Source organism: Dasypus novemcinctus, chromosome 18, assembly GCF_030445035.2.
Source record: "Dasypus novemcinctus isolate mDasNov1 chromosome 18, mDasNov1.1.hap2, whole genome shotgun sequence".
NCBI classification, from domain to species: Eukaryota; Metazoa; Chordata; class Mammalia; order Cingulata; family Dasypodidae; genus Dasypus; species Dasypus novemcinctus.
Genome location: NC_080690.1, coordinates 38,989,389 through 39,061,477, shown reverse-complemented (window position 1 = coordinate 39,061,477; position 72,089 = coordinate 38,989,389). Strand labels below are relative to the sequence as shown.

Below are 72,089 nucleotides of genomic sequence, written 5' to 3'. Positions count from 1 at the left end.
GAGGGTTAAAAAGACTCTAGAAGGAAGGTGAAAGACTTGGAGGTTTAGAATTAGATAAGGAGACAGAAACACCATTTCAGTTACATGATGGAAGTGACCATTATTTTGTGGTGAGCAAAGATGGAAAATCCCAATCCCACACCTAAGTGGCTTTTGAGCTTCCACAATGAAGGAACTCACACTGCCTCTATAGCTAGGAGAGTCTCAGGCAAGAGTAGGGATTTGAGAAATGTCCCTAAAGATTTTCCAAATCTGATTTTGCAGATTGGATAAGATCGAATCACCCTTCCAGTTAATTTTATAACACCAGTTATATTTAAATGTAAACACCTTTCTTTTCTTATTAATATTACTCAATAAAAGGAATAACACCCATTGTTTTGAGTATAGAATTCATGCACACAAAGATGTTTTTTAGGTTTTTTTTTTTTTAGATTTATTTCTCCCCTCTCCTTCCATTGTCAGCTCTCTGTGTCCATTTGCTGTGTGTTCTTCTGTGTCTGCTTGTATTCTCATTAGGCAGCTCCAGGAACTGGTCCTGGGACCTTCCAGAGTGGGAGAGAGGCGATCATTCTCTTGTTCCACCTCAAATCCCTCAATGATGTTTTTTAGACAATATAAAAATATGGTTCTTATACGAAGCACTAAATAAATAAAAAATAAATCTTTTTAAAAAAAAGGTAAGCGAACAGGCAAAATGGGAAGACCTCTAATGTTTTGGTTTCAGATCCCCAGCACACAGTCAGGGGGATAGAGAGATGTTGGCAAGCTTGAACTGCATGCACTTTTACTTTAGTCTCCTGGTGATTTTTGTTGGGGGCTGGTTGTAGCATTTTACAATGGATGCTTTATGACATCTAAATTACTTACTTATCACCCCCTACCAGATTCTGGTGATTTACAGGTCTTCATTTTGTATGTATTCCCTATAAGACTTCCCCTCCTCTGGGACCTCATACTTTCTTCACATTCCTCTCCTCGAGTCACAATTTCTGTGGTCACCAGGTCACAGGGCATTAACTGCTGCCATAAACCATCACGGTTGCTGCTTCTCTCTTGGGCTGTTTTGACATAAGCCTGCTTGCTCTGGGCTTGCATTTCACCTGGGCACATGCCGAAATGCCCACTTGGGAAGCTCCCACCCAAACCCATGGAGCACTGCTTCTCCATCTCAACCAGCACAGTAGAATCACCTGAAAAGTCTTTTTTAAAAAATCCTATTGCTTAGGTCCCATCCTGAAAGCTACTGAAATAGTCTGGTGTTTCTGGGCATAAGGTTTCCAAAATGCCCTCCGATGGTTGCTATACAGCTACATTTAAGAACCACTGCCTTAGAGTCTTTTCATTCTTTCCTGAGTGCAGATTTTTTTTCTGTTCATCCCCTCCCCTGACAATTAGAATTAATGATGTCCCCTGATACGAGAAACTTTCTATGTGCTTTTTTTTTTTTCATGCAAGTTTCTGAGATTGGGAGTTTCAACAACAGTCAAGCCACCTTTCACCTTCCCTAGAGAAACTGATCTTGGGTTATTTTTGAAAGCAGGGTCCCTGCTCAGGTGCATGGAATGGCAGCCTTACCTTTAAAGACAAAAGCAGTTCTTTGAACAAAATGTACCCTCTTTTCCTGGCTTCCCTGATTCCCCGAAGCTTGTATCAAAAACCCACTCCTTGAAATTGTGATGGGGTTTTGCCTCAACATAAGCATTCCTGGCCTCTGTGGCAGTACCGTGGCTCCAAGGTGTCAGTGGCACCTTTGGGAAGAAGGCCTGGTCTTTGCTGACTCACAACTCAGTCAGTGCAGAAGAGTCTTCACATTCAGAACCCAAACTAGGTGGTGTTTTCAGAAACGACTGTGAAAGCTGGGTGGGAAAGGGAGAATTCTGAGGTTTAATCGGAAGAAATTTCTCTTGAAAGGCTTTCAGCAAACTCATCAAACTCGTACTTTCTAAAACTATCTTCTTTATGCCAGGTGCAAAGTGGCTTTAACACTCAGAGGCAAAGTATCTCTTACACCATAAAACACTGTTCTGGGTAAACATGAAGAGGTTTACTAGAGAGAGTGTAAACTTCCAAGAAAGATTAGATAATGGCTCCTCAGCAGGTGCAGCCTCAGACATCTATGGCTATGAATGGAAAGTCTAAATGTGACTTGATTTAAACAGCAGCTATAGAGCCCTCTCTTGTGATTAGGAAAGAGACCGAGGGGAGCAGTGGATTGGATCTAAATCTGGGATTTCTTATCATCATGGAATGCATTGCAGAGCCTAAGACCATGACAGCAAATGAATTTGCAAGTGGAGAGTAAAATTGAAACACTTCAAACTCAAAGTGGAATAACACATGCTGAATACACTCTTAAGAATTGCAAGTTTTCCAATTCTTAAAAGTTGCAGGAAGTAAAGGAAGGGAAGTAATATTGTTCACCTGCAAAGTATGTTGACCCCACACCAGTAAGTTACCCATTGACGCTCTTAAAATGGCGGCTTTTGCTCTGCCTGACCTTTGAGTAGACTTCTAGGGCACATGAAGTCACTCCTGTTCTACTCCTTACCCCCTTCACCACATACAGAATCTCAAACAGTGCCTCTGTGTAGATGGAAATTCCATCCTTCATGTCCGTGAAGATTTAACCCAATAAAATTATTCTTCAAAATGGTCACACTCAGCTTTAATTAGTTCCTTCCCATTTCCTTTGATATCTTAGGTGGGGCAAGGAAAAAGAGCTAGGTCACATTGGTGAAGAGGTTAAAGAGGCAGAAGGAGAAAGGTAAGAGTGCAAAGATTTACAAGTGTTTTCTATTTCCAGGTTCACAGAAAGACCCTCTCCTCCAAACCATAGTCATTTTTCAAAAATACAAATTCAAGGCAAGTGGGGCTAAAATTAACTTAAGTCTATAGCACTAGTTTTAGAAAATGGAACATCTCTTTTGGCACTGGGGAATGAAGATTCTCCAGCCCAAGTGTTTATCCATCTGAAAATTCTGATTAAAATGCACAATCCTGTTCTTATCTTTTCTTTTTTCTTTTTTCTTTTAAATTTAAAAAATTTTAAAGAGATAACACATGGGTATGGAACAAAGTCTAAAAGGAACAGAAAGAAGTACAGTTAAAATGAGGTTCTTTCCCACACATATCCTCCAGGCACCATATTCTACCCAAGCCTGGCAATGTTCCTATGTCATAATTTTTAAGACTCCACTTAGTAGCTGAAAAACCAGTTACTTAGTATGTGGAGCTCAGTGCGAAAAAAGATGAAGACCACTCCATTTGTTCAAAAATAAAGAATTTCAAGAGCACAAACCAAGCGTGGGGTCCTTCCAGGTGCCAGGCCTGTGTGACTGTCCAGGTCTTGTGCCTTGGAGCTGGCCTTCCACTGCATTTGAGGGGAGTGCTGCTATACCCAGGGAACAAATGAGGGAATGAGACCCACAGAGGTGGCACAACTTGCCCATGGTGGCTTGGTCAGAAGAGTCACAATCCATTTTCAAACCATGCATGTCACATGCCGCTGTCTATCTGTAATCTTGAGACATTTTTAGCTCCTGAACTACTTTTTTTTAGGAGGTACTAAGTGATGAACTCAGGACCTTGTGCATGGGAAGCAGGTGCTCACCCACTTGAACTACATCTGCTTCCCTCCTGAGCTTTTCAAGGACATTCTTCCTGAGCCAGGAGGACAAATCACTGTGCAGGAATGGCCGTATGGTCCATGTGGAAAGGATCCTGCCTGAGAAGTGTTTAAGATGATTGGCACATTATGATAATTCAAACCAAATTACAATTCTTATCTTGGATTATGAAATGACAGCCAGAGAACAATTTCATAGAGGAATCAGGTTTATTTATAAGTATATCTAGTCAAAATAGGAGAACTACTTAACATGATAATTAAAAACGATACATATCTAGTTGAAAAACTATCCAGTCTCTAAAACACTTCCACAGAAGATGTCTACATATTTTGGCACAAAATCCCTTTGCCCATTCCAAAGCATTTACTATTTTATTCTGAACAGGAGATTGTAACTTTTCCCACAATATCATATCAAACACAAGGGCAACATTATGCATTCAGCAAACCTTAGCACCGGGCAGCCCAGGCATCAAATACACTTGTATAGTAAGCTGAGACTCACGGAAACATTTATTTATTTAAAATATTTTTGCTCATAAGTTAGACAAACAGAAATATTTCATTTCACTGGGCTTTAAGACAGTTCTGTAGACAGAAGTCCAGCAGACCAAGTCTATGATCATCCTTACATCTGTAGACAGATTTAATTATTTTTTTCTTTGAAGTCAGATATCCACTGAGAATTTTACATATGAACCTACTGCTCTTGGAAGTGGGCTGGAGACACTGACTATGGAAACCATACAACCCTTTCTCATTATATTCATTATTTTCTCCAGCCAAGAGCACTGCAACTCTCTCATGGCAGTTACAGAGATACAAGACTGGGAGCCAGTGGCAGACAGAGCCTTATGAAGTGTTTCAAGAAGACACAAGCAGAACATATGTAGTAGGCTAGGTGAGGATGTGGTTTCTACAGGGAGCTTGGATCGTCTCTCAGAGGTGGCCCCAAAGGCCTGGTAATGATCCCACTTTCAAATCTCTGAAGAAAGAGTTTTTACAATGTCACTGTTGGTGACTTAAAGAATCAAAAGTTCTTGAAAACCAACCTACAACTTTCCCTGTTTTGTCTGTCTTCTTTCGATCTGAAAATAATTTCCATTGCCTTATTATTCCTTTAATCTGTGAGAATGAGTTGGACCACAGGTCCTCAAAGTAGACTTGAGGTAGACTTCCCAGTGACCTCTTAAACCAGCAGCACCCATGTCCCCTGTGTGGCTACTGAGTTGAAAACACTGGAGCTGGGGCCAGCAATGTGTGTTTTAGCAAGTTCTCCAGGGGATACCGATGCTGGCTAAGGTTTAGGAGCCAATGAGCTAGAAGATGGCAACTTGAATTGGGGTGGGTTGTCTGGAGAAGTAATGAAATTCTGGTGATAAGTTTTAATTCCATCATAAGGAGAAACCCCACCTGGCCTCAAAAGGAGAGGCTTTGCTCAGACAATGAGGAAGGATGCAGATTTGCACACTTTCTCTAGGTTTTCCATGTATCCTGTCTAAAAGCAGCTGTATCTTAAAGACACGTGTGGCTTATATTTTTCAATTAAGGGTGATGAGTTCCATGACAGGTCTGCATTGAAAGCCCTGGGTCTCAACTCTTACTGTGTATCAGAGTGATACACTGGGGATCATCTGAAAACAGCCAGGCACCCCTCCTCTCCTCCTAATGTCCACATTTACTTGGTTTGGGCTGGACCCATATCTTCTAAAATCTCTTCAGATGATTCTAATGTGTAGTCAGGGTTGAGAACAATTAATACAAACGTACAGTATTCCTGCTATTACTATTAACAAACTATTTTGCTATTTTGGTAGATAGCAGAGATACGTCACCCCTTACCTGCAAAGGAGACCTGGGTTCTAATTCTAATTCAAAGCCTCTGTCTCTCTCTGGACCTCAGTTTCCTTGTCTGTGTTTTGAGGACCCCATCAACAATGCTTTCTAGTTCTATGGTACATAACTATCTCCACAGTGGTCCAGAGGCTTCACCAAAGGGAAGTACACTGGGGTCTGGTGCTGGTGAACCCCAAGAACAGGGAGCATCTCAGGAGGAGAGAAGGCTTAGTCCTTATCTGCTGCTAGTTCAGCTAAATCCACATGACACCAAATTTGTGGGTGAAGAGAGAATGATGTAAACATGCCCTGTCTCCTTCCACCTTATGTGGCCATTCATGTCACAGAGGTAAACCTAACAGTTGACTAATTGTTTGCTAAAAGCTGGGTGGCCCCAAGGACCCACCCTGGCTGGGTGGCTTGGGGATTCTTGAGTACCATGTCCCCATTCAGGCCTCTGGTCTTTCAAATGAACCATTTGCCTAGATATTTTCCTGTTGTGTCCACTCAACCAGAAGCTCACTTTGGAAACCCCCTGAAGGAGGGATGAAGCTTTATATTTTTCTGAAGCCTCTATTAGGCTGTGTTCAATTCCTTGCCTCCATTGACCAAATGTTCAATACATAGTTAATGAGTCAACTAATGAATGGTAAGTTTGATATTTCTTTTTAAAATTGCAGAACAAGTCTATGATCATCCTTACACCTGTAGACAAATGTAGCACTGATAATGTTGACAAAGATAGCTGATGTGTCCTGGGCAGCACTGTGTATATATAGATTTATGCATATTCCCTCCTTTGATCCTCACAACCACCCTATGAGGTCAGTGCTATAACTTTCTACCTCTTACAGAGGAGGAGATGGAAGCTCACAAGTTTACATAGCTTGCTCAAGGTCACAAAATAGTAGGTGGCAGTGGGGATCTCACCTAACTTTGTCAGCCTGAGCTGGGCTTTCAACTACACTGCAGCACGATTAAAATCCCTTTAGTGGGAAGCAGTGCTTTCTGCTTCTCTCAGTGCTTTCCTACTGTCATATTGGCTAGATCTGCTATGACAAATACTACAGGCTGATTGGCTCAACAATTTTGAAAGCTGGACATCGAAATCAAGTTATCCAATCTTTCTGTAGCATTCTGCTGCTGGCTTGCTGATAATCCTTGGGGTTCTGTGGTTTGTAGACCCCTCTCTGCCTCTATCACATAGCCATCTCTCTCTCTCTTTCTCTGGCTTCTACCTCTGCTCAGTCATCTATATCTCTGCCTGTACTTCCTCTCCTTATGTAGATGCTTGTCAGATGGATTTAGGCCAAAACCAACTCAATTTGGCCTCACCTAAGTAGGTTCTTCAAAGATCCTATTCAAAATAACTCCACACCCACAGGACCAGGCGTTAGGACTTGAGCATGTCTTCTGTGGGGGGCATGATTCACTCCCCAACACCTGTACATAATTTGAATAGAAGTATATGTTTACAAATGTTTTGTGTTCAGATGCTTTGCCAGCTCCTATATTAAATCCTATAGTCATAAAATTGGTTAAGATAAAAGTCTGCCATGAAAGACTTCATAATCTGATGGAAGAGATAGAGGTATCAGTCACCAATATATAATATATTAACTAACGGAATAGAAAGAAGTGCATAGAAAAATAACCTCTTCATTCTGTCTACATTTTTATGGGTTTTTCAGAAAAGCCCAGGGAGCTGGGCTAATTGATCTTATATGGCATTCTGGTTTTGCAGGGGAAAATTAATATTTTACAAAGAAAGATAAGAATGCATGCAAATAATGCATAGGCACACATCAACACATATTTACGTATATATTATTATATAGATAGGCATATTTGCAATGTTTCCTAAACCTTCCTGATCATAAAAATCACCTGGAGAGCTTGTTTAAAATCCCAGACTGTCCCAATGAGGTGCCTGAGCATCTATACCAAATGCCCTTTAGGCTCTAGTAAGGTTAGGAAATATGTATTTATATAATGGGCTTCATATCTCTTCATTTTTATAATTTTCAAGCTGAATGATAGAATCCCCTTATTGAATTCAGTGTTACTTGGAATTCTACATTTCATAGATCAAAATGTACTGCTTTAAACATAACTTTCTTAAAGGCAAAACCTTGATGTAATAAGCTTACAACCTTTCTAAATCCCCTCCCTTAATACACACACACACATACACATCCTATAGGGTCCTTCTGCACATACGCTCAGAGCATCTTTGTTGAATGATCCAATGAATACAGTTATCCATAAGCTGGTCAATAATTCCTTAATACCAGCATAAGAAGAAAATCATACCCAAATTACTCTGCCTTATATAAGCTATGTGTGCAAAATTATTGAGGATATTGTTAAATATTAGTTTTCCCATCTATCTTCTTTCAGCAAAAGCACCTAAGTGAGAATCATTGTTTAACACTAAACAGAGGTATTTATTGGTCATAATGTATTCATTGAGTAATCCAGATTTCCAAGTGTACCTTCCACTTTGTGCTCCCCTTGCTTCCTCTCTCTTTACAATTTCCAAACATTTTTACAGTGCAATTAAGGAAAGCCTGCATTAACATCAAATATTTATAACTCTGCAATTCTGATTTAGATTTTAGCTTGGGAGTAAAACCCAGGGTGAAGCGGCTTCTGTTAATCAGCTCTCCAGGGGCTTCGTCCATCTTTTCAGGGGCTGACAATGCACCAAGTCTGTAAGCCTCCCTTATGCCTGCAGCTTTCTTTGCTAAAAAGACAGCAGGTGACATCCTATGGTTTGGCACCAGAGCTGTCCATGACAAGAACTTTGTTGGAATGAGTAAGGTGGAGTGGGGGTGTGCTGCTGGCCAAGAAAACATCTGAGTCCATTTCCAAGGCACGCTATAGCCACTCCACCCTGTTCAACACCCGTATGCAGCAAAATAGTGTTGGCTATAACTTTTGCCAGCCAGGCAATCAGTCAGTAACACTCAGTTCTTGAATGTTGGTTTGAAGGAAAAATGTTCTTCCTATTTTTATTTATGGAAAGAGTCGTGGTAATAGTAACAATAAAGTAATAGCCTTCTTGCTGCAATATCAGACATCTTTTGTCTATAAATAGGCAAGCCTTCAATCCTTTGGATTAGCTTGTGGAGAAGGATTAATCAGAACTCCTCCTTTTGCAAATGACAAAAGCTAGTTCATGGACTCAGTCAAAAACCATTCAGGTATTGGCACTCTCAACTCAAGTTTCCTGTGGGGCCTCACTTTAGACATTGCTGAAGCCAGGAGCTTGATCAAAGTTGCCAAGACTATCTCTCTCGGTCTCTTTCTCTTGGCTCCATTTTACTCTGTGTGGTCTCATTTCAGGCAGGGTTTTCCCATGCAGTGATATGAGGTCACAGGCATGTATGTGTGTTTAGCTGGTTCTTTCAGTATATCTACCCAAAACAAATTTCCAATCAAAATTCCAGAACTGAGTCTCACTAACTGTGGCTTTCCTGGCTTGACAGATTGTCAACACTCACCCAATTGTGGTGGCCAGGGAGAATGTGAAATTTTGATTGGTCAAGCCTGGATCTCATGTACACCCCTAGATGTGGGAGCCTGTTAGGTCCTGCTGGAAGCCCAGGCACTAAAAATGAGGAAATGGTCACTTTGCAGTAAGCAGAACATGGGGAAATGGATGCTGGGCTGACAAAGATACAGAAGACCAACAGAGAAGGAATTTGACACCTCATAATTTCCATGGCAAAAATGATCATCCAGGTGTAGAGGCTAAATGGTAAGATTAAGGCTTTCTATCTATTGAGAAAAGATAATTTTCCAAAAAAAAAAAAAAAAAAGGTAAAGTCACTGCTTACAGCTAGATGTACAAGGAACATGTATCAAAACTCTCATTTAAGTCATTAAACAAAAGGAGGGAACCAAGCAGATGTCACAACCAGGTTAAAGGAGAAACCAATGCACAGACATATTTTCAGATTAGTTTCCATTGCCATCAGTTCTCTATACCTTACAATTCAAAAGCAATGAAGGCTAGAATCAGAAACCCTGGAAGAGTATGCTCCAGATAATGCATTGTTTTCTACTGGAGACACCCAGTAATCTTATTTTATTTATTCCACACTTCCTCACAGTCTCCTTCAGATTATTTCAATCACTAAATAAAGCTGGTCTCTTTAGTTTTGGCCTGCTTATTTACGTAGGTGCAACAAGAATGTTAATTTACCATGTAGGTCTTCTTAAGTTTGCTTTGCTGGATGTTTCCATATGACATAGTCGATTTGACTTTTAAAAACCTCTATTATTTGCTACCTTGAGGCTAAGAACTCATTCCTCAAAAAATGGCTCTATCGGATATTGGCTTCAGTACTTACAAATTATTCCAAGTCTCCTGGCCTGCCAGGAAGTGACATTCCTTAAGACTGCAGGCCAGATATCAGTTCACCAGACCTGAGAGGGCTTTTTAAGCATGGGCCCCACAATGTCAACCTTAGTTTCTTCAAAGTGGCTGGCCATACCTGGTGAAGTGAACTTCATTATCAAGTATGATCTTTAAGGCCTGCAAGGCCTTGGCTGCAATTTTTTTCAATTAAATCTCAGGAAAGAAAGTCAGGCTCTCCCTGAACCTATACAAACGAATAGGAAGAAATCAGTGAAATATCATTTTTGAAATGTTTCATTTTTGTTTCAAAAACAGTATCTACTAAAGAGGTTACAGATAGCTTAACAAGAAAGAGAAGGAACTTCCTTATATATCCAAAAAATAAAACAGTAAAATAAAATCAACAGTATAACACACAAATAACTATGATAAAATTTCCTTTGCTGGTTCATTTGCCCATTTTTGTTCTACTGGTTCTTGGGTTAGCAATCTCAAGAAACCATCTACTTTTCGACTAAAAAAAGTCCTGGAAATTTCAACTCAGTCCACTGGAATGGTCTGAAAATGGTCTGAACAATGTCATCAGAAGCTTGCACTCATGAATCTATTCTATGAAGTTTTAATAGTTTGAAATAACAGGTACAGTCCTTTTCCAAGGAGCTTTGAGAAGGTTCTCCTTTGTTGAACACATAAATGCTGGCCTAGAGTTGAACCTTTAGGTGAGCATTGAAATAAAACAAAAACTCTTCTGCAGATGATGAAGACTTATAATGGCTGTGGTTAATTTCTTACTGATAATTTTCAAAAATGAAAGGTCTGATGAGAGTTTGTAACACAAAATTACAGCTGCCAAGAAAATGTGGTTATTTCTGAGACGTGCAAAATAAAATAATAAAGCCATTCCCAAAATATCCTCTTTAAGGACACCGAGTAGGCCTTTTTTAAAGTAGTCAGTGAATGTTAGATCTGATTTTAAAATATGAATCTAATCTTTTACAAGGAAAATACCTTGAGTTATAACATATAATAATCCTGAGACAAATGTGAGTATGTATGTATAATAGAGCAAAAATAAATGCCACATATCCTAAAGATGTACCAACACTGTCAAATAAAGAGATTCAGCAAGTCTGGAGTATGGACCAGACATCTGTATTTTTATAAAACCTCTCAAGTAAATCTGATGTGCATCCCCATTGAAAACCATTGGCCTAAAAATGCCAATAAAGTAAAGAAGTAAGGATGTGACCAAGATTTAATTCCTAATGAAAATCATGACTGATGTCACTATCTTATTGATGCTTAATATCTTCAGGATTCTTATAAATGAACAGTGAGGACATTGACAATCTCTAAGTATTTCCCAGGCAGCAGATAATTTCTGAAAATATGTATTTGTCCAGTTGTAGATTTTTTTATCTACACAAATATCACCTAGGAGAGGCTCAACATTTCTCTGATTTGATAATTCTTCCCACGCAACTAATCACCAGCAATATTTCAAATAAACCTAAATATTTCTGGCCCTTCCTTTTTGCAAAGCAAAAGAATATATCTTCAGGATTTTCTGGAATCCCAGCGTCTCTGAAAAAATCTCAAAGATAGATTTAGGTGCAAAATATAAATTGAAGTTTTTATTTTTATTTTTTTTTTTTATGTTTAGGATATGATTTGGAGAAGGCAATAATCAAAAAAGTTGTCAGAAAAAAAAGTTTTCAGAGCAATTTTGGATACTTGATTAAAATAAGTGCATGGATGCCTGAGACATAACACTTGGTTACACATTTAATCAAAGACACAATAAAATGGTAAAAAAAAAGCAACCTTAGAAGTTGATAAAGAATTTTTATCTCTTTAGTAAATGAGGAATCTTTTTATGAGGAGTCTGATAAAATCAGCATAAAACACAGAAAATTACTCAAGTATGATACAAAATCTTTGTTATCTAGACAGATTACACAAAAAGAATAAACATCTATTGTAGGTGAAGGCAGTAAACCAAGGAGACAAACTCATGAAAATATTGCAAACCTTTGTGACAATCTTAACATATTTCATCGCTTTCCAGGCTCAGGTATTATAAATCAAGGTAAATAAAACTCACTTTTCAAGTTTTTCCTACTTCATGTTCTTCCATTTGCTGGAAAAACTAACCCTTTTCAACAGATCTCAGAGGATCTGCAAGGTAAGAACTAATTTCATAATAATACTAACATACAATAATCTTTAGGAATATGAAGTGGTCTAGAGAAAGAAACAAACAAGCAAAACTGAGATTCACTACTTTAGGACTAAAGTTTTCTTTCAAAAAGAGAAGTGCAATGATTTATATTAAATAAAACTATAATCAAAGTAACTTTCCATTCACAGAGAAAACTAGAAAGTGGATAATTGAAAACTGTCTGTCACATACTAACATTCAATAGCCATCCATATTCCTTATACAACTTCCCTCAGTGGCAAAAATAAACACACTCATTGATCTGGCACATTAGATAGCATCTCTGTACCATATAAAAGGAAAAAAATGTGACAGCATATAAACTTAAAATTACGATTAATAATCATCATTTTAGTAGTCTATCTGAGAAATGTCCTGCATATCTAATGATTATCCATTAATAAACTAAATTTGATATCATTCTAAGGTTTTAAGCTACCTAAAGATCCTGCAAATTATCCTAGTTGACATACCACAAAATATAGTTACTGCTGAAATAAAAAATTTCCGAGAAAAATGTCTCAGTTTAGTTAAGTACAAATTTACATATACATATTCATAATCTTATACATTATATAGGAGTAAGATTACCTTATTTGATCAGAAAATCTGTATAAGTTTAGGAAAACATGAAAAAATATTTGATTGTGTTATGTTTGACATGATAAATAGGAGAAGATATAGTCATTTTTCTTAAACAAAAGTTATTGAACTATTTTCGTTTGCCACAGATGTACCTTAAATATGTGAACTTGGGTCATTAAAATATTTGAGTTAGTTTCTGTAAGAAGACTTTTCTTTTATGTATAGGATATTTAAACTATTAAAAGTTCAATATTCTTATAATCTGAGAATTGTAGGAATATTTAATTTATATAGGTGCATAATTATCTCTATAAACCAATCAGAACAGAACTCCTTTAATTTAAGAGACTTTAAAATCTGATTGATTAATACCATTTAGAGAGAGGAAAACAAAATTATATACTTGCACATTGAGAGGTAAATGCCTTTTTGAATTACAGACATATAGATACCAAGACTCAGAAAGCTTACAGCTTCAGTTCCAAGTTTTAGCCACAGGTCAAGGGAGAACACTGAACACAAAAACATACCAGTCTGGATATTAAAGTGCTGCTCTCCTTCCCATAGGTACAAAATCCTTATTTGATTTGAGCTCAATATAGACAAATTGACAAAGAATAAAGATTAACAACTCAATTCTGTCTCTCACTCAACACAGACCAGATCTTTAACCCATGTACAGAAACGACCAAATGGTCAGATCATGAGACCGAATTCCCAATCACTGTTGCCAACAGTGGAAAATAATTTATCTGCCATGGACAAAAGCAAACCAAAAACCGAACACACAATTAGTAGAGAAGAGTATTAAAGTTAGAAAAGGAAAGAGTCAGCAAAGTAGATTGCCTCCTCCAATTTACTTCTGAAACTAAGAAAAGACATGCCTGGGTTAAGCCGCACCTGAGCTGTACTTTGGCCATGGAGCTTAACTCTCTCTGTCGGGTGAATCTATTGGGCCTCTGAAATGATCTCCCAAACTATTATAAGATAATTTTCAAACAAAGGTGAAAGCATGACTCTTATTCAAATAAACTTATGGCAAAGATTTTATTTAACGCCTTGTTAAATGTGAGAACAGGCAGATGTTACAACTGGTTCAAAGAGGAATCCAAAGAACAGACACATTTTTAGATTAGGAATATTGAAATGAACTTGTAAATAGACACAAAACTAACTTTTTCACAGTGGTAGTGGTGGGGAAGGGGAGGGTGCATATTGCTTCTCCACTGGATATGTTTCATTTGTGCGTCCAAAGACAAGAATCACTTGCATTACCATCTCTTCTCTATGATTTACAGAGCTATAAAATAGCCTAGTGGCCATGAAAGGCTAGAATCGTATAATCCAGAAGGATGTGCTCTAAGCAATGAATACTTTTCAATTGGAAACATCCAGTAACCAATTTTTTTTTTAAAGATTTATTTATTTTTTAAATTTATTTCTCTCCCCTTCCCCCACCCCCAGTAGTCTGCTCTCTCTGTCCATTCCCTGTGTGTTCTTTTGTGACCACTTCTATCCTATCAGCGGCACCGGGAATCTGTGTTTCTTTTTGTTGCGTCATCTTGTTGTGTCTGCTCTCCGTGTGTGCGGTACCATTCTTGGGCAACTTCCTTTTGCGCTGGGCGGCTCTCCTTACGGGGTGCACTCCTTGTGCATGGGGCTCCTGTACGTTCATTTTTGCTTATTCTAAATTTCCTTATTCTGAGAATATGGACAGACTCAGCCTGCTTTTGAGAAGTAGTATGTTACCATCAAAAGATATGCTTTAAATATTCAAATTCTCAATTGATTGCTGTTAAAGAGGAGATTGAATTCAATTCAACATTTATGTGCACCTACTATTTACAGTATCACATGCCAGGCTATTTTTCAAGGATTCAAAACAAAATAAGAAAGGAAAACTGGGATATAAACCATGCTCAATTTGCTATAAAAGGGACGTACATCCGTTATCAAATGCTATGTGACAAACCACCTAAATGTGCCTTAAATAGTAAATATTTATTTAGCTCATAAATAAATTGGATTGGTTGGGAGTTTCTTCTGGTCTAGGTAAGCTAGGCATTTTTCATCTGGGGTTGAGGGTGTGCAGTCAGTTGACAGATCAGCTGGGGATGCTTGCCTAAGTTGACCGCCTCTTGGACAACTCTTCCACACATGGTCTCTTAACTTCCAAGGCAAATCTGGGCTTGCCTGCATGGTGTTAATGGTAGGGCATCAAGAGTGTGAGCCAAAGCATGCAAGCCCTCCTAAGGCCAGGGAAATTTTGGTCACATTCTGTTGGCTTTTGGCCAAAACAAGTGACAAGTCCATTCCAGATTCAAAGGATGGAGGAATACAGGAATACATGGTGAGCAGCAATCACCATGGCAGGACATGGACACAGGATGGGAAGATCAGCTAATTAATGCAATTAATCTACCGCAGGCCCTTGACTTGTAAAAGCTCATTCTTCAGTGCAAGAGAGAGTCATGGCATAAATACCTGCCTTACCAAGTAGACTTTGATAGATGCCGCCCTAGGGGCACATCCTACCAACATCTAACAGCAGAAAAGGAAACTGCTGAGTTGAGAGTATTGGGAAAGCTTTGTAGATGTGTGATTGTATAGCTACATGTTGAAAGATCAGTAAAAAACTTACTTTGAGGGGAGTAGGTAGTGGAGTTGAAGATAACTGAGGGAAGGCTGTCAGGGGCAGTAATTGAAAGAGTAAAGATGTTTTTCAGATGTGTATTTATAGACTAAAGTCATGGTAGCATCTACAGAGAACGAGTACATGGTGCTAAAAAGTACATGGGAATGAGTCTTGGTTTTTCCCACTTACAGCTGAATAAATTTGGGTAAGTCACTTTCCTGCTTCTTCTTAATCCTTTCTTCATCCATAAAATCTCTGTTCTGATATGACTGCATAAATTATTTTAATTTTTTTTTAAGTTTGAAATATGTGATGGTTAGGCTATTGAGTCAACTTGGCCAGGTAATTGTGCCCAGTTGTTTGGTCAAGCAAGCACTGGGCTAACTATAATACAAAGGCATTTATGGACTTTAGTCATCATGGACTTTACTGCAGTGGTAAATCATAGATAGCTGGTTATAGTTACATCAGTTAGGGAGATTGCCATCAGCAATGACTGCTGCTTAACCCAATCAGTTGAATATCTTAAAAGGGGAAATGATTCCAGTATAGGGAAAGAATTTCCCAGCTTGTCTTTGGACAGCCAACATCTCCCAGAACTCGTCAAGAACCTTCATTGAATTTTCATTTCAGCCCCTGGTTGCAGCCTGCCTATGGAATCTGGACTTGTGCATCCCCACAGCAGTGTGAGAGACTTTTATAGAACCGCATACTATTGACAGTATCAAGAACCCTCCCTGGATTTTCATTTCAGCCCCTGGTTGCAGCCTGCCTGTGGAACCTGGACTTGTGCATCCCCACAGCTGTGTGAAAGACTTTTATAGAACCGCATACTATTGACAGTTATCGCTTGTTGATTCTGTTTCCCTAGAGAACCCTGACTAATACAAAATACATTCAAATTTACAAGACAGCTGCAAAATTACACTAACTCCATACAGAGGACTCAAACATATACCTACCCTCTCAGTACTCAGTTCCACCAATTTTAATTTTTTGCCATATATACCATATCTTTCTATCTGTTTTCTGAACACTTGAGTGTGGGTTGTATATATCACACTACTGAACACTTAATAATACCATGCACATTTCCTAAGAACTAGGATATTCACTTATGTAACTGCCTTAAGTGCAGTTATCAAGTTGAAGTAATTTAACATTGATATAAAGCTTACAGTTTATATTCCAATTTTTAAATATGTCCTGGTAATATCCTTTTGAGCCTTTTCTTCTCCCTTTCTAAGTTCCATCCAGAATCATGTAATGCATTTAATTATCATTGTCTCATTAGGCTGTTCTTTCTTTCTTGTTTATTTAATTGTGGAAACATATATGCAGCATAAACTTTCCCATTTCAATCCCTCCCAAACATATAATTTACTGGGATTAACCACACTCACAATATTGTGGTACCCTCACCATCTTTCATTACTAAAACTTTCGCATGCCCAAACAGAAATCCTGTACACATTATACATTAACTCCCCATTTCCCCTTTCCCCCACCCTGGAAGCCTGTACTCTAATTTCTGTCTCAGTGAGCTTGCATATTCTCTAATATTTTCCTTGAAGTTACAGTGGGATTCAAATTTAACATCCTAAATCTATAACAATTTCATTTACTTTAATGACAACCTAACTTAAATAGTATACACAAAAACTATATTCCTATACCCATCCATCCCCCTACCTATATGTAGTTCTTGCCATGAATTACATGTTTAAACATTATGAATTCAAAATAACTGATTTATCATTTCCTTTTAAATCCTTAAGAAGTAAAAAGTGGAGTTACAGACCAAACATACAATAATACAGGCATTTATAGTTGCCAATGTCATTACCTTCACCAGAGATCTTTATTTCTTTATGCAGCTTCAATGTTACTTAATCTCACTGAAGCTAACTTGTTTGCACACATTGCTTCTCTCTTGTTGCTTTCAGAATTCTCTCTTTACCTTTGGCATTGACAGTCTGATTATAATATGCCACGATGAGGATCTGTTTGGGTATATCCTGTTTGGAATTCATTTGAACATCTTTGATGTTATATTCTTGTCTTTCATTAAATTTGGGAAGTTTTCAGCCATCATTTCATTGGATACTCCCTCTGACCCTTTCTTCTGCTCCTTCTGGAACTCCCACAATGTGTATATTGGTATGCATGATAGTGTCCACAGATTTCTCAGGCTCTGTTCATTTTTCTTCATTCTTGCTTCTTTTTCTCCTCAGTCTGGATGATTTCAGATGTCTTATGTTAAAGTTCACTGGTTCTTTCTTCTGACAGCTCAAATCTGTTGAACCCCTCTAGGGAATTTTTAGTTTCTGTTACTGTAGTCCTTAGTTCTGCTTGGTTCCTTTTATAATTTCCATTTCTCTATAGACATTCACTTTGTGTTCATCTATCATTTTCCTGACTTCTTTTCATTCTTTATCTACGTCTTCCTTTAGCTCTTTGGGCATTTTTAGGATCATATTTTTAAAAGTCTTTGGTACATCCCAGGTCTGGTCCTCCTCATTGGTATTTTCTAATGTGTTAATCTTCTCCTTTGCCTGAGCCATCACTTCCTGTTCTTTGTATGTTTTGTAAACTTTGTTGGAACCTGGACATTTTGATATTTTAGCATGATATCACTGAAATTTAGATGCTGGGGCATCTGTTCCATAAGCTTGTATCTAGCTGGTTTTATGACAAAACTTTCCTTGAATGCCAGGAACTTAAAAAAAAAAAAAAAGAAGAAGAAGAAGAAAAGAAAACACTTTTCACAATTTTTGCAGATTGATTTGTGCAAGTGTTCCCCTTCAGGGCTTATCCATAGAAAGAATTAGAGAATAACTCCAGGCCAAAGCATAAGGGCCTCCCTGATCCTTTCTGTGTGTTGTTTTATCTGGGGCATGCACATGTGGTCCTAGGAATTTCCCCCACAGGGTTACAAATGTTCCCTCTTTCCTAGGAAACAGTTTCCTCATGATTGTGGGCACTAACAATCCCTTGTCCTAAGGAGGACAACTTGACTGCTCTGCCACAGAGATTGGTTCTGTAGGACAGTAGTAGGACTTTCTGAGCTGTCTTTTCAGTCAGGGCAAGATCTAAGATGGTGAGTCCGTCAGGCCACCACCAGACACATGTGATCTCAGCATAAACACATTTTAAAAGTAAAACAAACAAACAAAAACCTTCTATAGGGCTCTGTAAATAAAATTAAAACTCAAATGAAATACTGAGAGTAATGTATTTAACCAGGAAAGGCTTGATATTATTAGTATAAGATCTACAAATTAATAAGAAAATGAGAAACAGAAGAGAAGAAACATTTACAAATAATAGATAAGTTTATGAAAAAATATGAATAACTGATCAACATATAAAAAGCTGCTCTAGTACTCCCTACTAATTGGAAAAACACAAACTAGTAGTGATGAACTACCATTTATTTCTTTAAAGTTGGCAAAAATTTTAAAGTTGATAATATCTAGAGCTGGAAGCAGAGAGGGAGAATGAGCATTGCATGTATTTTTGCATAGGGTCTAAATTTTTATAATCTCCCTGGAAGGCAATTTAGCAGACTCTATCAAAGTCTGCATATATATATATATATAACTCTGATCCAAAACACACTATCTTAACAAAATGCTTATTTGGCCTACTCAGTAACATATATACATATATTGCTTATACTCAGTAACATATGTACATATATACGTATTTATGTATGTGTATATATGTATATATATGTGTTATGTATACATATTATGCATGTATTTATATTCACCCACAAGAATATTCATTTAGCATTGTTTATAATAGGGAAATCTGAAAGCATCCTAAATGTTTCTAAGTAAATCACATTTTTATATATTGGCATGAAGGGTATCTTTGATATGTCATTGAAAGCAATAAAGCAAGTTGTGGAGAAATAAACATAGCATGATATGTATATCCCAATTTGATATGCATGAGGTGCAAAAAAAAAATGTCATGTTCTGCTTCCTCCAAACATTATGATGCTAAAATAAGATAATAGATATTAGAGTGCTTTGTAAACGCTAGAGTGCTATAAATGTTATTAAAGCAAGGTACATCTGAACTTAGCTTTAAAAACATATAATTTATTTTAAAGCTCTACAGTTTCCATTTAGGACGTACATTTTATTTTCCCAAGGAGATGAGGAGTTTATGCAATAGTATTCTTAAATTGATTTTGCATGCATCAGAAATGAAAAAAAAAAACACAAAAAACAAAAACCCAACTAAACCTATCTAATTTTTCCTAAGGGGAGATGATTAACCAGCAGAGACAATATTTTGTTCATCTCTCCCAGCCTCTTTCTTTCCCTGAACAAACAGTTAAACCAGATAACAAACTAATAAAAAATAATTTGGAATCCGGGGCATGATTATGGCCCCCGAAAGATGCTGATGATCATTTCGTGTGATCAGAGAAAAACCTAAAATAGAGCACTCTTCAATTACCATAATTTCTACTGTCATTGCAATTTCTGCACATAAAAGCATTTGGTCTGAGGCACAACAAATTTATCTGTAAATTACACAATAAAATATGGGGAATGGACTTTCCTTAAAAAGGACAAACAAAATCAGTCCTTTATGGGGACATCTTCATCTTAATCGACCCGTGAGTGTGACCAAATGCAGGCTGCATTATTGTATAAAGTTCTGAGGACTGTCACCCAATCCCACTCCCACCCCTCTCCCAAGTTTAATTAAACCAGTATCACACTGAGACTGGAAGGAAAACACAATGATACAACAATAAACAAACATTAATCATGATCATTACATACATTTTATTACATGAAATAAATAATACTGTGGAGCTTTCACCAGCCAATAAAGCTCTTCCTCTTGGATAACATCCTAAGACAATTGAGGGGTAAAATAATACCAATAATGATAATAATAATTAGCATGAAAAGGGAAAAAAGGGGGCTTATCATCACATAAAGCAGAAACTCTACCCTCCTTCACTTATATTAATCTCATATTTGCGCATTTCTTCTTTCTAGGCTCTAGTAGGGGTTTCTTCTCACTGAGATAAATGAAAAGTATTTTATTTTTTGTGGTCTAGCTTTGGTGTATATAATTCCATCTCTAATTGCCCCAGAGCAAGGAGATTCATGAATATTAAATCAATATTCTTTCCATAATTCTGGGATCCACTCGGAATAGGGGAGGGGGTTGTATAGGAGACAAGAGGTGAGGAGGAGAGAAAAGACACTGGCTTTTGTCCTTGCTTGAGCAAAGACCAGGCCCCCGGGCTCACGTGTTCAACCTATTCTCCCAACTGAACTGAAGATCTCTGTGATTTGTCTCTGAATCAAATATCGGGAGCCCCCTTGGGCAAACACTTTTTTGTTTTTCTTTCCAGAAGTTCTTTAGTGTAAAGACTGTGCTGGGAATTGCCACTAAATGTATAACACTCCTGTCCAGCCCTATTGTCCCATCTCCCTGCATGACAAGAAACAGGCCGCTCCCACAGAGCTGCCGGAGAGGACCACATCACCAGCCAGGAAGGACCACGTCACAATTGGCCTTATTAATTGTTCATTCCCGTGGTTTATTTTTATTATGTGCTGCCATGACTCTCTCTTGGGGAGTCTATTTTAATGAATGAAATGACCAAGTTGCCCCCGCAGGCCCCATGACATGGATACCATTAGCTTAGGTGGTGGTTTTCATACCTCCAGCAGTCTCCTAGACATAGAATGCTCACAAGATATGGAGGAGAACACTTCCGTCTTCTCTGGGAGTCCCAGAGGAGACATCTTCCTTGGTCTCCTATTTGGGAGGAAGGACACCCTACATGGGGGTCTATTTTTCATTTTCTTCAGAGAGTCTTCTTTCATCCTAACTCCTGTTCCTGCTTGAGAGAACTAGAATCTGAGTAGCTTCTAGATTGAGGATGACAGCTGTGAGCCGTGGGCACTGGTGGACGCACCCCTCTGCACCTGGGGACTGCAGCCACTGGCATGTGTCCTTGGGGCCTGCTGGGTTGGCTCTGCACCCGGATAGGAAATAGGAGAGGCCGAGGCGGACCCGGCGCTGCCTTTCCTTAAGCCAAGGTCTCTCTCCCTCTTACAAGACTGGCGCTTGCCGGGGAAACCTGGGGGTGCTGCAGCTGCCCGCAGGCTGACATTTGACATGCAGTCACAGAAGACACGGAGGTGTGACCGGAGCTCCCTTCTCCCCGCATCACGCCCTGCATTTGGCCTTTTCTCCTCGACATTAATCAGAAATCAGAATGTGAGCAGTTGGGAAGAGGCCTCTAGGGTTCTTGCTCCTCCCACACTCAGACACTTTTGGACAAGTAACAAGAGAAGGAATAGGTGAGTGGACACACTCCAGAGACTCCCCCCTTCACCCAGTCCCTCAGGGAATGTCCCCTCACCCTCTGCCAATGAATTTCTAGGGCTGCCTCTATCATAAATACTCTGATTAAAATGTAAATTTAGCCAACCTATCAGCTTCCCATTAAGGGGACTCTTTAAAAATGCCGTTAATCAGCTGAAAGATATGTAGTGAAATACCACCCATCAATTGTAACTGCTTATGACAGTTAACAAAGCTTTATATTTGCCCCAAACATGTGCTGATCTATCCATTATGCCAAGGTTCACTCTCACGCTAATTGTACATTTTCTTCTCTAATGCATTTTTTGCTGTTATCTCATAGGCTAATGAAAGCCAGGAAATCAATAAATATAAATTATACATGCAAAGAAGGACTGCTGTGAACATAAAGTTTCTAATTAATTGCACTTGATTAATTTATATCCTTTAATTATCTTGCTAAGCCACAAACAACATAAATATCTTTGCAATCTGGTTATTGCTATGTCAGTCATAAAAAAGCAGACACAGTAAATCTATGAAATCTAGCAAACTGCATTGCCAGAAAACATGGAATGGCATAACCCATAAATATCATCGGACTTACTCAAGACACCTATGAATAATTTCAGGGAGACAAATTAACACTAAATATGTTGTATGGTTATTTGACGAAGGTTATAGTGATGTTATATGTTTAAATGGTGCATATGGTATAAGCGAAAATGTGGACTTTACCACTAGGCTTATAAAAATCAGCTCAGGATGGAGACCTGTCATGTGGGAAAGGGTCCTCATGCAAATATCCAGTGTAATTTTGCAAATGGCAGTACTTTTGCAGGCCAAGTTGAAAGGCAAGTGTTCATTATTTCGTTCCTTAGTTTCTCTTTGATAAGCTTGACCAATATGGAATAATCCCATTTCTTCTGCCAAGGCAAAAATAAAATGTATATATTAAGAAAAAATTTAAATTCACAAACTTGACACCAGGGTAGGAAGAAATGTAGATGTTGCATGCTGCCATTGTCTTAAGAGATGCAACTTTTACATGGAAAGTAGTTTCTTTTTATCCACCCTGCCCACCCCCTTTTAATTTTATCTGACTCTGCTAAGCTAGCCACCTGTCACTGATCTGAAATCTAATCCTCTGTCCACCAAACTTGGTCTTTGTCCTAGGCCCCAGCATATTACCAAGCATCTATATCTACAACTTTCATAAATGTGTAAAAAGAAACTGTATCTGTTCTCAGCTACACTCAGACAAAGACCATCTGTCAGCAACTGCAGCTATTCTTTAAAAAAGAAAGCATCCAAAGGGATTTGCCCTTTACCAAGTAAACCCACTTAACCCTTCCAATAAGATTAACTGTTATTTGTTTCCATTAAATAAAAATGACCGCGCTAATATACATTTAATAGTTCTGTAACAGTTGCAGAAAGATCAGCTCTCATGTGGATGACTTTTGTAGATAAAAACATACATGCTTATAAATACAGAAATTATGACAGCAATAAGATAACCTATAAGGCAAAAGGATGTTTTCATTTCCTTCCTCCAGTCTGGAGCTATGAAAGAGAAGCCGGCATAAAATATAGAAGCCAGAAAGTATCATACTCTCCCCAGTCTTCAATGTTACAGTAAATAGCACTTCTAGAAATAATATATGGCTAAATACGTACAATTATTAAGATTCAGGGGCTGTCCTCTGACTTATGCCCTCTTATCACTGTATTCTTGTGGACAGTTTTATAGCTGTTCAGCTACACATTTCTAAAGTCTCTATACATGTACACTATACAAATATTCACTCACTAAATATCACTGTAATTATGGGAAATTTGTTGGTGGAGGGGAAAAAACCTCCATTTAGTGACACTAATGTAGCACTACAGTAACATTTTAGAAGTTCTCTCTCCTATTTTCATCCTAAAGATTGCCAAAGTTGCTTGGTTTCACATTTCAAAAGCAAAACAAATAATACATCTGCTTCAATGGAAAAGCCCAGGCAAATTTTCCAAACATTTATTTATCCTTCAGATGTTTATAGACAGATTACTCCAGAATAACTGTGTTTTTAATGTCGCATACTCAAATTAGGAAGGCCAAGTTCTGCTCAGGGGGGTTGCTGAAGTGCTTTTTGTTTTTTAAACACAGTTTCAATTCACCACCAGATCCTGGAGCCTTCATTATACTTTCCTGCCCCCAGAACTCCCTGTTTCTCTGTGCAGGACTTGATGGCCTGACAGGAAGAGGGAATTTTGCCGACCTGGGGCTGGGTGGGCAGATGAGCCTGTGGATGAGGGACTGGACTCTGTCGGCCTCATCTGGCGTTCCTCAACTGCCAGTGTTCGCTCAGGGTCAGGACACATTTGTTTCTGGAAGGTGGGCGGGAGGGGCTGGTGGAAGAAATGGGAAACGACCAGCGGATGAAATGGCTTTGTTTCTTTCCCCTGCTGCGCTTCAAGGTTTTCTACTTTAAGACATCTTAGGCAGTCGTGCCTACCCAGTTTCAAGGGGGAAATCCAAGCATAAGACTTCCCAATCCAAACACCGCCGTGGCTCGCCTCCTGTCTGTGAGCTGCTCTCCCCCAGAGGCTCAGGTGTGCTGCTGAAGCCCCGCCCCTCCTGCGCTTCCCCGCGCCCCCCGCGGTCAGGGCGCGGGCCTCGGCCTCCCCGCGCGCCGCCCTGCCCGGGGGCCTCAGCAGGTAGCCCGGCCGCCGGCAGGGGGAGGCGCCGGGCCCTGAGCCGCGCGCCCGCGTTCCCTGCGCGTGGAGTGCCGCAGGTAAATCTCCCGGTGCTGAAATCAGACTGGCGAGGAGGATCGGCTCCCGAGGCGACTCGCCGGCTTGAGGTAATGGAAGAGCCGGGCGCGGGAAGGCGGGCCCATGACAAGTACGGCCCCGGTTCCTTCCCCTGGCTGATGGTTGGAAAAATACCAATGCGTCCAGCAGGGAGGAAGTATGTATCTCCCATTGGAGTTCACTGGATTTGTCATTTTCGATTTAATGCACCTAGGTAGCAAGCCGACTCACTAGGTTTGACTGCAATTACCTTATCTTTCCTATTTTTAGTGACAGGACCAGATTATTTTAAGTGCATTTTATAGAAAACCCTTCTTTACTGAAGTATAAAGACTGTAATAAAGACAATACAATGTTTTGAAACTGTTTTAAATCCTTCACTCAGCGTTGCTTCTACAGATTTAACATGTAGGGGTTCTAATCTTACTGCTACTAATTAGAGCTTTAGTGTAATTGTGCCAACAGGGTGCTTGGCATAATAATTACTATTGAGAGATTCTAGTGGCGCAGTAACATGCCTACATAATGCAGATATGTCTAGTATTACAGTGCAGTCACCTTTGTATGTTGACTCAAGTTGGATTTTAACCAAGTAAGGGGTTATTTTGCCTTTATAATAAAGCTTAAAAGGCATATACATATGTATGATTTAGGTATCCATTTTTCCTCTTTGAGTCTTTTGAATATTAATTAGCAGGAACCTCAGAAGGCAACAGGGACACATTTTGTTTCAAATATCTCACAATTTGGGGCAATTCACTCCGTGAGCAGGATTGTCCAGGCTTGTGCAGCAAAGAATCTATTTTGATGCAATGGTGCATGGCACGTAGCTCACTCCCAGGGTGGGGGTCTCCCACGAGAAATCCTGCCTTGTTGTGACAAGCAGAGTAATGAAGTGGGGGTTCTCAGGCCGACCAGGAGCTGAATCTGCATGGCGTTTATGTCTAGTTACAAGAGGAATCTATAAAAACATTTTCTCAGTCATTCTCAGGCACTCGCACTTTGGAAAATGCAAGCCTAGATTGGGGAAATCGATTTCTACCCCAGACCAGGTAGTTTCAATGATAATTACCCATGTGTCCTGTTTTAACTGTAAAACACCCGGCAAGGTGTGACATGGGGGAAGTGGGTCGTTGTGGAGGGGAGGGAAGGTGAGCATACCAACTAGTTCTCCACTTGGGCAGGTCCTGAAATTGGGCAGGAGGCCTGGAAGTCTCCTTCAGATTTTTCAGGGAACTGGCAAGGGCTTCACTGGTTGGTTTCAGTTTTAGTTGTGCCTGATCAAAGTCAGCTCCAGGGGGATGTTACATGTCAGGTGTGGGGACTTCCTGCCACTGGTGTGCTGGACACAGCAATGGGCAGAGACTCAGCACACTCTTACTGGCACATACTTATGCACAAACACCAGCCTACTGGGTGGTTTTTTGATTTTTGTTTTGTTGTTGTTGTTGTTATTGTTGTTTGGTTTTTAACACATGTGAAAGAGTTTCTACAAAACTCATTTCATAGAGCAATAAGTCACCGAAGAGGGTGTCACCAACCATTTAAAGTGCACTACAGAGGTCGGTTGTTGTTTTTTTTAATGTAATAAATGCATTCGAAAGGTAGTGTGTAATTGCCCAGAGCCTGAACTATAGCCGCATTTAGCTCCAACAGCCTTGTTTTTACTGCCCCTTAGTGCCTCACTTTTAAAGTGACAGGAAACCAATTTCTGATGACAAATCAATGGGTTGGGATGTCACCTTTGGACAGTGAATTCAGCTGTAAATCCAAGGAGCCACCCCTGATGTCAGGAAATTGGGGCGTCAGAGTAGGAAGGAGCCTGCTTTGCACAATGGGGATGGAAATTCGTTTGTTACTGCAGTGCTTTATTACAGAGCGCAGCCTCTGAGGAATACCCAGGTTGCCCCACTCATTTCTCCTTCTGGCTCGGAGGCAAGCAGGTTGGGCTTGCCACGTGCATCAAACGGGGCAGTGAAATTCACATTTCACCGTGGAGCTTCCGAATTCTCCAGGCTGATGGGCGAGCAGGCTCTCTCTCCCTGGGCTCCGTAGCACAGTCGCCACCTCACTGTAACCAAAACTATATGTGCTCCTGTCATGCAAGATACCTTTTGATAAGGCGCCTTTTTTCTTTAAGCTTTTAAGATAATCTTAGAGAAATCATCAAGCGATAAAAAGAAATCAATGAAAACAGAAAAGGTTCCCATCACCCCGAAAAAAATCCATAACTTTTGCATTTTAATAGAGACGCTACAGGACTCGACCAGTCATTTTCTTTCTGATGTGTTCCTTTGATTTCCCTCGTATCTCACAGGGCTCTTGACTTTCTTGAGAAAGGGATTATTGAATTGTGTGTCTCCCTCAGATGTACTTGATCACTCAAGTATCTGTACTTAAGAATGTTAGAGTCTGTTCAGCTGTTGCCTCTTTGGGAGCTCATCGGGGCTTGTCATCTTAATATTAATTGGGTTTTGTGCAGGAATCTCAAGTCCCACATTGAGTGGCTTTCAAGAGAGAAGATTATGCCCAAAGCTAGATACAAAGACAAACATATTTAGCACAACAATTATGATAATTGCAGAAACATTCTGTCGCGAAATAAGCAAATCTGATTAAGGGCCCTTCTACGTTATCAAATATTAATCTGATGTCTTTGGTCTAACCTGGTTGGAACATAAGAGCGTCTTATGGTTTTCTGTATTAGCAGATTTGTAGAAGCTGAGCATATAAAGGCTAATAGTATGAGACAGTCAAGCGAGGGTAGTAAAAGGATATCTTTGCTGAATGTAATCCACTTAAATTTAAAATAGACACAGATAAGATCATAAACCTCAAATCAAAATTAAAACACATCCTGCCAATGAGACTTTTTATATAATTCCAACCACTGCAATTCAGAAATATACCATGGAAAAGAATTATTAGTGTTCTTTCTGTTAAAAAAAATGAGGTCAATATCTTTATGGTAAATCATCACAATAAATGTACAGTGACTTGAAACTTTCCAGACTTTCTTTATACTCATACAGACTGGTTGGGTAATGGAAGCAGTACTATTCTTGCTAAGCTGGAGAGTTAATTTTATTTGTAATTTTCAGCTGCTTTCAGCTTAATTGCACAATTTCCTCAATTATTAAAGTTCATTCTGCATACTTAAGTTCATTAGCCATTGTCAAATGGGCAAATTACTTTGCAATTTTAATATTTGTTGGACAAAGCTACATTAATAGATTCATTTTCCAAACACAGTTTCTCAGTTTTTGCTACAGTTTACATTGATAACTGTAATCCAACCAAATCAGGAGCCAGGAACTGCATTCTTTTTTTCTCTTTTTATGAATATCTCTTAAATTTAAGTGATGTTAGCCACACAGGTAGGCTCTTTTGTTTTGTTTACTTTGGAGGAAGGAAACTGGGAGAAGTGGCAGTCCTAACGATAGTGATGGAGTCTTATATAAATACATCTGAAAAAGTACATATGAATGTGAATTCTCAGCCTGTCTATGCAATTTATGTAAATATGATAGTCATATACACATAACATAAACCTACAAAAAACATAATGGGGTCGTCTGCATAATCAATCAACCAAATTTTCAATCAGGTTCTATGCTATAAAAGTTTAGAGTCATTATACTATATAGACTACAATACTATACATTAAACAATCCATGTGTTAAGGTTAAATTTTCCATAGAGTGATGTACTCTGTGGGTATAACTGTTGGCATTAGGAAAGTAATCTCTCTCTCTCTCACAAACACACACATACACACAGAGAACTATTCAATGCATGTGTATATAAACTATATTTAAACACACACACACATACACCCTTGTAACAAAAATACCAGTTTCTATTTGTGTTGCCCTTTGCAGCACCTTCACCCCCATTCTCTCATTTGATTAATGAATGCACACTTGCTTTCCCCTGTAGATGCACAATTTATCACAACATCCTCTGGGGAAGGTGATTCCTGAAATTTATCAGTATTGCTAATATGAAAGCAAACGCACCCCACCCTACTGTTGTTCCTCTCTCTCTCTCCTTGTGTGCACAAACTTCCTACAAAATGTCTGAATACCTATAGCTACAGACCTCAAGAGAGTAACCCCCGTCAACCTGACTTATCTCCCCAGTAATTAGGCTTGTGTTTCTGCTTTATTAACTCAGATACAACAGTGTCCTGCCCTCTGTCACAGGGGGACTAATAGATAGTCACTCTGATTTGGAAACGATACAAATTAAATGACAAAATGAGAGGAAGTGAAGTTAAGGCAAAATGTGTAAAGATGAGTCAGTCATTTACACACTAGTTTTTCAAATGTTAAGCAGGGAGATTTTTATTTTACCTCTGTAGATGCAAAACTGCTGAAATAAATAATGTCTGACTTTCTTGATTTGTTTGTTAGACTTCAATGTGAATCAAATAATTTTGGGAATAGTTAATTGTGTATGTTTAAACCCAGGGTAACTTTTTATTTTCTTTAAGTTGCCCACATTTCATTGTCTTTCAAGAGAAAGATTTACTTCTATTAGTTGTTCTTGAGAATCCATGTGTCTATTTTCTCAGCAACATTTCAACAGGTATCTATCTTCATCACCTATAGGGCAGACTTGCTTTTACACTTTTTAAACTCAGGTCCTTCCTTTCTAGGAAAAAAAAAATCACACACCTTATGCAAGATTAAAATTTCCCAAGGAAAGAAAATAAAATTGAATGACAGAAGGGGGGTTACAGAAAGGCAGTCCAGCGATGCTGATTGCCACAGTCTGCTGTGGGAGCTATAGCAATTTGTTTAGCAATATGATTTAACAAGAAGCACTAGCTCTGAGTATGTAGCTGCCGGGTTTGAAGAAGCCTGATGAGATGTGATTATCTCAATGCAGAAATATCAGGGTGGGTAAAAGATAATTTGAAATGAGGTTAAAAATGAAGTGACACTAAGCTTCTCTTGCTGGTGTCAAAACAATCACATCTTTTCTTTTCTTTCCTTTTTTTCCCCTTTCACTTTGATGACATTTGCTCATATTGGAGGCGGAGACATTCTTCATAGCAAACTGTAATCCTTGACTAATTTTAAATTTCATGTGGTTCTGTTTGAAAGACAGCTCTAAATTTGATCCAAAATCAGCTTCTAGATATTACAGATGGAAGTTGCAATGTTTGTAATATTTGGTAAGCCTTAAACATTGCTATTACTCCCAGAACTAAGTTTCCTTTCACTGTGTTAACAATATTCACAGTATAATTAGCATACCTTGGCATAATAAATGGCATTTGGTTAGAAAAATATCTTTGAACTTAAGCTTAGAAAATGAAAACAGATAGGTGAGGAAAAATAAACAGCATCAAATGTTTAAAACCATATGTTAGTAAATGAATATACCTCATCATATTATTTAATCACCTTAAATATAATTACTGTTTCAAATGATTTAAGTTTCAAAGCCTGAAAGTATTTCTTACTTTAAAAGGATATATTTCGATACTGGATATAGTTATCCATTATCTAGGAAAAAGAAATCCACATAGCAATAGCTTTTGATTTTACAAAAACAAACAAAAAACACCCAGTAAAATAGGTAAGGAAAGTTAAACATTATCTGTATGTATAAAAAGGGACCAAATAATCAGGCACTCGCTGAAAACATTTTTTAAAAAGTCAAAAACAAGATTTTAAATCATTCTTTTGTGTAAAAGATACTTGGGGTGTTCTGCCTGTTTCAAAAGTTTAATCAGCATTTAAGAAAGAGAAGCCCAGAGTTACTCTGCACACAGTCGAAGAGCTGTGTGCTTACTCTGTGGGACTACAACACGCAGTCCAATTTGAACAGTAACATGCTTGGAAATTCTAAAAAGCTTTGTTCACCTCTGTGAGTAAGGAAAAGCCTCATCAGGGCTCAATTCCACCCCTGCTTTATCAATGTGGTTATGAATCAATTCAGAAGTGACTAACCTCCCCCTCCCCAACCACCTCCTGGCTACACAGTATCCACACAGTCGCAGCGCTGGCCACATTCACGCTGATACAAGGAGATGACAATTAGTCATATTTATCCCTGTTTGGTCCATTTAATCCCCACTGTTTTTAACTCATGTCAAATCCATTATCCCAAACAAAGCTGCATACATCTTCTTGGAGATGCACACAGACTTGCCTTGTTTACTTTGAGAAGATGGATTTTATGGCAACATTAAATACATACTGAGCCCTAACTAATGGAGCCACTTGGCACAGTGGAGCAATCGTATTCACAATTCCTTTTACCCTTATTCCACTGTTGTTTAACTTCATTCTGAAAACCTCTGGCCTTCTGGCTGTGTCCTCAGGAGCCCTGGGTCTCCAACATGTTCCATAAGTTTACCCCCCAATTATATATTTACGATCATGGGCTCCTGTGCTCCCAGCAAGCACACAAGGCAACCCCCCCCCCCGCCAGCACCCGCGCCCCCCCAACCCCAATAAGCAGCCACTTTTTCCACCCGTGCCTTGAGTTTCTTCCTCACCCACTTTCCATGCTTTATTTTTGAGCCTGACAAAAGAAACCCCTCCTCCCCCTCTTGTTTATTTAGAGAGAAAAATCCTCAGTGCCCTGTTTACTTACATTTCTCAGCATTTCTTTGTCTTCCAAACCATTTTTAGTTCTTAATATGGAAGTGTTATGAGTTATTTTTATCAGAAAATGCAGACCTTTGCTAGTGTGCTTGAAAACCCTTGATTTCCCCAGAAAAAAGCAATATATGGCATATGTTAACATCTAGAGCCTGGAAACACAGCCAGTAAGAGTCGTGCGGAGTAAAGGAAATCAGTACTTAATTCCACAAACATTTGTTTCAGTCCAGGAATGGCACTCGAAACTTTGAGCAGTCTGTCTTCTGGCTCCCAGCACCCGCCGGGCACACGAGCTTCCCATAACGTGCGGCACAGCGCCATCTGCTGGCCTGTGTGGCCCAGCCGGGCCGTCCGAGAGGTCCCCGGGGCCGGGAAGGGCTCTGACATCCACACGTGTGGTTTTCCTGACCTCTGTTTCCTGGGGCTTCCTGCTGCTGGGGAGTGTTGACTATACTGAGAGAGAGAGGGAGAGAGAGAGAGACAAAAAAAGAGAGAGAGAGGCAGAGAGACAGAGACAGAGAGAGAGGCAGAGAGAGACAAAAAGACAGAGAGAGAGAGGAGAGAGAGACAGAAAGAGAGAGAGCAGTGCTAGAGAAACAATTTCCAAAGACCTATTTAACATGTAAACGGAGGAAGATTGATACCTCTGGAACAGTCCCCAGACTTCTTCCCCAGGGGGGCGCAGGTTTTCAGCATTCGAGGTGAAGCTGAGTTTATTTCTTTGGGTCCAAAGCGAAGGGCTGTTTTCCTGCTTTCTTTCTGCTGTAAAGGGTTGTGTCCAAACCAGCCTGTCTTCCCACTCTGGCTCTGTGTGCTTCTTGATGGGGCCGAGGTGTGGAGGGGAGGCAGAGTGAATGGAAGCTGTCTGCGTGTCCAGGTTAATTCATTTCCTGGCGTTCGGTAGGTAGTGGAGGGGGTGGGGGCTTTTGGAGACACTGGGGCTCTGTGGGCCCATTCGTTCCAGGAATCTGCGGACGGGCAGCCCCTCTCAAGAGCAGATTTTGAGGACTGTGGAAATGCAATCCGCACACTTAGGCATTTTTCCACACTGCCTTGATCAGAATCCCAAACCCCAAGTAACTCACCTCTGATAAATGACAAAAGACCCAAACCTAATGACCTGAACAGGAGGTCGTTATTCTTAAGAGAGGGGCTTCAGTGTTACACACAGGATCAAGGGCTCTCCGCAAATATTTTTTTAAGGCTGGGTTGGAAATCTTATTTTCGTCCCTTTGTTGTAAACAACGCACCTCCATCTAGCAGGCCTCTGGCAAAATGCAGTTTCCATTATGCACAACTGACTTCCCTTCCTCTCCTCTCCCCGTCCTGCTCTATACACCCCCCCCCAACCCCTCGCCTCCCACACACGTGTTGGGGTAGAGGCCTTTTCCACTTCACCTAAGGAAAAAGGGGAGGCCCAGATCACTCTTGGCTTCATAACAGATGGATTGTTTTGGTCCCCGTTGTGAGGATTCCTCTGTCCTCAGGGGATACTTGCCTCTGTGTCAGGAAAGTCTAGAAAAGAACATTCTTCCCCTACGTCTCTCTAGGGCATCCAACACAACACTGCCTATGTCTGAGACAGTTTGGGGTAGGGACAGTGGACAAAGTTTGCTTCCTGCCGACAGAACTACCTGGATTCCCAAAGATGGCTTCCAGGGCAGCCACGGGAGGGGTCTGTGCTGTGAGGAAAGGGAGCTGTCGTCTCAGGGGCTGCCTCTTAACCGGAGGAGAGTTTTCCAATACAGCATTCCTCTGGGAGCTGTGAGGTGGCCTTGGGGGACTGGAAATCTGCTGGTGAGTGTTTGCAAGAGATTGCTTCTCTCTCTCTCCCAGCCTCTCTCTCTGTGTCTCTTCTTTCTCTTCCTCTCTCAGGAACAAATAGGAGTTAGATAAGGAGGTCACTATATCATCTGAATTTTAAAGGGACTCTAAACCCTTAGGATCTAAGGTTCCCAGATAAAATACAGGACACCCAGCTAAATTTGAATTTCAGATGCGTGGTGAGTCATTTTTTCTGGTATAGGTATTTCCCAAATATTAGATGGGGCATACTTATACTAAAAAGTATTTTTTGTTTATCTGACATTCCAATTTAACTGGATGTCCTGGTTTGCTTTTTATTTTTTGTTTGGTTTCACTAAGTCTGGCAACCTTATTAAAGACCCTTTTGGTGCAAGTCTTTAGCTAGGAAACTGAGATCAACGGAGGCAAAGTCATTTGCTCAGTTACACAGCCGATTAAAGGTAGAACCAGGGCCAAAAATTAGATCTAGAAATTCAGTCTGGGTCCTCTTAATCAACCATACCACCTTGTCTTTCTCCCCCGGGATAGGCAATTGGGGGCAGAGATACCAAGTGAGCTTGTGTAATAAAACCAGTTCCTTACATAATCATTTCAGAGCAATGGTGCATGCTTCAAAAGAGCCATCAAGTAAAATGCCACTCATTTAGATATGCCACTAGCTTGTAATTTGTGAAGTTTCCCACCCAAGTGAATCTTTACATAGCAAGCCTTTTCTTGCTGAAAGAGCCCAATACCTTCTTTTTCTATAACCATCGCTCATGATAATCTTAAGGACTTTGTTCTATAAATGATTTCAACCATGTGATTATCCACATACATACAGGCAAATAATGTGCCAATGATTCCTCTTCCTATGAAAGCAAAAGTTCTAAAGTCATATTTATAGGCAGGTTCATCTTAAAATATTCTAACATTTTTTCATCTCATGGGATTAAATTGATTATGTGTCTTGAGACCGTGCCCCTGATTCAATGATGACAAAAAGAATTATTCTGTATCATGGAAAACCTAGGGACAGCAGTGCTGCCTTGTATTTCTGTTCTGTTATAAACTAGTTTCATGGGCTTGGCCAGGTCCCTTATCACACCTGAGTCCCAATTTTCTTATTTTTAAACTGAAGGAGATTATTCTTTATAATCTCTCAGATCTATTTTGGTTCTAAAACTCTAGGTTTCAAAAAAAGTCAGTGAGACCCTGACTCTGTTATTTGTCTTGTAAATTCTTGTTGGAATGTAGGAGCAGGAATTGCTTCTAAGCCTTTTGTAAGTGCCCCTGTGGTGCCCAGAATAGTGCTAGAGCTGCCGGGAGCAATCTTGTCACCAAAAGCAAATTACTAAAGCTCACAGGAGGAGGGGCGAAAGAGGTGTTAATGAAACTAGTTCTAATGCAGAAAAAGGTCAGCTTCTGCTGCCAGCACGCAAATGAAACTATGTAATTGCAGGTGGCCAAAGAGGGCCTCCAGGTGGGGCAGGGACCCTGTCCACACAGTGTCCTTCCTGCTAAAATCCTAGTGTCTGAGGTCAGCGACCGTTCCTGGAGAGGCTCTTCTTGGGGCATAGAAATAAAAAGTAACAGTCTGAAGGATTTAGACCTTTTAGAATTAGACCCAAACACCGCCGTCTGAGGAAGGATGGCCACGGGCGTTTTACATACTCATTGCTGTTTGCAAGGAATAAATGCCTGTAGGAAGTGACTGTATAAAAAAGAAAATGGACTGGAAAAGATGGCAAATTCCTGTCCTGTCTGGGATCAGGTCGGGGTTCACAGTTCTCAAATGAAAGCAAAAGGAGAGTAAACAAGCAAGGTGGAGAGAGAAGAGTGAGTTTTCCTCCCTCCCTCCCTCCCTCTCTCCCTCCCTCTCTTCCTCTCTTCCCCTTTTTCCTTTTTTTTAATCTTAAAATTGCTCCTGGAGAGAAGTCATTCAGCAAGGGCAAGTACCCAGAGCCAAGAAGCTGGAGGGCCACAAAGCTGCCTTAACTCGAGGCCTGGAGCCCAGGAGCACCTTGTGCTCTGTGGGTCCCATTTCCTCCTGAGAAGACCAGACTCCTGTTCACTGTTCAAACAGGACCCCCGAGGATGGATGGAGAAAGTGTGTTGAAAATATGAAACTCTCAAGCGCTTTGTCCATATCTTTAGCGGAATGAATTTGAGGACCTTGCTCTGAAACACAACAGGGATTATTTCCACTGAAATATTTTCCTATCACTGTGCTGCATATTCAGAACATCCCAGGAGCTGACCCTCTTAAGCACTTGCTATGGTCCTGGGTCCTGCAAGCTCCTTGTCTGTAGGGTGCAAAATGTGCTCTCAGAATGCCTTAAGCCAAGTCCCAACCTCAGCAAGATTCAGGCCACGCCCAAGGGAAGAGGGTGAACTATTGAATGACCAAAGAAATAACCACCCAAAGAAGAGAGGACTGACTTGGATAACTTGGTCAGGCAGATACATAAACACTGTCCATTTCTTAAAGATTAGAAAACTCACATTTGCTACTATTAATAACTAATACTTATGAGGGGTGACTTTATGCAAAGTACTTTATATACAATCCTCATTATTCCCATTTTATGAATGAGTTTAACTGAGACTCAGAGAAGATTTAGCAAGTTGGATAATATTACACAATTCCTAACTAGGAGAGACAAGACCGGAAATTAAGTCCTAATGACTCTAAAAGTCCACATTTTCAATGACTTCTGATAAGAATAGATCATTTTAAATGAGCACCCACCCCATTCCAGGCACTTTATACATATTATCTCAATAACCCCTCAATCATCTTGTGAGGCAGGTACTATTATTCTACTCATTTTGTGGACGAGGGACTTAAAAGATAGAGAGGGGAAGTGAAGAGCTGGTGCCTTTAGCCACTGACCTATATTGCCCCTCTGGATCCATTGAGAAAGATGTTTGGTCTCCCTTCTTATCAAAGTGACAGTAAAGCCTCCTGTAAATGGCAATAGATAAAATGAAAGAGAAAACAAAACCAACAAAACAACAGGGAAACCTATCCCTTCATCACCTACCCACTGCCCCAGCTCTGCGGATGTCCTTTAACTAGGGATAAAGTGAATGCCGCCAGGTCCAGTGGGCGTTCTCTTTTACTCTCCTTCTCTGGATAAAAATAAGACTTGGGGATTTGGGGTCCAATGTGTGCCTTTAAGTTCCTGTGTTTCTCTTGTTCCCCATAGCCATAGACAATGAAACCTGGTTCTTTAAACAATTGCATAGCATCTCTCTCTCTCTCCCCCTCACACACACACACACATATTCCCCCTTTGATCAGAAAATCCTGGGAATTAGATTTCTGGAACTTTCTGTTGATTGATTAGTTAAGCACCAGCACCCCAGTTTAGGGCAGAGGTCCTCTGAGACCATCGGCTGTAGTGAGGTCGGGTCTGAGCCCTGTCTGTTATCCCAGAGGCCGGCCAGCCCCATTTTCCCTGGGAAGGGAGCAATTATAAGGCAGTTTTATTTCCTTCAGTAAATCTATTCTGATTAATGTAAACACTGTATAATACTCCACCTGTAGGTATTGTAATTAAGGTGCATGGGAACCACAATCAGCACAGTGATAGGCAGAGGGAAAATTATTGACCTCCCACAGATTTTTTAAGTCGGCACATTTACTACTGTGAAAATCACCAAGTCTTTAGCAGAGGGATTTTTTTTTTTTTTATTGCAAAATGAAAGGAGCCCACTCACATTAGAGCTATTTGTTGTTGTTGTTAACCTCGCTGTCCCCTATTTTCTGACGGGAAGGTGATATTTTCTCCCCACCGCATTGGAGCCTCCGCAGACTGAGAGGCACCAGTCTTGGTAGGAGGTGAAAGTTTTCCTGGGGGAGTTGGAGGAGCAAATGGTTTCTCTACAGGAGACTGCTCCGCCCACCGCAGAGGGTCCTGGGATGAGGCCCCAAGCATCTTTCTCTGTGTTTACAGAGCCTGCCAGGGTGACAGCCAATGTGCCTTGTTGGCTCTCACAGGGAGCTCACACCTTGACTCAAAATTAATCTCCATGGACACACACTCACGAGATTGATAGCTGTGATGGACCCAGGAGGCTGCAAACACGTGGGCCCAGGCAGTGGACAAGCCCATTCCCTCTTCCCAGCTTTCCCTGCCACAGGGCTTCTGACCCCTCTCACCCGGGATCCGGAGGGGCTGCTTGTGACGAGTTTGAGAAGTAGAAGAGAAGCTCCCACATCTGTCTCCCACTATGGACTGAATGCTTTCTGCGGCTAGCAGCAAGGGTCTCTCTTCTCTCTCATGGCTGAAGGTAGGCAGGGTGGCAGGGAAGAGGGAGGGCTCTGGAGTCACACCCAGCTGGGATGGTTACCTGCTCCCCCTCTCCCTTATTGATCTTCTTAGTGCCTTAGGTTCCGCATCTGTAAAATGGATATGATAGCAGTTCCTATCCCTCAGGGTTTTTGTGAACATTGAAGAGATAATCCATGATAAACCCTCAAAGCACCCAGGACACTGTAAAGCAGGGTTTGGGCAAACTTTGTCTTTAAACGCCAGAGAGAAAAAGATTTTAGGCTTTGCAAGCCGTATGGCCCCTCTTGCAATTACTTCCCTCTGCTATTGTAGCCTAAAGGTAGACACAAACAATGCATAAATGAATAAATGTGGCTTTGTTCCTATAAAACTTTATTTACAAGAATGAGTGGAGGGCCTCTGACTCTTCTTGTCCTATTTCCTAGGGCTGCCATGCAAGGACTGTATGGCTCAAACAACCCAAGTTTTTTATCTCACAGTTCTGGAAGCTAGACATCTAAGATGTGGGAAGAGATCCTTGCAGCTGCAATCCTCAGGCTTCAATCCTCAGTCGTCACGTGACCTTCCCTTCTGTCTTACTGACTGTGTCCAAGTTTCCTGTGCTTCTAAGGACACCAGTCACATTGGATTAAGGGCCCACCCTAATCCTTTCGGCCTCATCTCAACTAATAGCATCTTCAAAGATCTTATTTCCAAATAGGTCACATTCACAGAACTGGGGATTAGGGCATTTTTTGGGGGTGTAGGGGAATACAATTCAATCCATAATACTTGTTAATGTAAGTAAGGAATACATGCCAGATGCTGTTATTTTGTATAACAAGCCCTTGCTGATTGGCTATTATTTACAAAAAAATTGTGAGTGGCATAAGACATAGCACCTATCCTCTTGAAACCTATAGTTAGTACTGGAGGAGGAGAAGCACTAATCTACCAAATATCCCCCAAGAGGGATGACATGTAGACTAAAATTATTATACAAAGCTTAAAACATTATGTGCCACTGGAATTTTTCATTTTTATTTTATAAACTGCCATCCCTATCCCATGAAAACAAATCAGGAGTATTTTGCATTCACCTTAAAATTATATTATCTTCAGAGATTTTTTTTTTCAGGGGGAAGAAAGAAAAGTAAATGTACATAAACATCTTTGCATCACTATCTAACTGTGCCGTGTTTTACTTTAGGTACAGTCAGCAGAAAGGAAAGTCATTGAGGTTTTATTTAAACTCAGACAGTTTGCCCAAGTCAATACTCAAGCAGTCAAAACAGCCAGCTTGATATTTTTTGATTGAACAGTCCAGTTAATTTAACCAGGGACCTAAGGGTGGAGAAGTCTGAGATCTCTGCTGCTAAAAAGTGTTAGCAGAGAAATGGAGTAGAATATCTCTACCTTCAAAGTGCAATTTCAGTGACAGTGCTTGTGGTGGCTTGGCGTTATGTATCCCAGAAAGAACATGTTCTTAATCTTAACCCATTCCTGTGGGTGTGAACCCAATTTAAATAGGACCTTTTGATGAGGTTACTTCAGTTACCTGAATCAGGATGGATCTTAATCCTGTTACCAAAGGCCTTACAGAGAAGGCCACAGGAAGAGAAGCCATGGGGAGCAGCCAGAAGTCAATGGAACCTAGAAGAGAAAGGAGAGGATGCTGCCATGTGCATCACCAAGTCAGGGAAAGCCAAGGTACCCCAAAGATCGCAGGCAATGGGCCAGCTGGAAGATGCTAATCCCAGGAGGGATCAAGCCTTCTAAACTCTGAAACCATGGGCCAATAAATTACTGCTATTAGGCCAACTCATTGTATGGTGTTTGTTTTAGCAGCCAGCAACCTAAAACAATCTTTGGAAACACCTTGGATTTAAGAGTCAAAGAATGCATGTCGTGTGTGTGCATGAGCATGTGCATGTACATCTCCAAGCTGGTCTTTAAGGTCAATTATACAAAAAGAGGCAGTTGCTTAATGCAGCTGCTCCAAATCTGAAAGGGACTGATATATGCTTGGATGGTATGGCAAACTGGCATTTTCTACGTGATAGGCCATGTACTTGTTCATCCATTCATTCACTTTATAAATATTGTTGAAAGTACATTTGGAGCTAAGCTCTAGGAGATTCGAAAATGAGTAAATCATGGAACTTAAACTCCTGTTACAAGATGCTTATGCAAGGTGTAATGGAGAGGGGGGCATTAGAGCTCATCAGAAGAAAGTCTGCAAAAGTATTTGCAAACCCAGATCATGACTCTGAAAGAAGCTGTTCAAAATTTAGTTTGTATAGTGGCAAAGATCCTCTTCAAATAAAGGAGAACATTTGAATGGAAAGAGAGAGCCAATGTTACCTCTCTAGAATGATGGCATGGACTCTTAGATCTTGAAATAAGATGAGCCTCATCTGTTCCTACAGTCTTTATCCTATATAGGTCTCTGCCACTTCTACAGCCAATAGACTATTCCTTTCACAAAAGGTGTGTTTTCCTGGCACATCTTTTTGTTTCTATGTCCTATTTTTTCACCTCGAAGTGATTTGATTTTCTTTGACTTTTCCCAACTACCACAATCTTAGGGTCCAGCCATTCCCCACTCTCTGTCCCCCAAAACTTCCAGAGCAGTAACCTGGTCCACAAATGTAATTTAGGTTTCATAAACCCTTGCACCTCCCCATTCTGATGTTTGATTCTGTCCCAGCTCTGAGGATCATGTAGCAATTCAGCAAAATTCTACAAATATACCAGCTCCTGGGGTGTGAGAAGCCTGGAGCTCCTGCATTCTAAGCCCCAGCCCAAAGTTGGCCACAGTGCTCATTTTCAAAGGCAACCACAAGATGAATATCAAAGAATGTACAGAATCCACATTGGGAAACCTGTCAGAAAATTGTTGGGAAAATAAGGTGAATCAATAGGATGTCAAGAGACTCAAATGGAAAAAATATTGAATATTCATTTTCTCAGTTTCACAGGGGTAGGGATTTACTTAGAAACAAGGCAGCTGGTGGGATTTTCGGCTTTCCTTGGAATGGTTCAAATAATTTTTGTGCTGCGCATTGGATTAGTATTCAATTAACTCCTTTAAAATTATAATGTGCAACTTCAACAAACTTGTTAACGAGTCTACAGCACAATTAGAGCAGTTAATAGCCATCAGGTACAACAAATGAATGTTGTATTTCTATAAACAGAGAATGCCTAAAACAAATGCAATGATTGTTTCCTATTTGCATATCTATTACAGTTTCCAAACCTGGGATACCTGTAAATACCCAAGAAAATTTCCAAGGGGTCCTTTTCTCCCATGTATTTATATATTTTTTAAAAATTTGATGTACTCCATGTAAAAATTGTTTTTCTGTTTTTCTGTTTTTTCCTCATGTGGTCACATTCCAGGAAATGTGATACGCTAACACAACTGGCTCCTAACAGAGAAACCTAACCAGCACAGTTTGTTACTTGGGCTGCAAACTTGCAAAGCATCGATTATGGTTGCCAATATGTTTTAAACATAATCCCTCTTACAGAGGTCATTTCTAGATTTAAGACAATAATAGATGATTGTGTGAATGCTGTATCAGGACATAATTGTTGGACTGAAAAAAAAATCCCTGGACGCACACACCTGCCACTTCGTTCATGGACATTTCACACACTCAGACACCCACCTCGTCCAGATAAACAGAATGAGCAAGAACATCTATAGGAGGGCTGGATATTTCAAGGGAGAACCAAGAAGCATGTCCTCATGTTAAGCTATAAAAAAAGATATGGAAAAAAGGGTTTAGGACTTTAGTAGGATAGGTTCACAACTGCAATTTTCTGTACATTTCTGAGTTTCCTTAAATTGGGTAAATAAAATATACTTTAAGAACAAATTCCCTTGACTGAGGGGTTTTGCATCTTATGTTGGTCTGTTTGAAAATAATGGTGAAAAGAGTATTTTAATCCCAAATGTTGTATTCTCCATAATTTTAGTCTGAATAGTACCATTTGCAATTTCTAGTATAGATTTTGACCATAGGATATAACTGTATCACACAAGGCACATCTTTATCTCTCTCTTAGAAGTGTTTTCCAATTCAAGTTTTCTTACTCATCCCCTCTCCATATGCATCCTCACAATTATGAAAGAATCATGTGATGATTTCAATAAATTACCTACTGTTGATAGTTTGCAGATGAAATGCTACCTTTCTTTTCCACAAGGCTGTAGAACATTCTCACCATTCTTAAGTAACAGCAGAAATAATAAAATAAAATTTTTTAAAGTTCAATTTAATTTGGTTTTAGAACTCTTTCTTCTCTAGCCTTAGAAGATTAGTTTTCAAGGTAATGGTAAAATCATTGATGTACATCTTTTCAAGTCAAAAAGAAATTTAAAAAAGGTTCTGAAACACCAAACATTTGCTCTTCGGAGTAAAGCAAGAAGAAAAGAAAAAGGCCAGAACACCTCCTTCCAAGAACAAAGTATTGTCTAGGTAGTTGTTAGCTAAAAAGAGATCTCTTTCCAGGTCTTTTTATTAGTTAAGGTTTTCTCTTTTCTAAATTTTCTTCATTTTCTCTCACTAATCATTCCAGAACTTGGTATCCACCAGTTCTTCTGCATGACTTGCTACCTAAAAACTTGTAAAAAGGAGGAACTGAAAACTAGTGCAATTCTCTAGCTATAGTATCTCTGCCCATTAAAAAATATTCACCATAAAGATATTTATATTTAAATAAATGTCCAATATGTGTAATTTTGAATACATATAGTCTTCTTCCAAGACTGTAGAGAAATCATGTAAATACACTAATAATTATACCCTCACCAAATTAAACCATAAATTAATCTCCACTAAAATCCCCATGATTTCTTTATTTAGCTTCATAAAAGAATCCTAAAGTTTGTGAAGAAGAATAGATGAATAAGGCTAAGGAAAGATTTATGGAAAAGAAGAGTAATGATGAATTTCTTCTACCATAAATTAAAATATATTATAAAGTTATAATATTTAAAGCAGTATGGTACTAGTATGGGATCAATGAAACAGAACAAAAGTGCCAGAAACATTCCTGAGCAAACATAAGAATTTAGTGTATGGGGAGCAGGTGCAGCTCAGTGGCTGAGCACCTGCTTCCCACATATGAGGTCCCAGGTTCAATAACCAGTACCTCCTAAAAAAAAAAAAAAAGAAAAGAAATTAGTGTATAACAAAAGTGATATTTAAAACCAGAGGATAATGTGTTAAATTTTTCAGTAATATTGGTGTTATGACAACTAGCTACTCATTTGGGGGAGCAGAGGAAAGATAGTCCCTGACTCACATGATTCAAAGAATAAATTCTAGATAAAATACATATATAAGTTCAGTAAAAGGAAATCATGTTTTCCAGGGATATTAATATAGGATTGAGGAAGCATGGATCCGAAGGCAATATGCATTAAAAGAAATTAAGAAAGTTTCCCACATCCAAGAGTGAAGGCCCATTGTGAGGTAAGTGGAACTGGAGTTCAAGCAAGATCTCACTTTCAACACCAACGGCAAGTTTGAGGAACTCTCAACACACCCTCAGGTTTGGTACTTCACTGGAAGTTCTCACGAATTCTCACTAAAAGTGCCTGTACTCACATTTACAGTTTATTCCAGGTAAAGAATGCAGATTAAAATTAGCCAGGAGAAAACATGCATGGGGCAGAGTCCAGGAAAGTTCCAAGCATGGAGCTTCCCGCTGTCCTCTCCCCATGGAGTTGTGGGTGGTATTAAATCCTGAGGACCACCATGTATAACAATATGCACGGAACATTGCCAGCCAGAGACCCTCACTGGAGTCTTTGGCAACCAGGGTTTTTATTGGTACTTGATCACATACTGCCTGCATTGTTGACCCTTAGTCTCCAGCCCCTCCTGGAGATTAGGCAGATAGTTTTAGCCTCTTGTCTCTTTGGAGGCAGAATTGATACCATATGGCCTAAAAGTCCCTGTCACAAATCATATTGTTAGAGTATCCATTTCCCAAAGACCCCAGGCAAATGAAGACATTCCTATCAGATGTGACATTCTAAGAGCCTATAGATTACCTCCCAGTAGCTAAGGGCAAAGGCCAGACCTCTCTTTGGATAAGGTTAATTCTCCAATATATATACAAAAAATGCTAAAAATGTACACACATAAAAACATACCAAAAATTATGACTAAGAGGAAAGGGCAAACTGGGTGAAATATTTACATACATATAATGAAAAAAGGTTGATATGCTCAATACACAAATAGTTTTAACATTTCAATAAGAAGATGAACACATAGACTATTCACAAAAGAAAAAAAATTCAATAACAATTTACATACCCAAAATACACTTTAAAAATGATTACCAATGTCAGTGAGGATATGGGAAATGGAAAGTCTCACACACTGATGATGAATACATAAATGGTTATAATGTTTCTCAGGTAAAGCTTAGATATGGGGTCATGCTTTTTAGTCCAGCAATGCCACTTCTAGAAATATATGCTAAGGAAAAAATCACGGCTGTAAATCAAACTTAACTGTAGGATGATTGTTGAACTATTATTTGGAATATTAAAAATGGGGGAGAAAAACTTATATATGTAAGTATACAGGATTAACTAATTACTTAAAATGTTCCTGTAGGAATTAATATTTAATACAATTTCCATAATATTTTGCCAAATAAAAAATAAAGATTTCAAATGTATGTGTGGCATGATAGCACTTTATTAAAAATTAAATAAGTTAATGAGTACGGAAACAGTGAAAGTGAATTTTTACAAAATATCACCATTATTTAAGAGCAGTAATTTTATGAATGATTTTTAATTTATTCTTTTTGCTTCTCTATTTACAATATTTTCCATAATGAACAAATATAAAGAGGGGAAATTATTTTAAAATGTGTGTTAAATAAAAGATGTAGCTCTAGAAAATATGGAAAATTTCTTAATTTCTTCAGAATTGTTATGGATAGTGTTCTAACAGGCTAACTGCAAAGAATTTTTCAGTTTAATCCACATGGCCATAGACCACAGGTCCTACCAGGGCAGGACTCAACAAGACAAAGATCAACCTTTTCCACATTTCTGACCCCAAAACTGCAGTACATCCTGATGAGGGAACTTTGGCAGTGGGAACCTCCATATGGAACCAAAATACTAATAATATTTGAATCCTTAAAATGTGCCAGGCATGGTACTAAATACGTTATTTTATATAAAACGGTATTTTAGATAATCCTTATAAAATTCCTACACCTAGATACCATAACGTGCTCCATTTTATAGTTGGGAAAACTGAGGGTTATAGATCTTAACTAACTTATATGGCGGGAGGGCAGGACCCTGAGCCTCCTTTGGTTGGACTGTTTCCCCACCATCCCTACACTGTTAGGAGGGATTCCTGACTTCACCAACACTCTTTCTTTGTGTCTGCAACTCTTTTTAGAGGGACTCCAAAGAATCTTGCCCTCCCCCATGGAGGAATTTTTGAATACAGCTACTTCATACTTTAAAAGAAGCATGGTGTAACTACAATAAGAATGCAGTTAGGCAGACCTTGATTCAGATCCCTTGCATTTTTTTTTTAGGAGGTACTGGAGATTGAACCCAAGACCTCGTACACAGGAAGCAGGCACTCAACCACTGAGCTACACCTACTGTCCCCACACCTTGCACTTATAAGGCAATTGAGTTGGGATGAGTTACTTCACTTTTTGGAGGTCCCTATAAAATGGGGATAACCCAATGTTCTCCTTAGGTTGAGGAGAGGATGAAATGGGCTGCTGACTGCCTAGCATAACGTCGAGGCAATGTCAATTCTGGTTCCTTACCCTTCCCTTTGATGAAACTTTGTTACAACATCAATGTCCTAAGAGATCTATGAAAATGATGTAACTCAATTAACTACTCTCTCTCTGCAATCTACCTTTGGGAGGAAAAAAAGGTAAATTATGGGGGAAGGGAGGTCAGATAAAAGGATTTGGTTCCCCCAACTCCTGTAGGTTTTGTCTGCCAGACTCAGTTCATTTTCAGCCTAGTTGTATACTACATCATCTAACATTCTTAGAAAGGTTGGGGAATAATGCTTTGATTAATGTTCCTAGAAGCACATTAAGAGTCTGAACTCATCACCCAAGAAAGGCTACTGTGTTTATTAAAGTAGGAAAATAGTCTCAGAACAAGGTGAAAGCAAGTCATCAGAAAATAAAATGATTTTCAACACCCCACTGGTGTTAAGAACTACAGATTTACATAGAACCTTTCTTTTAAGGTAGTAATTATCTTCTTGGAGTCCTTGAACGGACTTAAAGAGGTCCTGAAATGTGGTGACATTGAGAAATTTTGCATGATTGTACCCATGTGTGCTTTGCAAGGAGATGCTTGATTTTGTGAAATTCTTAAAGGAGTCTACGACTTGAAAAAACCCAAGACCCATTGGTCTAGGGCCTTACAAGCCAAGACAGACATACTTATGTCAGGAAAGACACATTTAGACAGTGGTGCATTGGTAAGAGTGAGGAGGGAGTGGTCACAGATAAGAGTAAGTGTATAATTTGGGGACAGAGTGGGATTTATCCATTCAGACATGTGTAACTCCTTCCTGAGAAGGGTTCATTTTGAGCCCTTAGTCTTGAAGAAATCAAAGGGGTAGAGATCTTCAAACACTTTCCTCCTGAAATTATAAGCCGTCCACACATTTTCTTCCCAACCCCAAACCACATGACATTTACATCGAAGGGAAGGGGGCAACCTCCCAACTAATTGAAATCATCTCAGTGATGCATCCATTTTTCTATTTAATAAAACACTCTTCTCTCACTCTCACTTTTCATTTCTTGCCTGGGTTCACATGGCCCATTCCTTGTCTTTTTTAATAACTGGCCAAATTATTACTATTAGTAATTTGGGAGGGGGAAAAGAAACATAAATAAGGGAATGAGTTTCCATGGCAACCACAACCAGGTGAGGTACTTTTGAACATCCTTTCTTCGACTATATCATTAACACTCTCCTGAGAAACTGAATTCCCATTAACCTTCTCACAAGCTAAGTGTTCTTTAGCAGGTGGCTCTCATATTGCTCACTCACTCTTTGGAAAGCTGGGTTTTTCAGTGTGTACTTAAATTTTGTGACCAGAAGTGACTGGTATCTATCTGCCATCTCTTTAGAGTGTTCCCTATGATTTTCCAGCATCCTTCCAGGGGTCCATAGACAAGACAAATTGCAAGTAATATTCACCTTAAAGGACTACATTTTTACATTAAAAACCATAGTTCTTTACAATGATAGTCTTTATTATTGAGTCTGAACTTGACTCCCTTTGAGAAGTGAAGCGTAGGAGCAAGTCCTAGTAAGAAGGGACTGGGAAGGGCAATGGTAACAAAGAGCTTCTTTATCTTCTTACTGGGTTAACATGTTACATGTCCAATGCAAGTTAGAAGAAGACTCAAGTCATCTTAGTCATTTAAGGGCTCAGGCTAAAGGAGACTCCATCTCAACATGGGCTCCTATGATCACAGAAGCAGGGGGAAGGGGCACAGTAAATCAACACTGACTTTTTGTTGTCGTTGTACAATCTAATATTTCCCCTTTTAATTACATTCAGATATATATTTCAGTGTTGTTAGTTGCATTCACAATATTGTGCTACCATCACCACCATCCATTACCTAAGCATATCCGTCATTCCAAATAGGAACCTTATACATTTTAAGCCTTAACTTCCCATTTATCCCCAGGCTATCTCCTGGTAACCTATACTGGCCTTAACATTTCCACCTGTAAGTGATACTTGCTATTTTCACTTGCATTTCATTGGCCAAAGCAAATCTCATGGTCACCCTAACTTTAAAGGAGACAAGATGTAATCCCACCAACTGTTTAGAAGGAGGAAAACCAGACATATTTGGTGAAGAGAACTAATGATTCCATTCATGGGTGGACATTAGTAGACCTTTTGTTTTGCTGATATGTTCCATTGATTAGGAAATGTGAGCCAAGAAGTCCAAGCAATCTCTTTGGTTCTATTTGATTGTGTGGTTGATGGAAAGTGCCTCAGCCTGCCTGGGCATTGGTTTCCCCATGTTTCCTATGATGAAAGGGAAAGATAACATGCCTTCGTCGTCTTCACTCATGCTTCTGCAAAGAAACAGCCCAGTCTCCCTTCAAAGGTCAGTCTCTCCAAATATTCTTCTATTCATACCAGATATCCATGTACCATGCTTAATTCTTTCTTTTCACATATCCCAACTTCCAATTTTCAGAAGTCTTGTTTCCAAATGTAAAATATATTTCAGCTATGCTTACTTCTCTCCTTGTCATCTGCCACCATGCTATTCCAAGCCACTGTCTTCTCTACTTAGCCTCTCCAGTGACCCTGGAACTAATTTTCCCACTTCTACTTCTGACCCATTTCCCGTGAATTTTCCCACAAGTTATCCAAAATAATATTAAAATAAGAGAAGGGCTATAGCTTAGCCATTAAGATATAGCAAGTTCTGAACACACAGTCTCTGGATTTGAATTGTTTTTTTGCCCTTGATAGCTGTTTGACCTTGCAAGGTCACCTAAATTTTCTATTCCTCAAAGATCCTCAGAAATAAATTAGGAGTAATAATAGGCTTACTTTCTAGGGTTGTTATGAGGACAAAGTGAGTTGATACAGATAAAACACTTACAATGTTGCTTGACATAATGTGTGTTTGAAATTCTGTTATTAAGAAAGCATATCTCTAATATTATTTATTACTTGCCAGTATCTATCTAGTTCTGAAAACAGAACCTGACATGTAGTAGGTGATCAATAATGATTTGATGATATAACAAATCAATGAATCAATGAATCATGGTTGTGGTAAGCAGGTCCTAAAATGGCTCCCAAAGACCCCTGCCTCCTGGTATTTAAATGCTTGCGTGGGGCTTAACCTAGTGATTTGCTTCTAACAGGTAGAATATGGCAGAAGTGATGGGATGTCACTTCCAAGATTAGGTTACAAAAGAAGGTGACATCCATCTTGCTGGCTCTCCCTCTTTCTGACTCTGGCTGTTCTTGGTTGCTAACTCTGGTGAAGGAAGTTGCCCTTTTGTGAACTTCTCTATAGAGGCCCACGTGGCAAGGAATTAAGGGAAGTCCTTAATACAATAGCAGCTTGGAATTAGGTCCTTCTACAGTCCAGCCTGGAGAAGACCACAGTTCTGGCCAACACCTGATTACAGCATTCTGAGCAACCTTGAGCCAGACGACAGAGCAAAGTCACATATGGATCCCTGGCCCACAGAAACTGTGATCTGATAAATGTTATTTTAAGTCACTAAGTTTTGGAGTACTTTGTTCCACAGCAAATTATAACTAATACAATGGCAAAGATAACAATATATCATATAATGTTTTGAATATTCAGGAAGAGGTTTTAAAAATCCAAGCTTCTATGTAAGAAGCCATTTCCATGAGCTCATGAACAATCACTAGCACCTCCACTGAAGCAGAATCTTTCCCTTCCTTTTGTGTGTGTCTTTCCATTTCCTATATGGGCTTTGGAAGCAAATAAAATGAATTAAACACCTGACTCTCCTATTTTATTAATTCTACAACTTGGGCAGGTTACTATACTTTTCTGAGCAAGTTTCATCCTTCATAAAGTAGAGATAACAATGATATCTCCCTCACAAAATTACTGTCAAGTTTAAGGTGGTAAGGATCTACATAAAATATCTCATAGAATATCTGGAACACAGCAGGTATTCAATAAATGTTGGGTCATATCCCTGATGGCTGTTGTTGGCATTACTACTTTTTTAAAAACTTTGTTCATAGCCCACATCATCTTCAGAATTAACATTCTTCAGAATTCATTAAAGTATCTTCCCCATAGAAATGAGTTCAAATATCGTTTCTTACCAGATGGACAGAGAAAAAAATTATTCATCTTTGAACTCGTTTAGTGGGGAAAATGATCTTCATTGTTCAAAGGGAAGAAAAAAATATGATGAGTATAAGGATTAAAAACAAAACAAAGAGATATGATGTGGGGGCATTTTCGGGGGCTGGAGTTGTCCTGGGTGGTGCTGCAGAGACAGTTACCAGACATTGTATCTCCTCCCATGGCCCACTAGGTGGACTGTGGGAGAGTGTGCGCTATGGTGTGAACCATTGACCATGAGGCACAGCGGTGCTCAGAGATGTATTCACCAAGTGCAATGAATGTCTCATGATGATGGAGGAGGTTGTTGTTATGGGGGAGGAGTGGGGTTAGGGGGGTGAGGGGTATATGGGAACCTCATTTTTTTAATGTAACATTGAAAAAATAAATAAAGACAAAAACAAAAACAAAAAACCAAGGTTTAGTTACCTACCAGTTCACCAGAAAGCAGGTTTATTTTGAGAACTGATATAATGCTTCCCATCCTTCCTACAAAAACACATGTTGTTAGCTATTGTAGAGATGCAGAATGGAAAGCAATGTCCTGGAGACAAATTTTCTATGTGGGTGTCCAATAGGAGCTGGAGAGAAACACTATAACACACACACACACACACACACACACACACACACACCACTGCTCTAAGTTTATTGTCACAGAACTCAACAGTTTGAATGCCAAAACTTAAATCATTTGGAAAAACAAGGAAAAGCAAAAAGTTTTCATTTACAACTTGAAAGCTTACCTTGCCTTGGCATCAAATACCACAATTAAGAATTTGCTTTTTAATAAACACAGTCGTGAGTTGGTAAGAGCCAAAGCATCATTCACATATCATTTCCTGCACCATTCAGCTCATATTAGCAGACTTAGGAAAGCATCAACCACAAACAAGTTGCTGATAGAAATTTCCTAATGCAAGCAGTCTTTATAGATTTCTGCTATTTCAGTGTAGGTCTCCAAGGACCATTTGAATCCATATTAATTTCCTTTCTGGCAGTTATGCGGCTGAGTATGAACTGCACTATTTCACTTTTAATCTGTCGGTAATTTAGTAATGTGTAAACTAATTATGCACAGATATTAATGTAATCGGTTTGGGGAGCTATAAAATCAATGTGTTTTAACAGACTGCATTAAAGAGAATTGCAGTATTATAATCACATGTCAGTTACAGATAATGTTATGGAATTAAAAAAATGGATGCCACCCACACTTCAGGGAGCACCTACTACATCAAATAACAAGAGCATGGCCTTCACATTTTATGACACTGCAGGAAAGATGTTAATATCCCAGCCAAACCATCCTGCTGTTGCTCTGTCCCTAATAATAAACATCATTGCCATGGACCTCTTCCTTTTCTACTTCTTTTTCTTCATTTTCTTTTGTGTTAAATAAAAACCTGCCATTCATTCAGAATCTTAAAAGTGGTGCCACCAATCAGCCTTCTGGGGTTCATGCCACGTCTCTTGGTAAAGGCCTCCTCAGATAAAGTCTACCAGGATAAAATTAACCAGATTGTTGAGCAGCTGAAGACAGGTTGGCACGATTCCAGTGGTGAAGAAGGGTTACCATGGCCTTTGTAGAATGTGTCCACTAGGCTTGAGACCCCACCTGTGGCCTCTTCTACGGGTGGCTCGAGACATGGGCAAATCCTTCCATAGGACTGGAGACATCTCAAGGACATGGCCACAGGTTTTCTACCCCAAATACGATAGGCCTTGAAGTCTTTGTCTAATCAGATATTTGGTAATTTCTAGCAGTTTACCTTCTGAGACCTGTATTGAATGGAATCCCTCAGCTCCCTGAGAGTTTGTGCATAATTTTTCACCTCCCTCTCTGAAATATCAGTGAAATCTATCACCTCCCTCTCTGATAATAGGGAGGTCCTTGGCTCAGCCTGGCACCTTAGGGAGGCTTCATTGAAGGAAGAAGGAAAGATGTGAGACTGAGTTCCAGCTCTGGAACCACAACTTAGGTCCATGCAGAAAGATAGGTCTGGCACAATCTCCCTTCTAATATTCTCTACATGGGTAGTTAGCTGATGACTTTGAACCTTATTTTCTTCCTTTGTAAAATAGGAAATTCCTTACTTCATGGAGGATGGCGTTAAGATTACACAGTGCTTTGGGGTCATAGTAAGCATGCAGTAAATAGAAGTTATGAGAAGTATTAGTAGTTGTGAAAATTTGATTACCTGGGCCTCATTGCTTTACTCTTGTAATATAGGAGTTAACTAAATCACCTCTGAAGTTCTTTCCAGTTGGTGCATGTTTTATTTCCTCAGGTGATGCAACCAGCTGCATCAATGCTGCATCAATTCCACATGTAAAGTGGATATCCTCACATGAAAGAAGATGGGTCAGCCCAATTCTCGAAGCTTCTCCCCTAATAAAATCCTCCCACTCCCACCCACATTTTCTTCCATTCTTATCCCCAGTCCCTGACAATCACTCTATGTATTCCCATGGTTTGCTTTCTATTTAACTCCATACTTCCTCTATCCCTCTAATGTATCCTGTGAAGTTCATACTCAATTAATGGTCACATTCATTCACTCCACAAAAATTTATTGACACCTCTTAGGGACAGAGAAGGGACTGTAGGGAATGCTGATACAGAACCAATATGGCTCTACCTTTTTTGGAGATAATTGCCTCTTACAAAGACAAAAGAAATCCACAATTAAGATAATTTATTGTGAACCTTTTCCAATCCCCTCTTTGCTTTGATTGAAGTCCAGGATTCCCCGTGTGATGCCACTTTCTCTAATATCCTCCTCTGGAGAGACCATACATCCCTTTACTGGCTTGTACACTGCACAGCTACATTTATACTGCTCTTCTGCCACTGCTATTCATCATGTCCCATTTCAAGTTCACGCATTCCACTTATTCCAATAGATTGTTTGCCTATCTCTAAGACTCATCTGCAGAGTGATATTTTTAGAATATGATGCAGATTGTATCCTTCATCTCTCCTCATCATTCCCCAGAATTTCAACACCTATTCAGCTGTCTCACTTATCATCTGGCTGACCATGCCTCAATTCCAACAAAGGTCAACCACAAGTCTCAATGACTAACTATTGCCATGGCTGCTCTGGTCATTGCTAAATGAGATAATATATGTGAAATACAACAGTAACTAACATGGTAAACAGTGTTGTCAGTTCCACACCCTCTACCACCAACTTTTTGTTATTCAGTATAGTAGCTATAATGTCCACCAGGAACTTATGTGCAGACTACTACTAGGGGATATTCTTAGGGATATTATTTGTGTCTCCTTTTCTAGACGCTAAGGATAGATGTTCAGAAGTATGGCATTGGAGATCTTTGTCCATAATTGTTAACATCATATTTTAGTAACTGAATATCACTCACAGTCAAGAAAACAGATTGGAGTCTCATCATTTGCACATTTAACTTTTGTGAAATAAAGTAGAGATACTTGGCCAAAAGGCAAAAAAAAAGAGAGAGAGGAAAGAGAGAACAGAAACAGAAGAATTAAAAATTTTATAAAAATATATTTGTATGCACAATCTTTGTTTTATAATGTAAATCATCATATATGGCAATTATTTATACATGTAAAATATTATCAGGAAGGTAAATACAGAATCATAACACCTGTTCTCTACATGTCACTTAGAAGATTTGCCAGGGTAATATTTTTTAAACTCTTATTTGTTTAGTTGGTAATTATAGATAGATGTCAAAACGTGATTGTATAGGTTCATATTATTTATGCAAAAATAAGATATTTACTTTGAATTTCTTTCAAGGGATTTGTGGTTCTTTGTCCAGTTTTCCTTAGATATTTCTCCCTTTTTTAAAAATTAATTCTTTTTAATTGGAGAAGTTGTGAGCTTACAAAATAATCATGCGTAATGTATAGGAATCTGTCAAGGTAATTTTGATCATACCCAAATATTACTTTATGGACAGCCATCTTAGAATCTAACCTGTGAAAAAGATGCTGTCCCATAATAAGTCATTTTAGTAGGGTATTTGAGCAAATTGGTAGAAGCTAAAAAAGGATTTCAAGCCAGGCTCCAGTCAACCAGAAGCTCACATTCACCATACTTCCTCTCACTCCCCTAGGATCTTAGTGAATAGTGGTCCTTAGTTGACTTCGTTGCCTTTTCTCAGACACCCCCTATTAATGAATCCCATGCATTACCATGAATGTGCTGGGATGATTGATTTCCTCTCCTCTTCCTTACCTGGTTTCTTCAGGTGCAATTCAGGGCCCATTTAACCCACTTACACCTGACTCCTTGGTCCTACATCCAACATCCTCCTGACTGTTAAAGGCAGCTGCTATCCAGACTTGCATATAATTTCTTCCCATTCTTTGCATCAGTTACTTGAAACTAGTCCTGAAATAATTACCAAAAATAAATCTATGCAGGTAGTGGTCTTTATAGTTTTTTCATCCTCTCCTCAAGGATATCTCCCAGGATAGCTTTTTCTATGCCAACATAGTGAGAAACAAGCTCAACAGAGTTCTGCTTATGATTGTTGGGACATGAATTATTGAGAAAGGAATTAGAATCATCAGCTCAGGCAGGGGAAATTTGAGAACCTGAGGAGTCTCACAGACAATGAGGGCTTTTACACTGAATGATCTTAGTGTAGCTTCAGGCTCTTTACCCTACTTCACTGGTAGGGTTATGGATCTCAATTTTTATCAAGAGTAACGCACATACTACTAAAAAATGTACAGCTGAGTTCTCCATATTTGGAGGAATGTTGGAATTTCAGACACTGGGTGGGCAGTGATTCAACCTATCTTGTCCAAATCAGGGATAACACAAAGGCACTGGATTTGGAGTCAGTAGATTTGGGTTCAAATCCTGCTCTTCTCCTTCATAGATATCAGTCTTTGCTGTTCACTAATGAAACCACAAGCCACATTTGATTTTTGGTTTAATTAGTTAAAATAAAGTTAAATTTAAAATACAGATCCCCAGTATCACTAACCATATATCAAGGCTCAATTGCCATTATGTGGCTACTGTTTGGATAGTGGATTTATAGACTAAAGACAGATAAGCTTCCCAAGCCCCAGTCTCCTCTTCTATTGAACAAAGAATAAAGGTATGATCTGTCCTGCTTTCCTGCCAGGTATGTTCTAAGATAATGGTTATGAATGCACTTCAAAAATTAAGTATTTTCCAAAAGATGAGCTATTTTTAGTAAAACATTTAATTTTTGGTCTTGATCTTTACTAAGTGGAGGAAACTCACATGCCTTTTCTCCATTTGACTTGCACTTGAAAATGACCATCTGAATTCTGCAGACAAGAAACAGATATTAAATGTATTGCTTCATGAAATATCCACTTCTAGAAGAGGGTAATTGGCCTCAAGAAGTGGGTGTAAGGAGAAATACAGTGAAGGGGAGTAATTGGGAAAATTTGCCAAGAGCCAAGAAACACCAGGAGTAAACAACTACTTGAACAGTTCAAAGACATTGGAAATTCCTCTAATATTAAATGGCAAGTGATAAGGATTCTATAGCCAGGTCAAGGCAAGTAGAGCAGATATGATTTTCATGATTTTAGAAAACTGAATCAGCATCACTTTCAGAATCACCATTATCAAACCTTTCTGATATTGGACTTGTAAATTGGAGGGTGCCTTCACATAAATGCATACATTAGATCATTGAAATAATCCACGTAAGGAGTACACTGGAACGTTCTGTTTTTTGCCTGTCCAGCATCCACTCATCCTTATTTTGGTAATTCCACCTTGATTTAACTATAAAAAAACACCACCACACTTCTCAAAATCCATCTATAATTGAGACTGAACCCAACCCTGGATCCAAGCATGAGAACACCCCTGGGCCCGGACAAGTCAGTATATTGCATCCCCCAAACAAAGTGATTGGTTCAAGGATAAATGCTTGATCCAAGAATGACCAATGAAATACAGTCCTGGAACTTTCGTTGAAGTTATTAGGAAATAGGTCCCTTTGTTGAGTGGGGTCACTAAATTTAGAGGATAAAACATGAAGGTTCTGGAGTCTTTGCTTGGTAATAATCTGTCTGATTATAAAGCTGGCACTGAGGAAGGCAGAATCAAAAGCTGGAGAGAGAACAAGACTGAGTACTGAGGACATGGTTTTAACCCCTTTTACTCAGATCTTCATGAAGATAATGCTACTTGTGGACCTTTTTTTTTCATTGTTATTTATCTTTTTAATGTTACATTCAAAAAATATGAGGTCCCCTTATACTTCCCACCCCCCTCACCCCACTTCTCCCCCCATAACAACAATCTTCTCCATCATCATGAGACATTCATTGCACTTGGTGAATACATCTCTGAGCACCACTGCACTTCATGGTCAATGGTCCACACCATAGCCCACACTCTCCCATGGTCCACCCAGTGGGCCATGGGAGGACATACAATGTCTGGTAACTGTCTCTGCAGCACCACCCAGGACAACTCCAACCCCCAAAAATGCCCCCACATCTCATCTCTTCCTCCCATTCCCCACACCCAGCAGCCACCAGGCCACCTTCTCCACACCAATGCCACATTTTCTTCAATTACTAATCACAATAGTTCATGAATAGAATATCAGTAAGTCCACTCTAATCCATACTCTATTCCTCCATCCTGTGGACCTTGGAATGGTTGTGTCCACTCCACATCTGTAACAAGAGGGGACTTAGATTCCACATGGATGCTGGATGCAATTCTCCTGCTTTCAGTTGTAGGCACTCTTGGCTCCCTGGTGTGGTGGTTGACCTTCTTCACCTCCATGTAAGCTGAGTGGGGAGTCCAATAAACCAGAGTGTAGGAGTTGCAAGTCTGTTGAGGCTCAGGGCCTGGCTATCACATGGTCAGTCCAGAGATTCAGGTCCCCTAGGTATACACTAAACCCCAGCACCAACTACAGATCCGTTAAAAGTAACAGGAGAGGCTTGTGTACAAAGATCACATCTGAGTCCAGCTCCATCACACAGAAACACAAACTCCAAAGTGGGGCCAACTGACATGGCACTGAACTCCATCTGCCATGACTATAGAACTTGTGGGTCTCTGTAGCCCTCAAAAGAACCAATACCTGGGGTTGTATCTACTTTATCTGTCTCTAGGACTCTGCTGAGTTGTGCATAAGGGCAACCCCTCTGATAACCTCCCAGCTCTTTTTGGAGACTCATAGCCATATAAACTCATTTGTCCTTTCCATTTCCCCCTTTTATTCAGGTCAAAAAGCATTTTAACTCCTGGTATTATGTGTAGACTGAGATATTCTGCTGGTCTGAGTTGACCCTTTTATTCAAGGTCATTTTCTAGTTACCTCATCAGCTGGTACTTGGTAGTAATCCCTCAGCACCAGGGAGGCTCATCCCCGGGAGTCATGTCCCATGCTAGAGGGAAGGCAACACATTTACATGCTGAGTTTGACTTCGAGACTGGTCATATTTGAGCAACATGGAGGCTCTCAGGAGGTAACTCTTAGGTACCCTGCAGCTCTAGACCTTGTTCTTATTTCAGGTGCACAGGCTTACAAGCATAGTCATTAGTATCAAGGGCTCATTGTTGGACCTTCCTTCTTTTTGGACTTTTTTGTTAGAACCAGTCTGAGTTGAGTTTCTAACACTGGCAAACAGATCTGGCTAATTCAGCTAGCAAGGAAGAGATTAATACCCATTTTTTACAGAATAGAAAACAGGCTCAGAGCTATGTCCACTCAGCCATAATTTGGTCCTTCTATTGTCTCTGAATATGGAATTGCTAAAGAATTTTTGAAGTTGGTCAGCAGGAGAGGATGGGAAGGAAAGGGTTGGCAACCTGCAGCTACAAAGAATGTTTAAGGGTCTCATTAAAAGGAAAGTGAAATGAGAAAGAACAAGCCATGCTTAAGGCATTACAGGTCCTTTGGGAGAGTAGAAATGCTGAAGTTTGCAAATGCATCAGAGGAAACAGATAACTTTTGAGTTTACTAAAGAAACAGCATTTGAAAATAGAGTGGAATATATATTTTCTAGGGAAAATCAAATACTGTGTTTACTCGATTTTGTAAACAGATATTCTATCTTTAAAAATATACAAAAAGTATTCTTCAATATCCAACTATTTAGTTCTTGTATTCATGTTCTGACCATTTAGATGGGGTAAGTTCCTGTATGGTGGTTGTTCTCAAAGTGTGGTTCCTGGACCAGTAGTGTCAACATCACCTGGGAAATTCTCAAACCCTAACCCAGATCAACTGAGTCCAAAGCTCTGAGGTGGGGCTCATCAATATTCATTTCAACAAACCCTCCAAGTGATTTTAACACAGTTAATGTTTGAGAACCACTATAGTAGGGAATACCTGATTATGTTATATATATAGGCACATGAATGTAACTTTTTAAATGCTTACCAATCTCCTATTCTGAAAACATTGGTAGAGAGGGGAGAGTATTACTTGTCTGGGAAGGTTTAGATTCAATCTGACCCAGAGGGAGTAGTATAGACTTTAGCCCTTGGTCTTTCTGTTTTGAAGAGTCCTCCAAAGTCATAGTGCCAATGGCGTTTGGAGTGGCTTGGAATGTGGCAGGTTAGTTTTCAACTTCTATCTTAATTATAACTTGTGACGTCTAAGGACATCTCACCACTACCTCTTAGCTCCTAGTAATTTATTCATGCACTAGGTACTGCTGTGAAGGGATTGTGCAGATGTAATTAGACTCCCAAATCAGTTCACCTGGAGATTATCCAGTTGGGCTTGATCCAAGCAGGTGAGCCCTTTAAAAGCAGAACACTTTTTCTGATTACCAGAAGAAGTCTGAGAGAGATGAAGCATAAGAGACTTGATTGCCATTTTTCACTTTGAAGATGGTGAGAAGCATGTGAAGAGGAATGCAAGCAGCCTCTAAGCACAGAAAATATCCCCTAGTCACAGCTAGCAAGGAAACTGGGACCTCAGTCCTGCAAACACAAGGAACTAAATTCTAATAATAACCTGAATGAGCTTAGAAGAGGATTTCAGCCAGAATCTCCAGATGAGAACTCTGTCTTGATTGAAGCCTTGTTATACCCTGAGCAGAGAACCCATTCGTTATGGCAGGTTTCTGAACTAGGGAATGTGAACTAATAAATGGGTGTGGTTTTAAATGCTAAATTGTGATAATTTGTATGTAAGAATAGAAATCAACTAGAACTTGAAAGAGTGTATGGTGGAATATGAGATTTGAGCATTTGAAATTACATGTGATCTAATTATCTGGTGTTGCATGAATAAGATGATTCAAGTGAGAGAGGATGAAGAGAGCAGGTGGGAAAAAAATCAGCTCAGTGAAGAAGGAAAAAGCACATTGGAAGAAAGAGAAAGCTGACTGATTTATAATTAGGAGGGACAAGAGAAGATATTGAAAACCAAACTGAAGATGGATGATTCCATGGAGGGTGATGGAAAGCCACTGAAGAGATCCATTCTGCTGAGTGGTAGGGAATTGCATGTAAGATTATTCCTTAGAAGCATGTTTGCATAATTCAAAGGCCTTGTAGTGACCATATAATTAATCCTGCATTTTCTAGATAGAGTTAGAGACTGTGGAAGGACACGTGAATTGACCAAGGCTACAGAGCTAATCAAATTCCCACTCAGAACCAAAACCTACATCTCCTGATGTTTTTTTAAACTCTGCCAACTCCTTCAGCACTGGAGTTAGCCCCTCCCTAAAGAAGAAGAGTAGCACGTATCATCCCTGAGGCTTCCGTAACACAGCTGGGAAGTTGGTACCTCAGCTTTGCAGGATTAATCTAACAAGATATGATGACTTTTTTTTCCTGGCCATCTACAATGTCCCATACTTTAGCACAAGGTCAAACACGATTAGTACAAGGGGCAAGCTCTTCCTGAGACCCTCAAACCTGATTAACAGGTCAGGAAATGGGGCTCGTGGAGCTAGACAGATAGTATTGGGAAGCTTATGCCTGGCAGCAGAAGGGTTAAAGGTGACCAAAGAGAAGAGCAGAGAGGTCTGAGAGATGCGAGGACTGGGCTGCCCTTCCCAGCACACAGACATGTGAGGCCTGGCCCTGCTAAGCTTCTACTATGTGGTTTTATTTATTAAATAAATGATAGTTTATTAAGCTCCTAACCAGTTCCCCTCCCCCAAAAACAAAACAAAACAGAGTAGTAGTTCATGTAAAAGATCCTTTTGCTCAGATTGGAAGAAAAGTTACCCACTGGCTGGTATCTGCTGCCATGGAAACCAAAAATAAATATTGATACTGCGTTAATGGTCTGTGTCTCACTTAAGCTCCATTAAACTTCGAGCACTTGCAAGAAAACAGCCCATTGATGGCTCAGCTGAGGGAGAAGGGAGAGGCTTTATAAAAATCAACAGTGTGGAAGGCGCATGGGGTGCAAGCAGGATTTCTTGTGCTTCTCCACCAGGAAGCTCTTGATGGAATTCTTCCAGCCGAGGGGATCTACTTATGCACACTTGAAGATGCCAGTTAAAATGCTGGTGCCGGCCTGAACAGAAAATAAAGGAAGGAATGATTTTTGTGAATCTGTCCTTCTTATAAAGAATAGTGGTGTTTTGGAAAGCTTATCTATAGACAACATTTTCCAGGAACCCACATGCCCAAAGCGCAGTGAACAAATGAACTGTGCATCCAAATTAGAATATTTCTCTCTCTACTACTTTTCCCAAAGCAATTGGAGTGCAGACCTGAGGTCAGTATTGCTGCGTTTTATATTTATAATCCTGCTTTTAGGAGCAAAGTATTTGATTTATTGCATGAAAGTATTTTACAGCGTTAAGTACTGCTACTCCTTGGAATAAGGGACATCACAGCCTGCTTAATTTACACAAGGGATGTTAGGACTATTTAACGGCATGTAAACATTTTATAAGGCGAGTTCAAATTGCAGGCAATATTTAATATACTTTAGCAAAATGGACCACAAATGCATTCTAGTTCTTATTTATTGCCCCAATTTTTCTTATGGCATCAAAAGTGAATAGAGTTTTAAAAGGTGTTAAGAGTTTTCAGTACAGTTCGTGACACTGGGCACAATTGGTAAGTCTGCATAAAACAAGCAGCATGTGAATTAATTCCAGAACCAGGGAAACTACAATCCCCCCAATCAGACTTTTATCATGTGGCTTCTGGAACTTGGGCAATAGGAGCTCCTATGTCCTCTGCCCCTAGCAGAGGTCAAAGACCAAAAAGATTCTGGGAAAGATGACACCATCCAGGGAGGTGCCATTTCCTGTCATGAAAAATCCGCAAATGGGAAAGCCTTTACTGAAACAATGGAGATTTAGGGAACATCATAAAGTCAGATCTAAGAGTCCTAGATTACCATGAGAATGGAAACAAACAAAGTGTTATAAACCTTCGATGTCTCCGAAAAGTAGATCTATGTTCTTTGCTTTCCTAGAATTTCTTTAAGACACACTTCCCTATCCCCCACCTCTTACCTGAGCCTAAGTGCTGAGGCGCAGCTTCCTTTGTCCCCTGACTCCAGCGCTGTGTGAGGTTCTGAGTGTGGTCACTACCAGTTTAGGGAAGGCACGTGACTCAAGGTGTTTCCGTGGAAGTCCTCAAAAGACTGCGGCTGTGGTTCTGGGGGAAGAGTCCTGCAGCTGCTGACAGCCATTTTTTGCCCACCTCATGAGATGAATGAAGCCAACTCAAAGGAGAGCAGTGATGAGAGATGGAGAGGCAGTTCCCTGAGGATACTGTTGAGTACCTGGTTTCAGTTCTGCTAGACCTTATCTTAATTATGTGGACCAATAAATCTTATTTTCGGCTTTCAAACGTTGTGTTCAATCAGGGCATGTCAGCAATTGTGCGGGGCATTAGAACTATAACATGGCTCGCAGTCAGGAAAAGGGATGAGAAAGCTAGCGTCCACATCCTTTGGATTTAATTAAATGAGAAGAACCTTGTTCAAGGAGAGGCCTCATATCCCCCCAAATTCCTGTTATGCTAGTAGCATTCTCCTTACTTTACTGATAAGGAAATTGAAGCAAAAAATTTTAAATGAATTAAACCAAGAAATTTCTGGGCAAATAAACCCATTCTCTTAACAGTGAGTTTTATCATCTAGTTTATCATTACTGGAGAGATAGATGGGTTGATGTGACCAAGTCCACTTACTTTATAATTTTGCCTTAGCTTCATTCATTCAACATTCAATGAATAGATTTAAGTGTCATTTATGTGCCACAAATAGAGAAGCAAGGCAGATGTGAGGTAGACAGAAAATAAAATAATCATGATGCATCATGCCAAATTACAATGAAAAATTATGGGATGATATAGCAGCCTCTGGAAGAGAAAAGAACATTGTCAAAGGTATATGTGGGGGAGGATGTTGAAGAGGAGGTCAGAAAGGGCCAGAGGAAGGGATCTTAAAGGTAAGGCTTAAAGGATTGGGCTGAATTTAATCCAATAAAAAGGAATCTAAGTGTAACCAGCAAGATGGTGGCAGAGTAAGGAGCTCCTAGAGTCAGCTCTTGCTACAGGGCAGTTAGCAAACACCCAGAACTCTCTGGAGCTAGCTGAAGCACCTGTTTGGGGGCTCCAGGAGACCAGAAGAGCATCCTGCAATGTCCTTGAAGGAGTGGAAGGAGGAGACTGCCCATCTGCAGAGAAGACTCACAAGCAGAGCACTCCACGCTACGGAGGCTGGTGCCCATCCTCCACTGGAGGCACAAGCTGCCTCAGGAACTGTTCCATTGCTGGAATTGAAAGTTCCACTTCCCCAAAATGGGGGAGGAAGAGACAGTTGGGCACCAATTTCAGCTATGATGAGAAAATTCAGTGGGCAACAGTATGATCCTGAGAACAGCTCAAGTTTGAGCCTGTACAAGTCAGAAAGAGGCTGAGAGCTGCCATCTTAACTCCGCACCTGGCATGAGGGGAAGCGGGGTGAACTGAGAATCCCAGTGCTTGTGTGGAACGGCTTCTTTCCATCCAGATCATACTGCAGGTCTAGCCTAGGCCCTAGTGCCACCTCCAGCAGAGAGGAAGCTGTGGGGACCTGCGCCAGCCCCTCTGGGAAATTACTGGCCAAGCCACGGAGGCCAGTGATCATCTTACTCTGTGGCCCAAGCCGCCCCAGGAACTGTTCTGTGACAGGAATTGGAAGCTCCATTTCCCAGAAACAGGGGAGGAGGAGATGGTTGGCTGCCGATTTCGGCTACTGAATGGGAGACTTGGCTGGCTAAGAGATAACCGTGGGCACAGCTGGGGTAATAACCAGCCCAAGTCAGAAAGAGACCAGTAGCCACCTTTCTGACTCTGCCCCCAGCCTGAGTGGAAGGCAGGCTGACTGAAACCCTCAGTGTCACCAGGAACCAGTTTCCCGCAGATCATCCTGCAGCCCTCCTAGGCTTCAGCCCTGCATCTGGCCGGGAGGAGGCTGAGGCACCCTGCACCAGCCTATACAGGTAACTACAGGTAACTTTGGCTGGAATAGACTGAAAATCAGAAGTCTACTAGGGCAACTGCAGTCATCTTGGACTCGCACTGCGTAGATTGCTGCCCACACCTGCAGCTCCATCCCTGGCCCAGGCAGGGGAGAAAGGGTTGTGAAGCTTCATTGGTCTCTCTGGGCAACTACAGTCTGGGCCTGAACATGGTTTATTCCACATAGCTGTGACTCTGTCCCTACCCCTGCCAAAGGAGAAAGTTGGAAGAAGTATCATTGGTCCCTGGTGCAATGAGGGCAGCTTGAGCCTCCACAGCTTACATCACCAACTACATGCTTGGCTCCTGCTGCATAACCAGCAAGGGAGATACAATAGGAAGCCCTAAACTAAAAAGAAAAACTGCACCCAGAAAAAAAATTCTAGTAAGTCAGATGCCAAGACACCAACAAAAAATTATGACCCACACCAAGAAAGAGGAAGCTATGGCCTAGGTAATGAACAAGATAAGCCACCAGATGACATAAAAGATTGAGACACCTAATTATAGATGTTTAAACAAATCTCCTTAATAAATTCAAATGAGATGACTAAAGAGATTAAGGATATTAAGAAAACATTGGATGAGCACAAAGAAGAATTTGAAAGCATGCATAGAAATATAGCAGATCTTTTGGGAATGAAAGGTGCAATCAATGAAATTGAAAACACAGAATCATATAATAGCAGATTTGAGGAGGCAGAAGAAAGGATCATTGAGCTTGAAGAAATGGCCTCTGAAAGTGAACATACGAAGGAACAGATGAAGAAAAGAATGGAAAAAATTGAACAAGCTCTCAGGGAACTAAAGGACAGCAAAAGGCATGCAAACATACATGTCATGGGTGTCCCAGAAGGAGAAGAGAAGGGAAAAGGGGCAGAAGGAATATTTAAAGAAATAATGGTAGAAAATTTCCCAACCCTATTGATGGATGTAGATATTCCTGTCCAAGAAGTACAACATACACCCATCCAAAAAAATCCAAATAGACCAAATCCAAGACACATACTCATTAGAATGTCAAAGACCAAAGACAAAGAGAGAATTCTGAGAGCAGCAAGAGAAAAGCAATGCATAACATATAAGGGATATCCAATAAGATTAAGTGCTGATTTCTCACCAGAAACCATGGAGGCAAGAAGAGAGTGGTCTGATATATTTAAGATACTACAAGAGAAAACTTCCAGCCAAGAATCTTATATCCAGCAAGACTGACTTTCAAAAATGAGGGTGACATTAAAATATTCACAGATAAACAGAAACTGAGTGAATTTGTAAGCAAGAGACCAGAATTTCAGGAAATCCTAAAGGGTGTGCTAGAGCCTGAAAAGAAAAGACAGGAAAGAGGAATCTGGAAGAGAGTCTAGAAATGAAGATTATATCAATAAAATTAACTGAAAGTGTCAAAAGAGTGGTGAAAATAAATATGACAGATAAACCTCAAATAGTCAGGAATAAACTTAACCAATGAGATAAAGCACTTGTATTCAGAAAATCAACTCAATGTTAAAACAAATTTTAAAAGCCCTAAATAACTGGAAGAACATTACATGCTCATGGGTTAGAAGGCTAAATATCATCAAGATGTCAATTCTACTCAAATTGATATACAGATTTAATGCAATCCCAATAAAAATTCCACCAGCATTAAAGAAAAAATTGAAAACACGATCATTAAATTTATTTGGAAGGGTAAGGAGTCCTGAATAGACAAAAACAACATAAAAAGGAAAAGTGAACTCTCTTCTCCAGACTTTAAATCATAATACCTACCTATAGTGGTAAAAACAGCATGGTACTAGATAAAGACAGATGCAATAGACCAATGGAACCAAATTTATGGTTCAGAAACAGACCCTCACAGATATGGTCAAGTGAGTTTTGACTAGCCTGTCAAAGTCACACAGCTCAGACAGAACAATCCATTTAACAAAAGATGCTGAAATAATTGGACATCCATAGCTGAAAGAAGGAAAGAGGACCCCTATCTCACACCGTATCCAAAAATTAACTCAAAATGGATTTAAAAAATAAAAACAAGAACCATAAAACTTCTAGAAGAAATTATTGGAAAATATCTTCAAGACCTGGTGGTAGGTGGTGGATTCTTAAAGGAGATAAGAGAAGGACTGAGTTAACTACTGTTGTTTAATGTATGTAGGAGTTTTAATTAGCTTTACTGTGAAATTGTGGAAATGTATAGAGTGGATGGTAACACACAGTGAGTAACAGCTAGTGTCTAAATGAGGATGTGGCTATAAATGGTAGTCTAGTTATGTAAATGCCAGTTGACAGAATGCTTGAGAATAATCTAGGAACTGGATGGCACAGTGAATCAAGAGGTGGGTGAGAATTGTGGTTGATGGTATGGATGCAAGAGTGTCCTTCGTTAGCTAGAACAAATGTATATCACTACTGTAGAGTGTTGGGAATGTGGAGAAGCATGGGAAATATACAGCTGGAGTGACCTATGGACTGTGGTTAGTAGTAATGATAAAAAATTCTTGCATCTATGCAAAAGATGTACTGTGCTGATACTGAGGCAGTATGGGAAATGTGAGCCAAATGTACACTATGGACATGGTAATAATCAGATGATATTGTTTTATCTGTAGCAAAAGACACACCACATTGTAGTGTGTTGATGGAGGGGTGTTTTTTGGGAATTCTGCACATGTTCATGACTGTTTTATAAGTTTACAAATTCTGTCATAAAAAATATATTTAAAAACTAATAATAAGGTGAGTTGGGGGAAAAACACACCAAATGTAAGTTAAGAACTATGATTAGTAGTTAGGTTTTGACAGTGTTCTGTCATAGTTTGTAAGAAACATCTTATGACAATTGAAGGTATTGGTGGAGGGTTAATGTATGGGACCCCTGTATGATGTTATGCATGTTTGCTTTGTAAGTTCACAACTTTTACTATACACTTTATTGTTTATGTATGTTCATAAATAAATTATGTAAGGATAATAACAATCATATTGGTTAGGGGAAAACACTTTGTTTAGTAGTAATATTTTGACAATGCTCTTTAATCATTAGTTAAAAAGGTTTAAAAACAATGCAAGTTATTGATGGTAGGGTGAGATGTTATATATGTTTGTTTCATGTGATATATGTTTGTTTTGTAAGTTCACAACTATTATACACTTATTGTTTATGTATGTTTATGTATGAGTGATATATTTCAATAAATTAAAAAATCTTTTTAATTAAAAAAGGAATCTAAATGCCCTCAATATGCATTTTTTCTTTCCTTGTTTGGTTTCAAAAGTCAATGATACTGCTATTGTATAATATACATGACATTATACATTTGTCAAAGCGTGTAAAACTGTAAAGCATGATGTAAACTATAGACTTTGGTCAATAGCAATACTTTGATATTGGTACATCAAGGATAACAAATGTACCACACTAATGTAAGATGTTAATAATAGGTGAAATTGTGTGTGTATGTGTGGAAGGTTTACATGGGAATTCCTTATATTTTTGGTGTAAAGTTCTGTAAATCTAAAACTTCTCTAAACTTAAAATTTATTATTACAAAAAAAAAGTCAATATGACATGGTGCACTTAACCCTTCCTCCAAGTGGGGTTTCTTCTTATATTTGCTCCTTCCTTTGGTTTCAGGAAACCGTTTGATGTGTGGCCACAAAGGACCTTGCCTAGAGTGCCCTGCTCTGAGCCAGACCATATTTCATCCAAAATGGGGATTCAAACTGGGAGACCATTACCAGTCATGTAATTAACACTGCTGAAAACATACTGCTTATGAAAAGGAAAACGCTAGTGCTGATGATGAAATTTATGAGGTGCTTACATCTAGTGGAGTGAATTATCTAGTTCCACCGAGGCTCTGAGCCATTTAAAATGAGAACAGAGAAGGACAATCTGTTTGTCTCTCAACACCCTCAGAGAAGGTAAAGGGGTAATTTATTTGTTTGTATCTGCCCATTTATTCAGCCTAGAATTAGATAACGGATTTGTATTTACATTTGTAACCCTCAGCCAGTCAGGAGATGGCACAACATGGGGGTGGTGGTGGTGTGTGTGTGTTATGTATGTGTGTGTGCCAAATGATTTCACATACATTCCTTCTTTCTGGGTGCTTCTGCCCTGGGAATAAAAGTCATTTTGCTCAAGAAGAGCTTGTCCAAAATGGCAATTTCTCCCTCATCCTATGTCTGTCATCTTTCTCTCCTTAGCTTGGTCTCCTTCAGTGTGAAAAGAGCAGAGTTGAGAGAGCTGCATCCTTTTTGGGGTTCTCCACTACAGAGTGGTTGGAAGCAAGAGTTCTCCGGCCATGGGCTTTCTGAGCCCAGCATACTTCTGTTATTTCCAGCTCTGTAGAAGTTTCTCTCTAGGAACCATTGTCAAAATATTGGACAGAGCATATTTACTGAATGTACAGTTTTAAAAGTATGCTTCTTTCCCAAACTCCTCTGCATTACAAATTTAAAACTCAGCCTCAAACCTTGGCTCCCAATTCATTTATTAAAATAAACAAACTGATAATTTAAGAAACACCTACCAGGCAAGTTTCACCTAAAGAAATTGGGAAAATTTTTCCTAAAATGTTGCTTGTTAGCTAAGGGGAAGTTTTCATTCTGTCTGACAGCTCTCAGGAATCAAAGAGTTTCACTAAAGTGGAAGTTTTCAATCAGGGATAATCCCCCAACCTGGTAGAGGCATTTGGCAATGATGGGAGACATTTTTAAAGGTCACACTGGCTTCTAATTTATAGACACCAGGGGTGTTGCTAAACATTCTAAAGTGCACTGGACAGGCCTCCAGAACAAAACATTAGCCTGCCCAAAGTATCATTGGTGCTGAGTTTGAGGACCCAGCAACAGAGGTATACAAAGACGAAGATTGTGCCTGCTCTTTAGATGCTGGGATTCTGGTGGAGCTGACATCAGCCAAATGAATAGCATTTTCAAAGAATGAATAACTTCTTAACGTAGTCCTAGGAGTGTATCTGTCAGGTCAGAGAGGGGGTACCACACAACAGGGGTTATGGTCCATCTCGGCAGAGAAATTTCCCTAGGGGAGGGTGTGGCAGAGTTGTGGCAATTTGGGCTGATAGGATTGGGAGCTGGTCCCTGGGTGTCATGTTGAGACAAGTCCTGGTGTGCTGAGTAACCATGTTCAGAGACTAGAATACAATGACAGGGATGTAGAATTGGGCATAAAGATTAATATTTTCTGGGTACTTAGCAAGCCAAATGTGTATTGTTTATTTATTAATATGTATCATGATCATCTCATCAATAAAGGTATTATATTATAATATGAATGACATAACAGCTAGCATGTATTGAGCACAAATATGTATTGTTAGAAACTGTGGTAAGCTCTTTACACCGAGTCTTGACCACAGTGTTATTTACTGTCCCTTTTTTTCACAGATGGGGAACCTGAGATGTGGAGACGGCAGCGAGAGGCCCCAAATCTCCAGGTTACTGAGTGCTGGCTTCAGACCAGGTCTGTCAGCAGGAAGGTCCGTTTGCTAAGTGACTGCCTCTACTGTCTTCCTAGACATAGAACAAGTGAAAGAGCAGGGTGAGGTCACCATATTTATGCCTAAGACTAGGACTAGGTTCTTGCTAGACAGGCTGGGCTCCCAGAGCCATTAACTGCCTCAGTAAAGAGAAAAGTAAGGAGCTGATGCAGTTTCAAGACGCTGCTTCCCAGACCCAAGAGAAGCTCAGCCAGAGGCTGCAGAGGGAATTAATGTTCCATCCATTCCTGAGTCTAATGAAGCCAAAGATCGTTGAAACTGAGATTTCTACTCTAAATTCACCTGAGGGTGAAGTTTGGTAAAACTTGTTGAGCTGCTACCAGTTATACAGATTCTCCAGAGAGTGACCCAAGGGTAAAACTGAACAAAAATAAGAAGTACTACAAGAACAAAGCAATGTTGAAGAGTTGAACAAGATCAAAATTCAAAGAAATCCAGCACTGGGGTTGATGTGGTTTGGAGCTGTATGTAACCCAGAAAAAACATCTTAAATTTAATCCATTCCTGTGGTGTGACTCATTGTAAGTAACACCTTTTGAGGAGGTTACTTCAGTTAAGGTGTGGCCCATCTTAGATAGGATGGGTTTTAATCCTATTACTGGAGTCCTTTATAAGCAGAATGAAATTCAGACAAAAAAGAAAAAGGAAAAAAGAAAAGAGAAAAGAAAAGAGAAGAGAAGTAAAGAAAAGAAAAGAAAAGAAAAGAAGAAAAGAAAAAAGAAAAGAAAAGAAAAGAAAAAAGAAAAGAAAAGAAAAGAAGAAAGCCATGGTAGCAAGAAGCTGAAACCCCCAAAGAGAAGGAAAGGATTAGGAGGCACTGCCCTGCCATGTGCCTTGCCATGGAACAAGCTAAGGACCAAGGATCAGCAGCAGCCAATCCCAGAAGGCCACAGTCTGCAGGGAGAAAGCACTGCCTTGATGGTGCCTTGATCTGAACTTTCTTTTAGACTCAAAACTGTTTACCTAATAATTTCCCATTGTTTAAGCCAATCTCTTGCATGGTATTTGCTTGCAAGGAAACAGTTGACTTGTAGCTCTACCCCCAGCAGCAGACAGTGAACTGAACATGCCTTAGTGCTTTTTCCATTTAATTCATTCATTAGTCCTAGAGTGTGGGGAGCATGGCTCTTATTCTGCAGATGAAGAAATGGAGGTAAGAGTAAGTTAAGAGAACTACTCTCTGCCACAGGAGTGGTCAGAGAGGAACTGGAAAACAGACTTGGGACCTAATTGGGCTTTCTCCCGCATCATCCCCACCCCCTGGTTAGGTGACTATCTCTTCATTTAATATGAAATAGTAACTGGGCCACTCTACCCAGGCCTATGGAATCATATTTAAAAACAGAAAAAGTTAGAGCTGGAAGAGAGCATGGCCCATGGTCAGGAATCTGGATTCTGGAATTAGATGCACTTGGGTTTGGACTGTAATTCCACCACCTTCTAGCTGTGCAGAGGAGCACCACACAGCAAGTCACTTTAACTGTGTTCTTGTTTCTTCATGTGTAAATTAAGAATAAATAATAATATCCACCCCTTGTGGTTGTCGCAAGTATAAAGTGAAGTGAAAGTGTTGTATGTAAAATTGTTACTACTGTGCCTGATTCAGAACAAGAAGTCATAAAATGGCAGTTATGGTATTTCTCTGATAATGTATGCATAATAACCATCTTGTACAGAGGTTGAATATCCAGATAAACATAGGAGCATAAACTTGAATGTGTGGAGCAGGTCCGGTGTGATGTATTAGGGATTGGTGGAGACAGTGGTAAAATGAAGAATAAATGTCCTGTCTAACCCATTAAAGTAATAATAATAATAGCAATAATAAAAACTTCTGGCCATCTATGATGTATCCATGTGTTGAATGGCTCACAGATCACCAGTTTATAACCATGCTTGTAGTACAATTCCCATTTTACTGCTGAAAGGCAAAAAAATCCCATGAGGGGAAGAGCAGAAACAGTGGAATCCAGATGAAAAGGGACAGAGTACCCTCTACTTCATCACATCCTTTAGCTGGCATCTCATAAAATTGTGGACTCTCAATTATTTACTTATATTTTTGCAAACTCTATGAAACCAAAGGGGGAAAAAAATCCATGTAATGAACCCTGTAAACAATGAATAAAGAGAGTGGATGGAAACAACTAAGAAAGAATCATAAGAAATTAAGTTTCATGAAACATTTTGTTTTCCCTTTTAAGGGAACAGATTTTTGTTCTTGGTGAGTGGAAGGGCCACAAAAGTGTAGAGGAAGAGGACAGAACCTTCCTAACATTACAGATGACAAGGGAATAGAAATGTATAATTTCAAAATCATAAAAACACAGGATTCATCAGTGCCATATTCAGGGGTTCTCACCTATGTCTCAGAAGACTGAAACATTGATCTGACTATGAACCTGTGACAATAAAACAATGCTCTATTGACTGCCACTGCAGGGTCGCCTAATATTTATTGAAGTAGGTTGAAAAGTATAGGGAAAGCATTGCCCCAGTAATAAGTGGTAATTGCTGGGAAGTGAGGCATTGCGGTCCTTGTTGACCCCTGCATCCTGATATTTTGATGGATTCTACGGAACTCCATTAGGATTGGCATAGCAATATCACACCAGCTCAGCTGTACAACAGCCACCTGCCATTTGGATCATTGATTTTTGATTATACAGCTTCTCAGCATACCCCATAAGCAATTCCCATTGCTGGGACTGGGATATTGGAGCTGATTGGAGTAAAAGATGAAGTACCTCCAGTTACCTCCCTGGTGTTACCGAAGAGCTGCCTCCTACAGGAGCCAAACAAGCAGACAAACCCAACACTCACCTTGTCAGTGGGTGAGAATTAAGCAGGCTTTAAATTGTGCCTACAGTAAGTATGGTACAATTTAGGGCATGCTTTTGGAAACACAAACTTCTTCAAAGTATAAGTTGAAACTGACTGAATATGCAGCTCATGCCCAGAGTACATGAGTTAGATCTTTGACATTTGCAGATAGTTTCACATGATCTTTGGAAAGTGGTGTTTGGAAGAGATGTTTCCCTTTGTCTGCCTGACTGTTAGTTCATTCATTCGTTCATTTATTCACTCATTTATTCCAACAGTGCTATGGTGCTCCTCCTGGGACAGGGAGTACTCAAATGAGCCCTTAATGCCCATCACCATGACTATGGAATTCTAGATAGTAATGCCCTGCTGGATACGATTTTGACCATGTGTCTACACAAACATTAGATTACATTGTGAAAAAAAATGGAGAAAAAGAACTTTACCTGCATTGAGATTTGGCTCCTTTTTGAGCCACAATAGGATCAGGATGTCCCATGGTATATCATGACATTGTTTAGGAGTCTGTGTTGTTTTCAATAATTACCCTTGTGCATTTATATTGGTTTCTGCATAATTGAGAGTAATATGGAGCACAAACTAGATCTAAACATCAAAAGATTTTCTTGGGCAAAAATCCTAGGACTTAAGGTTTTTGAGATCTGGGAACTTCAGAGGATGGCACATGATGGGCTGGAAAAGGCTGGATGTTCCTCTGGATTAGATCTGATTGGTGTCTCTGGGCAAGGTTGAGAATGGCAGAACAGAAGGGTCTCGCCTTATCGTCCCAGGCCCCATGCAGACTTCCCTCTGGTCACACTTACTGTCCATCCTTGTGCTTCCCTGATCTTGTTCATGTGTTTCCTAGAATGCCTTTCTTTCTCTAGAAAACTGTCAATGCCCAGAAGTTCCTCATTCTCTACCCCAGGGAAGAATGTGGATTATTCAGTTTTACCCACATACCTTTTAACAGATTGATACCTCTTATTGTATGACATGGGCTTTAAAACATCTGTTCCAGATTTCTCTGATTTAGTTTCCCCCAGGCAGATTTTTCCACAGGAGGTAATGTGCTAAGAGACCTCTCACAGTCTCCAGCTTATTTTCCTCACTGTGAATTAATAAATGTTGGTCTGGCATTCATTCTTGAGTAATGTAAATTTGGTTAATATGAGATCCTTCCCTGAAAAAGCAATCTATTTTTGATATTCCCAGGCTTCCCCAGGTAACATTCAGCC

General features: G+C 39.7%; 1 long non-coding RNA gene across 2 annotated transcripts; it reads left to right on the top strand.

Moving 5' to 3' along the window:
* The first annotated feature begins 24,295 nt into the window (after positions 1–24,295).
* LOC101424738 (uncharacterized) lies at positions 24,296–69,873 on the top strand. 2 transcript variants are annotated; one of them, XR_188723.4, is made up of 4 exons: positions 24,321–24,480; positions 42,504–42,604; positions 66,138–66,427; positions 67,916–69,558. It is a non-coding gene; the product is annotated as an uncharacterized lncRNA (long non-coding RNA). The 2 variants fall into 2 exon arrangements; XR_009181561.2 differs by lacking the exon at positions 42,504–42,604 and having other exon boundaries at positions 24,296–24,480; positions 67,916–69,873.
* Positions 69,874–72,089: the final 2,216 nt, after the last annotated feature.